This window comes from Notothenia rossii, assembly GCF_949606895.1.
Source record: "Notothenia rossii genome assembly, chromosome: 10".
NCBI lineage: Eukaryota > Metazoa > Chordata > Actinopteri > Perciformes > Nototheniidae > Notothenia > Notothenia rossii.
Window position 1 is genome coordinate 35,432,980 of NC_136908.1, and position 72,089 is coordinate 35,505,068.

General features: G+C 41.3%; 1 protein-coding gene across 1 annotated transcript; it reads right to left on the bottom strand.

Annotated features, from left to right (window-relative positions):
• Positions 1-18,970: 18,970 nt before the first annotated feature.
• LOC307023024 (uncharacterized protein) lies at positions 18,971-22,419 on the bottom strand. Its single transcript, XM_079656012.1, has 4 exons — positions 21,929-22,419; positions 21,065-21,223; positions 20,856-20,951; positions 18,971-20,016 (listed from the first exon to the last, which is right to left on the bottom strand). Exons 1-4 carry the CDS (start codon positions 22,070-22,072, stop codon positions 19,714-19,716), a joined length of 702 nt encoding a protein of 233 aa, XP_079512138.1. The 5' UTR covers positions 22,073-22,419; the 3' UTR covers positions 18,971-19,713.
• Between the last annotated feature and the right edge of the window lie 49,670 nt (positions 22,420-72,089).

The window sequence follows — 72,089 nt, forward strand, 5'->3', positions numbered from 1 at the left end:
TATGAACTCAGGGCCGGCCCGTAGCACTGGCGTTATAGATGTTCGCCTAGGGCGCCAGATCTGGGGAGGCGCTGCGCTGACAGCTCTGGGAGGGAAAAAAACCTTTTTGACCGTTTGGGCTCATCCTCATTTTCGGCCTTGATGTAACAACATTCATAATTAAGTAACTGTAACACCCTTTTCACCCCGGTTACACTTTTAATTTGCCCTGTACGATGGGCGCTGTAAGTGATGAAAATGAGGGATGTTGGCTTATCTGGCGCCCGCAGCTCACAGCCAAAGTGTGAGGGAGAGAAGGAGGGCGCAACGGTACCGGTGTCAGTACCATATGTGCTCGGGCTACCAGATCTGCTCGGGGTCCGTCGCTTACCAATGACGCCACGCGTTGTGATTGGCTGTACAGTAATCACACGCTGATTGGTGTACTAGGGGCGCTGACTAGCGTATACCGGGGGTCTGATCAAAGACGAATGAGTGTAGGTAGAGAGAGAGAGAAGGAAAAGAATAAGAGAAATCTGGGAGCTCAGGAGACTAGCAGGAGACTAGCAGGAGACTGATGTCCAAGAATGAGTCAAAGCAGGACTTGTGCAACCTGGCAAAGTTCAAGAAGTCAGAAGATGTATCTTTGTAATCTTATCCAGTTAAGTATATGCAGTTCACCTGTTAATACATATTTAAAAAGGATTTGGCTTTGTCAATATAAATGATTCCCCTTATATCTTTTACTATCTTATATAGAGGTTAGAAAGGGTAAAATTGCCAATTTAGAAATACAAAATGATGTAGGTTAGAGACGAGTTAAATAAGCTCATATTTGTATTTCCCATTAAAAAAAACACATAATTTAGACACCCCCATGTTAGGATTTCCTTCAGATTCATGTTAGCACCTGAGTATGACCCGCCCTATTGGTGTATGATCAAATTTGATTTCTAATTTTAAATAAAAGGAAATAAATTCACGGTTATTGTCAAAGAGGAGTTAAATCAATTTCTCGCTTAATGTATTTCAACATATTCATATTTAAATGATCGGGAAATTACGTTGTAATGATAATAAATCACCTCCCTCATTCAGATTAATGTCGATTGTTATTTTTTATGTTTGAATGTTAAAAAAAACAATCGACGGTGTTGTAGAGCCGATGAATGGGAGTCAGCAGGATGATCTTGTATACACTCTACACAAGCTAGAATGACAACACAACACAGGTGCACTCACTAACTCGTCCGTGGTGCAACACACACTATATAACCCAGTGAATTGTGTCCCGTAAATGTCACCAGTGTAAACATAATTATGTAAATAACCCAATTTGTGTTCTGTGAAACGGAAAAGGATATTACATTGTTTTTGTTACTTTCGTTGCAGTGTCTTAAATGTAATTTAGGTTAACTTCCTGTTTTATTTAGAATTATTATTATTACCTCTTGGGTTCCCGTACAGCCAATGCGTGACGTCATTAGTAAGCATAACAGACCCCGAGCAGATCTGGTATCCCGAGCACATATGGTACTGACACCGGCGCTGTTGTTATTAGAATCTGGAGCTAGCTGCGGATATATTGTGGAGGGAGAGTCCTCTCCAGTCAGACTGAGAGGCTGATAACTACAGCTCAGTGAGGTAAAGGACTCTTGAGTGTTTAGATAGTTCACTTTAGTCTAAGTTCAAACGGTTTGGTCACAATTTATGTAAACACATATTTCCAAGGCACTCCTTTATAATTATTGGGATAAAAAGGTTTGAAATCATTTCAATGTACACTATAGGACAGTAACCAAAAATATCCTTTAAAACTGGACAGATAAAAATAATGCATAAATAAATAAATGTTAAGGTTAAATAAGATATGAATGAACAACATAAATAAAACAAGTTACATTACAATTTGTTATTGGCTATGGTAGGTTATTGGTTATGTTCACATACTTATTTGATTACATCCACATCCACCAGCTGTTGACTTGTGGATGCAAGCAGCTAATCGCAGACTCAACCAGAGAGAAAGAAGTAGGCCTACATCATCAGCTACCATGTCTGACAGAGAGGAAGACAGTGAGGAGAACAGTGAGGAGAACAGTAAGGAGGGTAGTGATGACAGCTTGTAGGATTACTGGTCGTGCTAATGTTGTCTTGTGTTCACCTCTGCATGTGTCTGTGTTCACCTCTGCATGTGTGTTCAGTGCCGTGTGTCTGGCAAATAAAGTCAAGACCCCCTGAAAAGTTACGGTTTATTTCATTTTAAGGATGAGCACCAAGCAACATCTCCAGGTGCTCCTTTGAGAACCAGGGCAAAAAAGTTATGTGCACCCCTGGATATAGTTCTCCCCATCCATATCTGATAAATACATAATGCACAATGACATGCCAGAGATCAGCCACACATTTATAAAGTGTTTCCCTGTAATTTAATGAGCTTTCATCCGACAGTTGTTTTCCTGGAGTTTCATTACATAAAGAACATGTTATAAATGAGTGTAAAGTTAATTAATATTGACATAATGGTAACTAGGCTGCAACAAAGCATACACAAACCATGTGTCTTATAGCTTAATTGTATGTATTTAAGAAATATGTCAAATGTAATTCTATATGTTCTTATTTTTTAGTTTCAACTTCAGGTTGGAAATAGTCATACAGGTTTTGAACTTCACTGATAATTGAAGCTGTATCACATTTGGATTTTCACCAGAAAAAGTTAATAGAACAATTGTAATAAACACATTTTGTATTGTAATACAAACTGTACAAACCCTAAATCTTGTACATTATGAAACATGTTTTCACAGCATATACAGTAAGTGTGTACATACCTTAGAAAAGCAAAGATTCTTCCTGCACCTGGAAATAAATTGATATTAGTATTGATTACATTTTATGAATTCCTTTTTTTTCCACACACAAAACACCGAACATACAAGTTATCCGTAGACCTTGCTTTAGCAGCTTCAGATGAGACGACTTTATTAACTTAATATACATCCAGCCATGGTAATATTGTGAACCTCTATGCAGGCTTCAATCATGGGGCTTCAACACACTCTATGTACCAATCCGCGCCACATCAGTAACCTCATTACGGTATATGTGCACTGCACTATATACTACAATCAGTGTGCACAAAACAGAGCAACAGAGGTTCGATACAAATAATACCCCACATTTTTATTTATGAAGAAATAATTAAAACAATTATATTCCTTACTCACCCGCAAGCAATAGTGTTTGTTTCTTACTGTGCTCAGAGTGACTGCTCTCCACACAACGTGGTGGCTTTGGTCGGCTAATGTAGCATGCTAGCTTAGGTCGGCTAATGTAACATGCTAGCTAGCATTACCTGGTATCTTAAAAGTCACAACATTACCGTGGAACATTAAGACATAAAAAATAAGTGTGGCATTGTATCAAGCTTTTTTCAGACCTTGCAATGGTTTTAGTGGACATAAAGACGACTCAATTACACACTTTCATGCCTCAGCTTAATGTGGTTTTAGGTTTTGCCTATAATGCAATACAGTTGGCATGTTTCAATAGCGCAAAACAATGTTAAACTTGGTAAAAAAATGTCAGATAACTTACAATTATTAAACAGTTATTACCTTTGATGAAGCAGCAAAGTGCTGTAGGCTGTGGCAGCAAGTGAAGAACTTCAATGTGGCGCGAAATGGGCGGGAGTGTGACGAGATTAGAACTAAAGAGCTCCCAATGAGTAACTTCTATTCATTTTCTGCATTTTTGAGGCTCTCTCTCTGGTGCTATTTCCCTCTATAATTTGTTATTACTTTGGCCAACTTGATTTAAATTAGGTTGTTTATCTTCAGTGTTGGGCAAGTTACTTCCAAAATGTAATATATTTAGACCCTCCAGAAAAACGCGAGTCTGCGATCGCAGAATTTCCCGCATAATCAGCAAAATGCCGCAGATTTTTAAAACTCCGCATATTTATGAAAAGGCCGCATAATCCCCGCATTTTTCCACACAAAGTTGAGAAAAAAAATAAAAAAGTTAACTCGTCTTGACGAGTAGTGATTATGACGCAACGTCATCAGCCCGCGCATCACAGAAGGCAAACACCGTCGTGTGAAGGTGTGGAATTCACACACCAAGATGAACAAATCGAATCCATCACATTTACCCACGAACATTTCAGCTAAAGACCGGGCAAAGCAGTACCCCAATGTCTTGCACGAAAGTGGGGGGAAACTGTTCTGTACCCCGTGCAACTGTGTGTTGGAGCATAAAAGGAAATCGACTGTGAATACCCACTTCGATTCGCTCAAACATTCAAAAATGGTTTCTGCTGCGGACAAGAAAGCCAAGCAACTCACGCTCACAGAGGCTTCAACCTCCAAAACCCTTTCGAGGGTTGCAAGAAACGAGGTGAGTAGCCTACAATATTGAAGCTGGTCAGATAACGAACGAGTAAATGAAAACAGAATGAGGAGGAGGTGTGTGTGTGTGTGTGTGTGTGTGTGTGTGTGTGTGTGTGTGTGTGTGTGTGTGTGTGTGTGTGTGTGTGTGTGTGTGTGTGTGTGTGTGTGTGTGTGTGTGTGTGTGTGTGTGTGTGTGTGTGTGTGTGTGTGTGTGTGTGTGTGTGTGTGTGTGTGTGTGTGTGTGTGTGTGTGTGTGTTTCTGTGATGTAGCTTGCTTCTAGTATGCTTTTTTATCATAGCAACTCTTCAAAAGTGCTCCCTTTCATTCAGTAGTAGCCTAGTAACAGGGTGCGGGAGAATAATCACCTTTTTTCCGCTTCTCGCATATTTCACAACTGTTCGCATATTTCGCAACTTTCCGCATATTTCGCAACTTTCCGCATATTACGCAACTTCCCGCAATTTTCCCGCATAAAATCACATAAAAACCCCACATTTTTATCGCATAATCAAGGATTTTAGCCCGCATAATCAATGATTTTAGCCCGCATAATTAAGGATTTTGGCCCGCGTTTTTCTGGAGGGTCTATATATTACATATTACTTATTACTCTCTTTTGAAAGTAATAAGTTACATTACAATATTACTGTCTCTGAAATGTAATGAGTTACACTACTTTAGTTACTTTTTAGTTACTTTCACCAAAATAACCGCAAAAGAATAGCTAGGTATTTTAAATGCTAAAATGTAGTTTAGTGCAGCTCATTATGCATCCAGTGAAGGGCAATGTGGTATAGCATAACAACTGTGTAGGCCCTTAAGGCTACTAACAACTTGTATTAAACGGCTTAGTTGAATACTCAATTCTGATTGTAAATACTTAACATGTCACACGTTGTTAATACAGCAGTACAGACCGCTGTCAAGGACTATAATGTAGGTGAACATATTGTAAATCAAGGCAAATATTATTTAAACCATGATCATGGTTTGAAATGGCAAACATTGAAAGGCAAAAGTATTATTAAAACCATGTAGCCTACTACATCATCACCTTGGTCCCATCATATACGCTGGGAAGAGAATATTTACTGTGCTTGAAAACTGGTATCACATCATCATGTGCGGTTGACTTTGTGACCTGGAGAACATTTCAGCTGCAACATCAGCTCGTTGATAATAAGCTTGGGATATGAGATATTTTTGTAGCCATTCGTGGTGAAGGCATCTGTGCTATTGTATGCATTATTTTTGACCCAACATTTCTACAGGCATGTCAGAATATGGTACTATTTTCACATGAATATTCTAGACATTGTTTATTTTTATACCACAAGCTGCAAAATGACCGCCTTACCCCACTGTACAGGCGGGTAGTTGTTTAGATATACCTGGCACCTGCGGGCCGCAGAGGGGCGGCGTAGTTTCGGGCGACAAAGACTGCTGCTCCGGGGCCGAAGAGTCAGGCGGGAGTAAGCTAGTGTCCACAACGGAGGGTAACGTGATGTCCGCATCTGACCTGTTGCTACTGTCTGCAGTAGATGCAGTGTTGCTGGCGTTTAGTGATGGTTGCTTTAACCATTTTCGTATAAATGATTATCCACAGATCAGATGTGTGTCACTGCTGTGGAAGCACTTTGGAAATGATGCACACGCAGCGGAGCAGGTCACGCGCACCTGATACAATTTGTTGTTTGTATTTTTCGCTACGTTCTCTTTTTTGAATGGTTGCATAACGTTCAACTTCCCCGAAGATCTCGACGCGAAGCCTGAAGGGTAAACACCAGGTTTACTAATCTACCCGCACAATTTGTCCGGTGTCGGAATGTCTCGCTATGTTAGTAGATTCTTAAAAAACAAAACACCATTTAATTTCGGGTTAAAATGTGTTGTAACTGCGTTACTGAGCATTGTAACGGGTAATATAGTACCCACATTTCATTAGTAATGCGTTACATTACTTCGTTACAGCAAAAAGTAATATATTACTGTAACTCCGTTACTTTTGTAACGCGTTACACCCAACACTGTTTATCTTAGATGGCAGCGCAGACAGCGGCAGCTGTCTTTAGTCTTTTCAAGTTTTTTTAATGTTTTAAATGTCTGTTCGTCGAGTTCACTTCAACCACCCTGGATCGATAGTAGAGTCAGGAGTATACAGTACAGTCGTGAGTTCCTGCTGGACAGGGAAATAACAATATCCACACAATAGACGCTACACTGGCAGAGGTAATCAGCGGCCTTGGAATACGCTCGCGGGGTTAGCGCGGGGGCATCTGGGCTAGGCTAGCAGCTAGCCCACACAGGCCCGCTATTCCGAGCATTCTCATGGCTAATTTACGCTCACTGGATAATAAAATGGATAATATAAGACTTCTCCGGGCGACCCAGAGTGAGGTGAGAGAATGCAGTATGTACATTTTCCCAGAAACATGGCTAAATGACAACAGCCCAGACTCTGCCATTCAGCTCGACCCGCGTTGGAGGGGTCATTGTTTACATCAGTGATGCTTGGTGTAAGGACGCGGGGGTTGTCTAAAAACATTGCTCACCGCTGGCGGAGTTTATGTTCGTGAAGTGCAGGCCTTTCCATCTCCCAAGGGAAATCAGTGCCATCCTTCTAGCAGCTGTTTACATCCCCCCACCTCTAACAACAAGGACAGAGAGGAGCCACTCGGTGAGTTGTATCGTGCACTATCGGAACAACAAACAGAACAGCGAGACAGCCTTCTCATCATCCCTGGGGACTTCAACCATGCAAACCTGAAAACGTTCATGCCAAACATATATCAACATGTGGATTTCCCAACAAGAGAAAACAAGGCTCCGGATCTTGTTTATACCACAAATAAAGGAGCCTACAAGGCTTCTCCCCTCCCCCACATCGGACTCTCTGACCACCTCACTGTTCTGCTAAAACCGGCATACAGACCCCGACTGAAAGTCACCAAACCAGTTCCAAAAGAAGTACTTGTCTGGTCAGAGGACAATACAGCTGCACTCAAAGACTGCTTTGAAACTACAGACTGGGACATACAACAACACCACCAACATCCAGGACTATACAGAAACTGTTACAGGCTACATCACTAAATGCATTGAGGATGTGACTCACACCAGATCCATCAACATCAGGGCCAACCAGAAACCATGGCTGACAGGAGAGGTCCACGGGCTGCTGAGTAACATTGCCTTCAGAGGGGGCATCCCAGCTGGTCTCAGAGCAGCTAGGGCTGACCTATCCCGTGGCATCCGTAAAGCAAAACGACAGTACACCCCATAGCCGCGGGAAGTAGGGGTGCTGGGGGTGCTGCAGCACCCCCTGTTGGCGAGTGGTGTACATTTTAAAAACTGAGTGACCACCTAAATAAAAATGATTAAACTACATAAAATAGTTATGATTTTACTTAAAATAAAATTTGCTGTATACAGTAGCATATAATAGTCATAGTATATATTTGTATCAGTCAGGCGGCTTGAATTTATTTTCCAAATAAATAAAAGTCGAGTCATCTAGGTCGTAGGTCGTAGGTCGTGGGATAGTGACGTAATTGACGCGACAGACACACACTGCAGAGTGACAACTTTTTAGAATGGCGCAAAAAAGGATTTTGGATTTTTTTCTCCAACAAACAACCCAATAAAAAGAGTGGACCACCAGCTACTCCAACTAGAGTAATATGACACAGAAGAGAATGACACATCTGACTTCGATGCATGTCCATAGTAACATTTTGGACAATGTGGATGTATCTGCTCTAATGAGGGTCTTCATTAGTGCCACCCCAGAGAGGAAGGCTACATTTGGGGTTTTGTGAAGCCCCAACACATACGCAAGGTAAGACGATATTTTCCTTTAATGCTGCTGCCGCTCTGCAGTGTTTTGCCTTGTCAATCAGTTAAAATTGAATTCATAGTTTTATTAAAATTGTAAATAATATTTTCTGACTATTTGTTATGTTATGTAGGTTTGTAAGACCCATAGTTAGCTTGTGGGCATGTGCAGCTGTTGCTAATTGATGTATTTTCTATAATGGTTTATTAAGCATAACAGTTAAGGCGAGACACCCCAGGTGAATAGGGTACTTCTTTTTTACTTAAAAATATCAGCTAGACATTTCTCCAGTTAATTACCTACAATAAGGCAATTGTTTTTTTTATTACAAGTTTTCTGAATATGCAAATTAGCCATTATCTCATTAAATATGCGCATATTTTTAACACATTTCAGGAACCGAAATCTGAACTTTGAATAAAGCCAGGTTCAAAATTATTGTTTCATTTTGTATTCATATTAGCATCCAAGGCTTTTACAGAAGGGATTTTGGATATCTCTTTTTATCACTCCATAAATCAGAAAATAATGTTAACAGCCCTAAAATATCAATTTTCGCCATGTTTTTAGGGATACAATCTTATATAATCCAGGCTATGAATGATATATGAACAAACCCTTTAGTAAAAGCCTTCATAATGTTTATAGGAATTTAACTGGAAGGTTTGGTGTATGTAAGTGCAACTGAAGTGGACATTTCGGAGAGTAGGAGAAAAAACTCATTTTGAGAAAACAACCTTTAAAGATTGCAGTGTGGCGCTAGCTGAACCCTCCTGTTCTTTGGATGAAAGCTTGCGCCTCAACGCTCTCCGTGAATGTATTTCATGTTCGGGGTCATTTGTTTTTTGTATAACCTTGCTTCATGCAAGTGACAATTGTTGTTGTCTTCTCTGTGAACGTTTTTTCGCCGTTCTTTTGCCATTTTGAGATTTTAATTTCTAGCGGAAAGCTAACCAGGAAGTGTTTTAGCACACCACGTGATGCATCTGAACGAAACACGTTGTCAGAAGTTGACACAAGCCAATGAGATTTCATTTCTTGGTTTAAGACCCTTTTGTACTTTCACGATTGGTTGCTGATGCAAAGGAAATGACCATATTTGGATTCGATGAGATTGTGCAGGAGAGACGGAGCTCTCCAACGATATCTCTGATGACATGGTGCAAACAGCGGTCGCGGTACTTTATGTTACGTTAGAATGCTAACTTTTGGTGAATTTAGGAGACATATACAGACGCAAATAGACAAACTCTAGTCAAATAAACACTTAAATGTGTATTTTGTACGTTTTCCTTCCAAAAGCCTGAAAGAAAACATGTTATGGAATCACAATAGCACAACATCTCAAAATGTACCAGTGCATGAAAAACTATGTTTTTGCCTGCCATGTCTCGCCTTTAACAAACAATGTATGCTGCTCGTATCACTGCCTTTTTTCTTCTTTTTTTTAAGCGGCCCCCCTCCCCACTATTGTCAGCACCCCCTGAGTAAAATAACTTCCCGTGGCCATGGTACACCCGGAAGATTACAGCTCACTTTATTGACAGCAGAGACACACAGAGCCTGTGGCAGGGTATTAGGACCATCACGGACTACAAACCACCACCACAGACCTGTGACAGTGACATCTCTCTGCTGAACAACCTCAACGGCTTCTTCGCACGCTTCGAAGCACAGAACGGCACACCTGCGCAGAAAACAACGCCCCCACCCAACGCCCCCACCTAACGCCTCCACCCAACACCTCCACCCAACGACCAGGCTATCTGTCTATCCCCAGGCAGTGTGAGGATTAACACCCGGAAAGCTTCTGGGCCTGAAAACATTCCTGATTGTGTGCTAAAGGACTGCGCATCTGAGCTCACAGATGTGCTCACAGACATCTTCAACATCTCCCAGGATGTTGTTCCCTCGTGCTTCAAGGTAACCACCATCATACCTGTACCGAAGAAGTCATCACCTTCCTGCTTCAATGACTACCGCCCCGTAGCGCTGACTTCCACCATCAACTACTTTGAGCGGCTAGTCATGAAGCAAATAAAATCCACCCTCCCTGGACCCATTTCAGTTTGCATACCAAACAAAGCAGTCCACTGAGGATGCCATCTGCTCTCCACCCAGCCCTCACCTACCTGGACACAAAAAACTCATATGTTAGGATGCTGTTCATAGACTCAGCGTTCAACACCATCATCCCCCAGCAGCTGGTTTGTAAACGAACAAACCTGGGCCTCAGCCCCTTTCTCTGCAACTGGCTGCTGGACTTCCTCACTGCCAGACCCCAATCTGTACGGGTCGGCAACAACACATCAGGCACCATCACACTGAGTACGGGGACCCCCAAGGATGTGTGCTCAGCCCCCTGCTCTTCACCCTGCTGACCCATGACTGCACACCCACCTACGGCTCCAACCACTTCATCAAGTTTGCAGATGACACAACCGTGGTGGGTCTCATCAGCAACAACGACGAAACCCACTACACGAGGGAGGTGAACCAGCTGGCCACGTGGTGCATAGATAACAATCTCTTCCTTAATGTGGAGAAAAAAAGGAGATTGTTGTCGACTTCAGGAGAAACGACACCCAACACCCCCACCCACTGACCATTGCAAGTACTGCTGTGGAACAGGTGAGCTGCACCAAATTCCTGGGGGTGCACATCACTGAGGATCTCTCCCGGAGTAACAACACCACGTCAATCACCAAGAAAGCCCAGCAACACCTCTACTTCGTCCGAAAACTGAAGAGAGCAGGAGCCCTCCCCCATCATGCTCGCCTTCTACCGAGGCGCCATCGAGAGCATCCTCAGCAGCTGCATCATGGTGTGGTTTGAAAGCTGCACAGCATGGAACCGCAAGACCCTGCAGCGCATTGGGAACACAGCTGAGAGGATCATCGGTGCCTCACTCCCATCACATCAACACCCGCAGAGCACTCAGCATTGCTGGCGACCCCACCCATCCTTCCACCTTCCTCTTTACCCTCATGCCTTCAGGGAGGAGGTTCCGCAGCTAGAGGTCGAATACCAAGATCCTCTTCCAAGATGGCAGCACGCATGGTTGCAGCCACTCACGGCTCTCCCTTCTTGTGCTATTTACTGTGTGTTTATATATGTTATAGGACTGCGTTTGCTTATGAGAACATACGCTACAATCGCCAGGAACTACTGGATATTGGTTTCCAACACAAGCTTCCCGTTCTTAGGGAACTCCTCCGGAATCACAAAATCCCAGACGAGATCCCCGTGGATTGTTGTCGGGCTAGGCAGGCGGCGTAGACGGCGGAAAGAGAGGACGCAAAAGCGGGGCTGCCGGTCCGGTCTCCTGTTGAGGCCAAGGAATCAGCCACACAAATTCATGTCCATTAAATGCTGCCCGTTCTTTCTACCTAGAAAGCTAACTGTAGTGATTGTCAAGGCTGTGTATATACCACCACAAGCTAACGTCAACACTGTAATCTCCCTCCTGCTAAACACCATCAACCACCAACAGCAGGCTCACCCCGATGGCGTTCACATTGTTGCAGGAGATTTCAATAAGGCCAACCTAAAATCTGTCCTGCCTAAATTCTACCAGCATGTCAAGTGTCAGACCAGAGGGAAAAACACTCTTGATCATGTGTACTCCAACCGAGCCATACCTCTCCCCCACCTAGGCCTGTCAGATCATATCTCCCTGCTACTGACCCCTGCATACACCCCCCTTAGACGGAGAACAAGTCCAACAAGAAAGTCTGTTACAACCTGGCCTGAGGATGCACTTGCTCAGCTTCAGGACTGCTTTGAACACACCCAGTGGGATGTATTTGAACACCAGGACCTGGCAACCTACACAGAGACGGTACTAGGGCTGCACGATATTGAAAAAAACTGACCTCGCAATTTTTTTCCCCCCTGCGATATATATTGCGTTTTTTTTAACTATATTTAACCGGATGAAGGTATTGTCCTCCTGTGCCTCGCTCATTTTTTACCGGTGTTTTGATGGTCTGCAAACTAGCGGGGCGGGGCCTGCTGTGATCTGATCAAGAACGATTGTGATTGCTGGTTTGCTGTGCATGCAGAGCCTGCATGTCACTCACTCAAGTACCCCTGACATGAGAACCGCGCAAGTTTTCCTTTTGTAGCAAGCAGCCACAGCAGCCCTGCTGCTGTACTGGCTTGTAGTTAGTTTATAGCATAACGTTAGCATTTTGCTTCTGGCGACTAGATTTATGATTCAAAGATTATAAAAGTAGGGTTGACATGTGGAGATTATCCGGCTGAACAAAACGTGATCCCTCTCTTAAATGTGTGTCAACCACAGACTTTATTTCGAGCTATTTTCCAAAATCCTATGGAGAATTTGCATTGGTTTTTGACAGAGGAACCGAAAGAAGTTTACTTCCGGGTTTAAGGACTCATCACTGCGGCTCTCTATAAGGAGTGAGAGTGACGCGTAGCCAAAACCGGAAGCTGCATACACTCTGGTGGCTACCATTAGCAGCTAACTTTTGTACTCCGATTTTTACATAAAAATGGAATTATGGATTATAAACAATTGCTTCAAAGCCACAGATACATTATTAACCTATGGATCAAGTGATTCAGCCGCGTTTTTTCTTGTTTTAATGCCATTGAACACATCTTTTGATCAGATTGACAGCTACGGTGAGACGATCTCCCGTAAAAGCTCCGTAAAGGTACTTGTTGTGATGTCTGTGTTTGCTTCCCCTGTCGCGAGATCGGATCGCTTAGTGATGATACTATACTTAAATAATCTGTGGAGTCTCAGCTTTAATCGGATATATTGTATGTGCAGTTTCGATAAGTAATAAGGGTATCTTTATTTTTGAATTCTGTGCTAAAGTGCGTTAGCATTTAAAAAAAAAAAGAATAAAACCGCACGTCCCTGCGGTGTGAATATCGTGCATGCGCATATCGCAGTTATCGCCATGACACGATATATCGTTCAGCCCTAGACGGTACTGTCCTACATTAAATACTGTATCGACTACGTCACTGTGGTAAAAAGCATCAGGGTTTTCCCAAACCAGAAACCCTGGATGACTGGCCGTGTCCGCATGCTGCTAAAGGCCTGTGACTCTGCCTTCAGGTCAGGGGACAGAGCTCTCTACAGTGCTGCTCAAGCCGACCTGAGGAGCGGAATTACAAAAGCCAAGACAGACTACAAAAAAAGGATAGAGGACCACCTCACAAGCAACAACCCTAGGCAGGTGTGGCAGGGCATTAAGAACATAACCAATTACAGGGGGTGTGACACGACAACTGGGGCCTCAAGCGTGTCGCTACCGTTAGAGCTCAAAGCAGTGAACCTCAGGAAGGCTGCTGGTCCAGATGGAGTACCTGGGAAGGTGCTCAGAGCGTGTGCCAACCAGCTCTCACAGGTCTTCACCAGCATTTTTAATCTCTCCCTAAAACTCGCTGTTATCCAACCTTGCCTTAAAACTGCCATTATCATTCCTGTTCCAAAGAAAGCAACCACAGACAGCCTTAATGACTACCACCGCATTGCACTCACACCTGTTATCATGAAGTGTTTTGAGAGGCTGGTGTTACATCACATAAAGGCCTGCCTTCCTCCCACCTTCGAACCACACCAGTTTGCCTACAGAGCAAATAGATAAATTGAAGATGCCATAGCCATAGCTCTCCACTCTGCACTGAGCCACCTGGAGCATCATGGGAGCTACGTCGGATTACTCTTTATTGACTTCAGCTCAGCGTTCAACACAATCATCCCGGACATTCTAGTTTGCAAACTATCAAACCTAGGCCTTCCCCCACCCACCTGTTCCTGGATCAAAGATTTCCTCACTAACCGCCCCCAGCGTGTGAGACTTGGCCCCCATCACTCCTCCACCCGAACTCTCAGTACCGGCTCTCCTCAGGGCTGTGTGCTGAGCCCTCTCCTGTACTCGCTCTACACCCACGACTGCAGTCCAGCCCACCCAGATAACATCATCGTCAAGTTTGCTGATGACACCACTGTGGTGGGGCTTATCTCAGGAGGAGACGAGTCGGCCTACAGGAGTGAGGTATTGAAGCTCTCAGTGTGGTGTTCAGTGAACAACCTGGCACTGAACCCCTGAAAAACCAAAGAGATCATCGTAGACTTCAGGAGGAATACTACCGACCTAGCTCCCCTCTACACCAACGGCGAGTGTGTGGAGAGGGTCCACACCTTCAAGTTCCTCTGCGTCCTCATCACCAACAACCTTTCCTGGACGGACAACGCCACAGCTGTCATTAAGAAGGCCCAGCAGCATCTGCGCTTCCTGAGGGTGAAGAACAACTTGGCCACTAAGCTGCTGGTGACCTTCTACCACTCTACCATCGAGAGCCTATTGACATACTACATCACAGTCTGGTACGCCAGCTGTACTGAGGCCGACAGGATGAGGCTTCAGAGAGGATCATCGGCTGCCCTCTCCCCTCCCTGATGGATATTTACACCTCCCGCTGCTTCAGTAGAGCCAAAAACATTGTCAAGGACAGTTCACACCCCGGCTTTCACCTGTTCGACCTGCTGTAGCGCCTGCCGGAGGTGTATAAAATCAAAAAACGTTTTTTTCCCCAAGAGGCATCATTGCACTAAACTCCTGACACTCACGGCCCGTCCACACAGCAGCGTGTGTTGACGCTTCCCCATTCACTTTGAATGTGGTGACGTCACTTTCCGCCGCACTGCATCGTGGGAAGCGACGTGGAGCGTTGCTGGCGTTGCTCGCTGCAAAAGTTGAGCAATGTTCAACTTTTGACGCCTCGGCAGAAGCGTCAGCCAATCGAATCATATGCCAGTACAAGCTCTAGCCAATCAAACCGCTACTTGTGTGTCAGGGGCGGGAGATTCATTTGATTGGTTGTTGGTCGAGTTTCAGACACGCCCGCCGGCAAGCGTCAACGCACGCCGCTGTGTGGACGGGCCGTCATACCCCTTAATCATCTTCCATGTGCAATAAACGTGGCTCTGTATATATACATATATATCATTATTATTAGTATTATTATTATTATAAATGCATACCTGCTATTATTATTTATTACATTTTATGTTGTATATCCCTGGAAATAATTACTGCACTTTATTCCTTATTCCTACATAAGTATGTATGCTGCGTGTATTTGTTGTGTTGTTTTTGTTTTGATAGCACCTTTTAAAAGGGAGAAGCTTTTTCTTCTTTCATTGTACATGTACAGTTGCAAGAAAAAGTATGTGAACCCTTTGGAATTACCTGGATTTCTGCATAAGTTGGTCATAAAATGTGTTCTGATCTGCACGTTTGAAGTTTGCAAAAGAGCACCTGGATGTTCCACAGCACTACTGGCAAAATATTCTGTGGACAGATGAAACCAAAGTTGAGTTGTTTGGAAGGAACATACAACGCTATGTGTGGAGAAAAAAAGGCACAGCACACCAACATCAAAACCTCATCCCAACTGTGAAGTATGGTGGAGGGAGCATCATGGTTTGGGGCTGCTTTGCTGCCTCAGGGCCTGCACAGATTGCCATAATCGACGGAAAAATGAATTCTCAAGTTTATCAAGACATTTTGCTGGACAACTTAAGGCCATCTGTCCACCAATTGAAGCTCAACAGAAGATGGGTGATGCAACAGGACAACGACCCAAAGAAAATACGCCTTCTGGAGTGGCCCAGTCAGAGTCCTGACCTCAACCCAATTGAGATGCTGTGGCATGACCTCAAGAGAGCGATTCACACCAGACATCCCAAGAATATTGCTGAACTGAAACAGTTTTGTAAAGAGGAATGGTCCAAAATTCCTCCTGACTGTTGTGCAGGTCTGATATGCAACTATAGGAAACGTTTGATTGAGGTTATTGCTGCCAAAGGAGGGTCAACCAGTTATTAAATCCAAGAGTTCACATACTTTTTCCACCCTGCACTGTGAATGTTTACATGGTGTGTTCAATAAAAACATAAAATTGTTTGTGTGGTTTTAGCTTAAGCAGACTGTGTTTGTCTATTGTTGTGACTTAGATGAAGATCAGAACACATTTTATGACCAATTTATGCAGAAATCCAGGTAGTTCCAAAGGGTTCAAATACTTTTTCTTGCAACTTTATAATGACATTAAATGATTCTATTCTATTCTATATTGCTAGACCGATTAGAAAACTGGGTGGGACTTTCGGCAACAGTCCTAAATTGGTTTGATTCCTACTTAAAGGGGACATATCATGCAAAATGCACTTTTGTACGTCTTTTATACATGAATATGTGTCCCCGGTGTTCCAGGGAACTCACCAAGTGTCAGAAAACACAACCCTCTCTATCTATCCATACCCAAATCTCTGCAACTGATCTGATAAAAACTGATCAGGATTGGAACACTGTCCTGACGTCAGGACGGTGGCGCTACGGCTATTGGGCCAACTCTCCACCTATCAGGTGAATGTGGGGTTGGGCCGCGGTCTGCCATTGTCGCTCGAAAGCGCTGGAGACGCTGTAGTACATATGCCAGGCCTGTAAGTGGCGCTGTAGTCTGCCACAAAAGCAGCGAAGAAGACTTCCCGCGCATGGTTGCCCTTCTGTTTATTCTCCGCTGTGGCTCTTTTTCTCCCTCCCCAAGGCAAGCGTTTGCTCCCGCTGCTGTAATTCAATGCAATCCCTCCCCGTCGAGGCAAGCACTGTAATTCTCTCTGGTTAGTCCACCAGCAGATGACAAACACCCACCTCTCCGCCTCTTCCAAGGAACGAGGGGACCGTGCGACAGAGTTTCAGTTTAGACAAAAATTAGACAAAATTAGAAAAGTGCCGGTTTGTTATTTATTGAGCTTTAAAACAAATGAATAACGACTCTATATAAATAATAATATAATAAAACACGGAGGACGGAGATCTATTTTTCTCCCCCTCTTCTGACTTGATCAGAGCATGCTCCCCTCTCCTGCAGGGGGGCGTGGTCAGCTGCAGCTCACAGAATCAGCCCCCTGCAAAAACAAGGCTGGAGAGCAGCAAATAGAGCGAAATGAGGCATGGCTAAAATGCATGATCTGTTTGGTATTTTTGAAAACAGAAACGTATAAATATACCTTATATAGGTATGGCCCTACAATATATCATTTAAATATAGCATGATAGGTGTCCTTTAAAGGACAGAAAAAACGTTGTCTCGATAGGCTACACATCAGCTTTGACAAATAGGACATGCGAGGTTCCTCAAGGCTCCATCTTAGGACCTCTGCTTTTTAATATCTATATGCTACCACTGGCCCAAATTATGAAAAACAACGACCTTAGTTATCATATCTATGCAGATGACACCCAGATTTATAAAAAACAGTCATGTCACCAGGAGATTATTCTCTGATTACAACATTGAGCACATCAATGACTGGATGACTCAGAACTTTCTCCAATTGAACAAACAGAAAACTGAGATGATTGTTTTTGGAGCAAAGGAGGAACGATTAAAAGTCATTGCAGAGCTTCAGTCGGCAGACTTCAAAACTAGGAATAAAGCTAGAAATCTAGGTGTAGTCATGGACTCAGACCTGAATCTTAACAGTCACATTACAACAGTCATTAGGTCTGCATACTATCTCCTGAACATATCTAGGATTAAAAGACTAATGTCACAATAGGATTTAGAAAAACGTGTCCATGCTTTTGTCTTCAGTAGACTCGACTACTGTAATAGTGTCTTCACAGGTCTCACAAAAAAATCCATTAGAAAACTGCAGCTGATCCAGAACGCTGCTGCTCGAGTACTCACACACACTGACTACTCCCAAATTTCTGAAGTCTTTACACTGGCTTCCAGTCGGCCAAAGTATCGATTTTAAAGTACTATTGCTGGTTTTTAAAGCACTAAATGGTTTAGGACCAAATTATATTAACGATCTCCTGCAAAAGTATGAACCATCCAGGAGTCTCAGGTCTTCTGGGACGGGTCTGCTTCGTTACTGTTACAAGAGTCAGAACTAAACATGGAGATGAAGCACTATAGTTTTTATGCCCCGACCATCTGAAACAAACTCCCTGAATCCTGCAGGTCAGCTGCAACTGTTAATACTTTTAAATCGAGATTAAAAACTTGTATTTTTGACGCTGCATTTGGATGAGTAGTTCAAATCCAAACTGCAGTTTGGCTTGTATCCATGTATTTTATACCTGTTGTGTTTATTTTATTATCTTTGCTTTTTAAATGCCTGTTTTTAAATGCCTTTTTATAATGTGCTTCCACTGTATTTATTCTTAAATGTCTTTTATTTTATTTTATAAAGCACCTTGGGTTGCCGTGTGCTGTATGAATAAACTTGCCTTGCTGTAAAAAAGAAAAAGTTGAGAAAACTTAAAATATCAAGGCAACATGATGCAAGAGATTTTTGAGTTTTCTCAACTTTTGCCAGCTGTTGTTGACTTAACTAAGGTTTTTAAGTTTTGCCAAGAGTTCTGCCAACTTGGATCTTTTTGTTCACTTTATGAGGATAATACTGTGAGACTAATTAAGAATTTCTTGCTTGAATGCGATGTATTTCTACCTTCACCAAACACAGATTTTTGTGTTGAATTAATAAACAATTTTTCCCATCAATGTCATGTATTTCTACTTTCTTTAAATATAAATATTCTTGTTGTATAAATACACAATTATTCCTCCAATGGCATTTATTCCTTGATTCACCTAACACAAATATTCTTGTTGAATAAATAATACAATTTATTTTGGCTATAATTTTACATTCAAAACTGCTCAATATATGGATAATTAATAATACACACTACAGCTGAATGTTGTCAAGATTTTTTTTATTCAGTTTACCAGTGAACAACAGTAAAACCATCATTAATGCATGTGTAAAAAAACAACATACATACTGTTCTATTAGTCTAATATTAACATTTGGAGTGAATCTTCCTCCATGCTGAGAATTTGAAATTGACACTGAACTGAAATGTAAATGTTTACATGTGAACAGCCATTCTAGCCATTTGGTTACTTTTTTTTTTGCATATACACATCCAAGCTTAAAGATTACTTAAACTGTAATGTATTTAACAGTTGAAACACTATATGCACCCCTTGGCAACTGCCAAATGATTATATATTCCAGAGGTCAAAGAGATTAACTTGTTTGTTGCAGATTATGAAACGTGCATACTGTTCTATAGTCTAGTAACATTTGGGGTGAATCTTCCTCAATGCTGAGTATTTTAAATCAATGCTAGTCTTACTGAACACGTACTGTATATAATGATTACCCTCCACCCCCCCTCATGGTTGGCGGCTTCTGAATTTACACATTAACACTGAATTACTTTGTGCCATTTGTTGACTTTACATGTGAACAGCCATTTTTCTTGTTTTTTGCATATACACATTCAAGCTTTACTTAACAATAATGAATTTAACAGTTGAAACACTAGACACCCTTTGGCAACTGCTGAATTATTATATAATCCAGAGGTGAAGCATATGAACTTTGTTTTGTTTTACATGAGTGTAACAACAATGCACTTAAACTTCAATAACAGTCACAGTACAAGCTTCGCTTTCAGTGACCTTGTGCGCTGTGAGCATCGAGAGCCACCGAGCGAAAAAAAGATGGTCTGAATTGCCTCAAAGGAGTACCTCATCTGTTTTGGAAAATCAATGTTGAGGGCATACAGGAGGCCGAAGAGGTATGCCATGGCAGTAGAGAGGTTTGGAATATTATGAAGCACAATGTCCCCTTCCAACACAACCGCCTGGTCTCGCACAGTGTTGTCGGCTTCATCATGTAGCACAGAGAGGATGGCAACAGATGCACCTTGCACTGGTGCCAAAATGTCGGTGTCCTGAGGAAGGAGAACAGGTACATTATTAAGAGCTTAGAAAAAGTAAGACAGTAGAAAGAGTCATTTTATGAAAAAAAAAATATGTGTGAATTCTGAAAAGGTTAATGCTAAAGCTGAAAAGTATAACTTGTAAGCAGAGATGATTGGCTTCATAACGGCTAAAAGAAGTTGAAATGTTAAAAAAAAGGCAGAAGAACATGGGCAGCTATAAACTGAAATCTGACAGCCAATGAAAACTGCTAAAGCCAAGAATAGATTTAGTAGTTTAAGGAGGGTGATTTACATGAAGTAAACAAGTTGGTGTAAAGGAAGTAGTGAAGCTGTGCAAAGAGCCCATTGTAACAATGGTTCTGCTTTTAAAACAAACAAAAATGACAGCCAAAAAAAGCCTTACTCTTAGAGGATCATCTTTCAAATTTTGTCTCTCAGCTTTCAAATTAATGATTTGTTTAAGAAAGATTAAAAAAAATAAAAAAACATTCAGACTAAATACATTTATACTGATGAAATTAATTATTTAGTACCACGCTATACTAATTTGCCATTTAACTTGTGGAGGTATTAACCAGAAAAAATAAATCTCTTTCTTTAATCAATGTAACCCACCAACCTTGTGCTGAAACACCACCCAAAATGACCAACTGTTCCCCTCAGCAGAAAAAAAGGGATCTGAAGTGGAAAAGTCCAACCCTCACCCCAAAATCATCTGGACTGATAAACTGCCCTGGGGAGGTGTACTTACATTTTGGATTAACTACTCCTTAAAAACATCTTGTGAGAATAAGTAATTAGCTGCATGACCTGAATTATTTGTCTTTCCTGCAGTTACTTTTACTTACCAAGCACTTCAGGAAAAACGTGGTTGCATCTTTGCGGAGGTAGATAGGCAGGCCTCTCAGTGCTGCTGTTTTCCGGTGGGACACAATGTCGGATGTCTAAAAGTGGAAAACATAAGTAGTTCAATTAGTATAGTACTGTAATGTTGTCATTCCTAATAAGTATATTCATGCTCTTCTAAAACTGCCAGGCAAAAGAGCAGTTCACTGACCTGATCATCAAGTTGATCAAGGAGGTCCTCCATCTCCTGACCAAAAGCTCCTTTCTTAGACCTGTAGATTTTCAGCAGGCCAGGCCCAAACTTGTCAAGGGATGCATTGAAAGTCCCCAGGAGGTCTTTGCTCGTGATACGATGAAATTCCTTAGATATCTTAACAAGAAAACCAAAAAAATATTATCAATTTTCAAACCATAATGTCAGAATTTCTTACAGGAAGTTCCTGGGTAACTTGTTATGAGTCTGCACCATGTTAAATATCTGACCATTTTTCTGTGACCTGTGAAAAAGTGGATTACATACTAAAATGCACCACAGGAAATAAAGAACCTCATTTTTAACCATGGATTTTGAGGATTAAAAATTAAATAAAAAGGGTGACTATGCCACATCCATAAATTGCAGAAAGTGAATTACTCCTTGGAAGACATAAAAAAAAAACACACATTCTTACCTGATTAAACATTTTACTTTTGTCTTCTTGTTATTATTGCAATTTATTTCTACTGTTTAGACAAGCAAGTAAAAAAGGATGTTACCATGACAGTTTCAACTGAGACGTCGTCGTCTTCATCAGAGGTGTCATCCAACGTTCTGCTGATGTGTCATTCATCAGCTGGCCTCTGGTCTCTGAAGGAGGGAATCCCAGGTATGTCATACCTGGGATTCCTTCCTCCAGAGACCACCCAGGATGGAAGGTGCGTGGCCAACTCGGCAGACCAGCTGGTAAATGACACGTCAGCAGCACGTTGGATGACGCTTCTGAGGAAGAATGAAGTCTCAGTAGAAAATGTCAACATAACATCTTCTTTTACTCGCTTGTCTGAACAGTAGAAATAAAAAAGAATAGATCCTTACCTCTTCACAAGAAAACAGAGCAGGCCACCTTTCCTGGATCTCAGATACCATCGGCTGACACTCTACCACCTCCCTTCGCCTGAGGGAAAACGTCAGCTCCATCTTCTGTTCTATCAATGTTGTGTTCCTGTTCTTCTTCTTCATTTCATCGACCAGAGATACTCTTTCCTCTTCAAGGGTAGAATCATCATGGTGTTGTGGGTAATCTGGCACATGATTGACCTCTCCACGTTTGGGCTTTTTCAGGGTAAATGGACTGTCATCTTCCCCTCCACCTTTTCTTTTCTTGTTTACATTTACCTCATTGCATCCTGCCTGGCGAAGCTTTGACCTGTAGTTTCCAAGTTTGTACTTGATACTTGTTCTCCATCCCTCGTAGCCTGTGACGCCAAATGACTCTTTCAGACATGGATACTTCTGAATGAGCGCAGCGGCAACTGACTCAAGCTCATCTTTCTCAGGGTAGCTTTTGATTTCAAAAATTGCTTGTGCAATTTATCCAATATCTCCATCTTCATGTCTCTTGTCACTTCAACGCCCTTCTTTGTCTTTTCATGTGTGTCATTGGCCTTAGACAATTTCAGCTCCACATCATATGCAAACTTGGGGATTGGGAATGGAGATGGCCACTCTGCGACTTGCCTTAATGTGGTCTGGATAGAATCGGTCCAACTAGGCCTGAAATCCTCAGAGTGAACACTGATTGTGTCCTGAGAGGAGACTGAACTAGTGGATTGGTTAAGTGGAGACAAATCACAGTTCCACATGACATGCAAGACTGCACGCACAGCTGGTAATTCTGACATCTCTGTTAAGTTGCAGAGTGCATTTCCAAACTCCGGATCCTCAAACTGTAGTGAGAAATCTTCTTGAAGATTGAGTCTCTCTTTAAGCATATTAATCAGGCCCTCCACAGATGTTGGGACTTCTGGAAGCTGGATTCGCCGGGCATCTCTGGAGGAAAGAACGACCCGAAGTAACATAGTCTGAAAAGAGGGGAGAGAGAAAAGTGGGAGAAAATGATTAGTCAAACCTAATTAGAAGACAGATTACACCAATGTTGTAGAAAGCTGAAAATTTGAATTTACACAAATTGGGCCCTTCTGGTCCCAAACAGCAAATACAGTTTTTTTTTATGTTGAGATAATCCCAGTGTCCTCATATGAGGACATCATTTTTTGCAAAAACTACTTCCTGTACAAAGACAAACTTTAGGTATTGTACTTATTAGGTCCTACTTATCCCAGATAGCAAGGAGAAATAAAAAAAATGCACACCAGAAAAAACGCTCGGTCTCAGGAGGTTAATGGAGAAGGAATGTCCTCGGAGTCACCATAAGCTTCCCACCAACTGTGTACGCTGCTAGAGGATGGTAATCCGTCAGCACATCTGGATCCAGGACAAGAAGGTCTGCACAGGTGTTTTCAACAAGTTCATAGGACCTGTAATGTTCCATGTACCAAGAAGAAAGTTTTTTACAAATGAATGCCACCTCCTCTGCATTGACAAGAATATTTGCAATCTTATGGAACTCAGGGAGGCCACTGCACTGCCCAGAAGACAAAGTCATGCCTGCCGCATACTGTGTCCCATCCAGGTGAACCGTTTTAGACAGGGACACACTGTCTAGATGTGGGTACTTCTTCTGTATTTCATACTTGAGAGATGGATCCAATTCTGAAACCCTGACCACCTTCACATTTTCAACATACAGTTTTGGCTTGAAAAGGATCCCACTGTCCAGGTGGTAGGCTATCATTTGCTGATGTTTCGTGGACAGAGTGAGCAGCACATTTTTCCAGTTGCGAGTGTCATGGACAACCTTTTTAAAGTAGCTATGCTTAGCCTCATATTGCATTGTCCATAATTCAATCAAAGGCCCATAGCAGCGAATAAGTTGCGGGTAGTGGTCGATAAAATGATGTTTCGGCCTCAGTCTGAACTCTGGAAAGGTACTGGTGAGCAACTTGCGATGATCGAGTAGTTTATAAGATAAATAACACAGTGCTTCTTCAGAAAGCCTACTTGACACAACAATGTCAAGAATTTCCTTGAGGTCCATTAAAATCACCCAAGCTGGCTCCTGTTCTGGTATCTTGCGTCCAATCACAAAAGGAAGTAAACGAAGCAGTGTCCAGTTTTCATGCCCGTTTCCCCCCACTGTCCCCTTTTCAAAGCTTGCTTTTGGAATTTTGTGGGGCTTGTTTACTTTGTCTTCATACTTGTAGGGAAATGATGTTATGCAGTCATTTAACTCATCAAATGTAATAAAGCGTTTTGAAATCAGATTTTTCAAACATAAGGATAATTCCACAGGGATGACCCCTTCCAAAAGATCATGCAACAGATCTGGAGGAAATCCAGTTATTGGGTGAAAAAACAAGAGATGTTTGCCCAGTACACATTCACTTTTGACCCCCTTAACACTTTTGAGGTTGCCCCCCTGCTTAAGCTCTTCCAGAAACAAGTTATGCTGATCAACACTTCTCAATTGAAAATCATTAACCTCAGTGGTTGCAATTTGGCCCCGACTAATCAAACAAAACCGACAGAAATTTTCAACATTAAAACTTTCAGAAAAGCCAGCAAGACCATGCGCACCGAGGTTGTCAGCACATACACAATACACAGTGCTTTTAACAAACTGGCCCACAACTTCAACAAAAATTCCCTCTTGTTCTAGGCACTTTATATCTTTAAGCAATGGCTCAAGAAACTTTTCATAACCATATTTTTTTATGTCTACACTTTTACCCAAGACAGCCAACTGAATTGAAGTGAGACTCGATCTGAACCTGGCTGGTAAATTTAGAACCACCCAATATACTGCCGTAATCTTATGAACTTTTCTAGAGGTCCCCAATGGATTACACACTTCAAATTCATCAATGTATAATCCCAAACTGATACAAGTGTTTTGTTCTCCCAGTAGCTTATTCTCCTTGTAATACTTGCCGTCTTGAAAAGACTTAAAGTGCCCAGATAAAGCTTCTTGATTAAATACAATTTTGTCAAAAAAATCTGTACACCCAAGTAAAGTCTCAAGTACCTTAGTGACAGATATATATACAAAAGAGTTTTTATGGGCTGCGTTGTACAGATATTCTGTGGGTTCGATAACAGGAAAGTGCCCTTTGAAGTATATATTCCTTCTGTGATCTGTAGATAGGGAACCTTTCTCTGATATTGTTAAAAGGAGTGGATTAGTTTGAGCTATAGCACTTGAAATTTCTTGCAAAACACAATCATTTACTTCAATTTTATGTTTAGAAAGGATCTCTTTGACACTGTTGAAAGTTTGAGTGTTAGAGAAAGACAGCAGGTTATGCAAATGTTCTACAATCTTTTGTGTTGCACTTCGAGAAACGTGCAACACAGTTTGCATAGACAAAAAGAGAGAGGCTAATTTGTGCTCAAGTGTCTCACTATCTACATCCTCCACAGTATCTACAACCTCATTTAGTCCCACAACATCATGAGCTGATGTCCCTGCTTCACTATCAGCTTGTTCACCATCAATTATCTCATCTTCAGTAACAGTTCTTTGTATTGTTCGTAAATCCTTAAGTGTCCAGTTTTTATGGTTTCGACTTTTGTGAGAACTGAAGGTTGGGCGAGTGTTTGTTTTAAAGGTACACCTTAGAAAGGGACATTGTACAGTTTCTCTGTTCTTTAAATGATGTCCGAGATGGTTCCAAAACGTTTTTTCACTGCAAATCTCTTTAAAATCACACAACTCGCAGTGAAATGTTACACACTCCTGGATTTTCACTGACGCGTGTGATCTCGAGAGGTGTGATCTCAATGAACCAAGTGTTTTAAATACACAAACACAGTTGGTGTGTGTGCAAGGCCAGTGTGCACCTTGACCGTGGCGAAGGCGAAGATGTTTCAAGAGGGTCACTTGACTGGAGCTGGAGAATTTACAAAGCCGGCACTGCATGGAATCCACCACTGAAACACAAGAGACACAAATAGCATGAATAGCATTTTCACAACAGCCTCTACACGTAATTTAAGATAGAATACTGATATGAAAAACTTAAAAGTTAGTCTGATAATAATTATTGTAATAACACCAAGCTGTACTGGTCTGAAAGCCAACTGCAACAGCCGTTATATAAAAAAATAAATAAAACAACCATACATAACACAGAAGGAATCCCTTGTTGCAGGAGCTAAATAGCCTACATCAACAAGCCAAAAATAGAGACAAGAAAAAAGTCTATTGGGAATTGTCTTTCATTCATGAATATAATCTGTAAATTAATTTTAAAATGTAAATTTGATTTTAAATTATAACTAGGCCTATGACAAGCAACAAAAATGCAAACATGAATTCAAACATTTGTTTTTAAAAACACCAACCATAACCATGTTATAACTTCATAAAATAAAACAACATTTAAAATAATGCATTCTGATCGGTACATTGTAAAACATTATTGATGTAAATGTGGTGATTTCTGTACAGCGCTGCTCCTCTCCTCCTTCACACAGCTTTAACTTACTCTTGATTCAAACTAATGCAGCTGCCCAATTGTTAGATTACACCAGTGAGACCAACAGCCTATCTCCTAAAAAAGAATCGAGCAACCCGGCGACAAACCTCTAAAAACCTGCGGATGAGTTAATTAACGACCGTTACCACCCCGGCAGAACTACGTAGTTCGGCCGGCCAACGGAGCTCTCCAGGCGGCTTGCTGCCTCTGCGAGGTCCCCCACCTCGGGGGGGCCTTGCCACAACGTGGAGGTTCTCAACTTCGGAGCAAACTTCTAAACAGCCGTCATTTAGACAAACTAATGGGGATCTAAACCCTTACTTTCTCGCATGAAAAATTATTAAAACTTTAAAAAGTGACGAAATAACAGCGCTACAGCAGAAAATAAAACAACAAGTAATGGCGGCGCCGCGGAGAGGTCGCGATAAACGAACACCATCGTTTGCCGCCTTGTTTAACTTACCCAGTGTTGCACCGGATAAAAAATGCACAACGTTGGCTTTTCATAATGAATATAGTTCCCGAATTACTTACACCACTGAAATGACAGCCCACATGCCTGCATAGCTACATAGCTGCATAGCTGCATAGCTACCCCATGTGAAAGCGTCTGCATGACGACGAGGCGCATGCGAAAAAGTTACCAACAACAACAGACAATGACCCTACAGTAAAAACAAAGTCAACCATGCACTAATTCAGCGTGATGGAAGTAAAAACACGCTTATCTTACCTGCTGGAGCGAAAGTTTGGCCAGCTCCCACCACGCGGTTTCTGCTCCACAAAATGTCGGACGGGCACACCTTCAGCAAAGCGCGGTTCAAACTGGTCCAGGCTTGTGTGCGCATGCGCAAAAGAGCAAATGACGGAGTTGGCCCAACTCAACTCAAAAATCTGCTTATAGATTTACAATTTCTTGTTGAGCTGACTTAAAAATAGTAGTTAAGTCAACAATGGGAAAAATTTGCTGGGCAGACAAGAGTTTATAGATTACTTATTGCAAAGCCATATTTCTGAGTCAGTTTAATTTCAAAATTGTAATGAGATCAACAATTGCTAGTTATCGTTTTTACAGTGTACTGTACATTCTCAAATATTGAAGTGACTGTTATTTTGTATATATTGATTGTTGTGTTTCTATTTAGGTCTAAATGTTTGCACATGTACAAATGTGTCTTTGATTCTGTGTATAAATATACATATTTTCACACATATTTTTTATTAATGCTGTCAAAATTATCGCGTTAACGGCGGTAATTCATTTTTTGAATTAATTGCGTTAAAATATTTAACGCATTTAACGCATGTGCAGAATGGCCCGCCCCATACACCCCACCAGCGGCAGCGCCAGGGTATGGCTGGGGTAGGCTACACCCATACCAAGAAATGGCTTAGCCCCACCACGAAAAATGATGTTAAAATAAGCAAAATGAAGTTCGCCAACTCGCGCCGAGTAAATTGCACAGACAGCAGTTAGTAAGATTGATTTCAGTAGCCACTTGTCTGGAAATACCGAAGACCAGAAACGGTTTTGAAAACTTTTGTCACGTAGTGATTGTCTTCTCAATAGAACATCTTTGATAATGTCTTCTGGCCAATCAGAATCAAGATAACGGCGTGGTGTTGTTGCAGGAAGTCCTAATGGAGAATACTTTTGCTGTAGTACATCTCTATATACATCGATACAACATTACATGTTGATATAAATCAACACGTAATGAAATAAGACCCCACGGTTTGATGATTGATAGGTGTGTGGGCTGTCTTTCATTTTGACACACAGCACAATGTTATAATAAACATACATACATACTGTAGGTATGTTAAATGGATATATCCGCCTTCTTTCATTTATCTTTCCATTCCCACAACAATATACATAAAGAAATGGCCTATTTTGGACATAGTTCGAATGGTGATTAATCACGATTAATTAATTTTTAAGCTGTGATTAATCTGATTACAAATTTTAATCGTTTGACAGCCCTAATATATATATATATACGAAAAATGTCAATAGCAGTTTCAACTATCTTTTTTTGGAAATGAAAATACTATATATAAATATATACATATGTACACATGTACTTGGCAAATGAATAATAATAATAATAATAATAATATATGCATATAATAATATATGCATAATTGCATATAAACATTGTGAACACTTATTTTCAAGTGATTTTTTTTACATTCATATACCTTCACGCTGTGGTTTGGAACTGCTTTTGAATATTATTAGGCATTTTGTTATGGAAAATGTTGTGCATAACCAGTACTGTTTTAAGCTGTACTATGTCAAGACATTTTAATAGATTGAGTTGTTTTAAATATGGGAGTTGTGTGTTCATATTTACCAAGACCACAGACTATTCGTAATACTTTTTTTTTTTTTTTTTTGTAGATTTGTTGAGTACGTGTTTCCCCATATTTCGGAGCAGTAGTAAAGGTAAGGGAGAAATAGACTGTTATAAAGAGTATTTTTTCTTCAAGAATGTTCTTAGTATGATACAAAATACTTTGTTTTTGACAGTTTAGTCTGTACATAATTTATAGGGTGCTTCCAATTGAGTTTTTAGTCAACAAGCAGTCCTAAAAATGTACATGGACCAACTTTTTCTATCTCCGTATTGCAAATCCGTATAATGCAGTCATTTCTACTCTCAGACTTTGTATTGAATAACATGTAATTTGTTTTGGCCACATTAAGGGATCATTTATTAACTGCAAACCAGTTACATAGTATTTCTAATTCTGCATTCACAATTTTAACAAGATCGCCAAGATTATGATGGGAGCAGAGAATTCAAAGTTCAGGTTCAGCCTCAATATATTTGGGGAGAATTCAAATGAGCCGTCTTTATTTGTAGACAGCCAAGCCCCCTCCTTTGTTCGGTGAAGCATTATATGCTTAAAAATCCAATGTAGGATATTTACACGACTAAACTGCAATGATAGCAAAGCTGCGGCTTGTGTTTTTGGGGTAATGAAGTCCAAATCATCGTTGGGCTGTCAGCCAATGAGTGACGTCTGAGGAAGATGAGAAATGTAAATTAAACATTGTTGAGAAAATGCTGCATCTCTCACATTTATTGACGTAGAGGAGCCTGATTGTTTACATTTTTAATATAATGTTTTGTCATTTTCAATTGCTTGGTTTTCGTGAAATTAAAGTGTAACAGATTGATGCATCTCCACAGATCATCTTAAAGGCTTCGGAATCCCCCCATTGTAGTTAAAAAAAAACTGTAAAAACTTGGGCCCCCAAACAGCATCTTGCATAGGGCCCCCAAAAAGCTAGAAACGGCCCTGAGTACAGGGGTGCACATAACTGGTACGCAGGTTATGTGCGTAATCTGAAATGCGTACCGTCACTTGTGTCACAAAGCGCATTTGCGTACCGACGTACTTGTGAAGCTTTTCCAGAAGGCGTTTAGATCACCGGACGACAGAGTCGGTCTCCCCGCCCCACCCCCCCTGTGTTGATAGAAATCAACACGTAATGAAATGAGACCCCACGGTTTGATGATTGATAGGTGTGTGGGCTATCTTTCATTTTGACACACAGAAAAATGTTATAATAAACATACATACTCCTATGTGAAATGGATATATCCGCCTTCTTTCATTTATCTTTCCATTCCCACAACAATATACATAAAGAAATGGCATATTTTGGACATAGTTCGAATGGTGATTAATCATGATTAATTAATTTTTAAGCTGTGATTAATCTGATTAAAAATTGTAATCGTTTGACAGCCCTAATTTTGATATACATTTGTTTTTATATTCGGGATTGTGTGAAATGGTACCTCGATCTCTCTGTCTGTGCACACAAACTGGAAGATTGACAATAAAGTTGACTTTGACTTTTTCTAGTTCATTGTTTATTTGGTTTGACTGAACCTTTTCTCTCTTGTGATTTTTTTTATTTTAAGAGTTTAGACAAGTTGTTATCATATTTTGTTTATGAGAACATATTTGATATTGTGTTTGTTTATTAGTTGCTTTGCGTGTTTAGCCCACATTAACTGCGTTCCCCTCTTTGTTCCCCAATGTAGTTACTGAGAGCTGAAGGTGGTGCTGCTGGTGTCCAAGGTGGTGGTTTTTGGTGGTGATGTGGATTTGATTTCCTGCACGTATGACTGGGGTGATTTAAGTTTGGTTTGTTTGGGGATCCTTCCACTCACTCGTCGACCCTATCCCCCAACTGGTAAGCCTCAGCCCCTAATTCATTTCCCCCTTTGTATTATAGCCCTGTGTGACTGTTTTGAACTGCATTTTAATAATTGACTTGTGCTAAATAAAATCATATATTTTTGATACATTGAAAACACGTCTCCTCTCCTGCTCCATTAGTATTTGAACCTTTGTGCATCTATAACTGAAAACCTGTAATATTTCCTTGGGTGAAACTCCCTAGGTGGCATTGTCGGAATTGTGAATTGTGTAATCAAACTAACTTTAAACAAATACATTCACCTGACCTATCCTCCCCTCTGCGGCTGCTGCCACATGTCCAAAAAGCTGAGCACATTTAGAAACAACTAGCTGTTTGCAGCCAAAGCCGGCATGTGTTACCGCCTAAAATCACTTGGTTATCAGTAACTTACTCTTTTATGTGGCATGTTGTAAAAGCTCACAAAAGGATGCCCTGACAGTTGAGATTTCAGTGGCCTCTTCTAAGAAACAATATTGAAGACACTGCATCTACTCAAACTCTATCTTGACACAAAGATTACATGTAGAGTGGCTTAAGGAACATAAACTCTTTACTGCATAAAGCCAGGGCAAAAGATAACAAACATTTACCTCAGAAAGTGGACAACTGTTACAGTACAGTAAACCATAGTGTGTTAAAAGACTAGGGGAATGGGACTCCTCCATGGAGCATCAGAAGGAACCGCTTTAATGAAGCCTTAACTGATGGGCCTGGCTTAAAAGCCCACCCAGACACAGATAGGGCCTTCTCTGGCAATTTATACCACAGTGACAACCCCCACAGGAATAGGTGGAGATAGGCAGAGGAAAACACTGCCTCAAAAACAAAGAGAGGATGACTGTGTTTCATATTAGCTCATACTATGATAAGTTATCAGTGAATCTGCTTGTTTTACGACAAGATTTACAAAAAAAAAGCCCATTTAGTGAAAGGCTTGAAGGGAAACGTGTGGATGAAAGAAGGAGGAAAACAAGGCCACCTTCAAAAGATCCAGCTTATAGTGTGATGCTATCTGAGGTGGAATGAATGGTGGCCTGTATCTCTGTGTCAACACAATAAGAGCCGAGACACGTGGCACTTGGAGCTCCATCAAGATGAGCTGATAGCAGTCGTCGGCTTATTGATTGCTCCAGCCAGGCCAAATGCTTGTATTATTATCTGCCCTTCTCCCTTTGAGCTGCTCCAGAGGTAGACGCTCGCCTCGGGACGTTTACGACTATATCCTCTGCATGGTGGGATGTTAATCTTTATTACCTGGCACTTTTTAAGTTACTGCTCACAGAACTTGCTTGTGTGATGTCACACTTCAAGACGCCATGTTATATATTATAGACTTATCTTTTTTAACAAGTGTTGAAGCCTATAAAATGGAAAGAAAGAAAAAAAGAGAAAAGTTGAAATCGTCCGCAATAGCAGTTGTTTTTCTTTCCTGAACCAGTCTGAACTGCAATGCTTATTGGTTTTGCCTTTTTACCCTACCAATTGTTCAAATGATCATTGTGGCGAAGGGTGGGGCAGAACCGTCAGAATTAATTTCAAAATAAACACTCACACTTGGGACAATCTTTAAATGTATGTCAGCTTATATTTTTCAAATTGAAGATTTCAAGATTCAAGGCTTTATTGTCATTAGTCCGGGAGCCGTGGGGTTGAACCTTGTTTCATCTGATAACGTTTTTTTCTCTGCTGTTTCTTGTAGCTTAGGGGTACCTCTTCAAAATCCAAGAGTTGTGCCCGGTGATATCCCTTGAGCATTTTCGGATATTAACCCCTTTATGCCCAAAATTCCCAAATCCCTGAAAAATAAGGATTTATGAGATTTCATGCAAAATTCTCAAATTAAATGCACCAAATTTGCTTTCTCCAATGTTTATTCCTTAAAGGAGGTCATGTGTTCGAAATGAATGAATATTAACCCTTTTATGCCAAGCCAGCAAAACAGGTCGCTGGATGAACCTTCCTATACCAATTGAGCTTTGGAGATCCAGAACAATGGATTTAAAACATTTTTTTAATATGCTTTTCATGTCACCTCTAACACATGTTGTAACCATTCCATCTAAAGCGTAATATACCCTCATGCAATTAAACCATAATTGCAAGATTTTGGTGTCATACGTATTCTTCCTCCAGATTGTATTTGGTATTTGGCACCCCTATGGTGCAGTTCCTGTATTATTCCTAGCTATTTGAGTTTGCTAGTCAAGACAGAAACCGGTCCTGTTTTAACTGCTATTACATTAACACAAAAACGATTAATCATCACCAAATTGCATTTAACACCCTTTCAAACTGTAAATATTGTATAAGACTACATGAACAACTGCAGTAAATATACAAAGAATAGACACTGAACATGTATTGTGTGTGCCAATTCTATATGTTCAAATGTCTACTGTGAAGGATATCATTAAGCCTTAATGCAATCGAATGTAAAACAAAAAAATGATGACTGATGAAAGTAGTAAATCGGTTAGATTTGACCCAGACACAACAGGAGGGTTAACCTTTTTTTTGTATTATATATTTCCTTTACAGGATTTACAATGGTTATGGATCGAGTGCCTGATGAGTTCTACTTCAGTTGGAGGTTTAACTGCCAAGCGAAGAAGGAACCGTTGATCTCTGCAGGAGCAGTCAGATTAGCAAACATTATCCAGTGTAGCAAGATGAAAAACACTTTGAGCTTCAAGAAACATTGGACAATAACAATGAATTCACATTGAAATGCCATAATGCCATATTTCATGTTACACCTCAAAGACTCACTGTGAACGGCACAAACGTCAGAGGGCTGGAGAAACAGATTCAAAAGTTCCTTGAGGTGACCAGGCGCTCACAGTCAGGGGACTCAGATGAACCTTTACATTTTCAAAAGCATTGTGTTTTCTGTGGTGAGTTTTGCAATCTTAACATTGACAAGAAGAACCCATCCAGATGGAGGGCTGCATTCTTAATCCGAGAATTATCTCATGCAGCTGTAATCCAGCAGAGAGAACACATGAGCCTGTATCTGTGGAGGTGATCACTGTGTTTTGATGAGACCTCCCCTCAGCAGGCCAGAGGTATGCTTAATACTTCTGCCTGCAGCTTTAATGCTCTGCTTGACCTGGGCCTTCCCCACAATGCTCTTTAAACAGGTGGTGTTTCTGGATTTGTTTGAAACTGAAAATACATGATAGGAATGAAAAAGAAATCAGCTCTATATTCATGCTTCACTTTAGACAAGTTGTTATTAAATGATTTTTTTAACAGAGGATTTGGCAAGATTTAGAACTTTTGCCATTCTATAATAAACAATGGCATGGTCATAATGAAAATATTTACTTAATTCTCCAAAGTGACTTATTGCAACTTAGGCCACTAAACAGAGTGTCATGAGTGTTATGGCGTCAGGTGCCACAGTCTGTTTAAATACTGCTTGTACACTTGTTTATAGGAAAACCCCATCTGGCTTCAGCGAGCAGTCAGACACACTGGTGACCCCTAGGATTGTTCAAATGGAAAATATAACAGGACTGTTTGCTAAGCGGGGGGAGAGCTGTACGGCAGTCAACTGTCAAGTGACAGACAAGACAGCGCAGTAAAAGACTGCAGGCTCCACGGCCGCATGTAAACACAGAGCCGCACTTTACAAGAACTATCCAGAAATCAGCCCCTATCTACAGGATTTATGTATAAACGATAACAGTGTTATAGTGCTGTGCAAACTTAAAAGTTCAGGTAGGTAATAACTGAAGGAATTAGCTGAAACACAGACCAATGACAAATAAAAAATAAAAATAAATCAGCAACCCTTCAAAACATAAAAAACAAAACTACTAGACATGAAGATTATTGGATTTATAATAGGATTTGGGGTTATGAGCTTTTTCATTTCAGGCCCAACATGTTTTTGTTATTTTGACCTATTTTATGACCAGTGTGGTTTAGTCTAGAGCGCTGAGAGCAGACACCCTGCGGCTGTGACTTATGGCAGGTAGAGCACTGGAGAAAGTTGAAAGGTCAGATGTTTCAAATAAACAAGCAAAGGCTATACTAACCTTCACCGCTGCACATTGTGAAAGACAGGCAACATGAAAGAATGCGGGTAGGGAAAGAGTTTGTGTCAGGAATGGGGATTATCAGGACTCAAATGCAGTTTAAAAAAAAAAAAAAGGTCAAGGAACCAAAGGCAAGCTTTATTTTAAAATCCGATGACAGAAAAAATATGACACAAATAACACTAACGAAATGGAGAGCACATGAAGCAGGACAAACTTACAGACGGGAGCATGCAGGTAACAAGGAAAGGAAAGACAACGATCCGACATGGAGCACAGGGGAAGACAAAACTAAATACACAGAAGGGTAATCACAGGACAAGACACAGCTGGGCAGGGGAGGCAGACACACAAGGGCAACAGGTGAACACAATGAGGCACAATCAGACACAGGAGGGCAAGCACAGGAAGGAAGACCAGACACGGGGAGAACAGAATTTCAAAATAAAACCATGACTAGACAGACCAAACTAAAATCGTGACAGTTTGGTGTAATGTCTCCTTTTGAAACAACCGTTTTAATATGTTTTCTCTTAACTTCTATGCGGCATTGCGGCAGGACAACAGTACAGTAGTAGGAATGTTGGTCAGGATGATTGGGAATGAATTGGGCTCATTGTTTTTGTTTTGTTTATATCAGTAAATATATTAGTTTATTTTGAATGTTTAAAAACAGGTACACATGTCATTAATATCATCATTACAGGTGATCATTGGAGACATGTTCATGCTGCTGATTCCTGGGTATGAAAGTCAGTCTATGCTCGTTTTAAAGTGTGATATTCTGGCCATTACAAAAGGTGACATTCCATATGTTGGATCCATTAATTGACTAGAGCAGAATCCTTACAGTCCAGTGTAAAAATACCAAGTGTCATCTGTAGTCTGACAAACAGTCCATCTACTACATCCATTTCATTTAGAGAAGGATCTACTCCTTTATGGAAAAAGGGGGCCTCACCATTCGATGATGTTGAATGTGCCGTTTTGTTTAGATTTAGTTGAGTTTAGCCATCAGAATCCTGTGATTATGCCATCACAGGCAGGTGACTCAAAGGCTGTGAATATGTTAATAGTGGGATGAAACTGCATTACCATGCACACTGTGGCCTACAACACCATTTACAGTCAAATATTTAAAGACAATTGAAAACAGAACAATTCTGTTTAGCTAGACACATATCAGTCAATAATAGGCACAAAGTATTGTAAAAAAACTACTTTATTTAGCATTTGAGTAGCTGTTAGTGAAACGAGTGAAAGAAGAAAGCATAAAGGAAGCTTTAGTGAGTGGCAGCACAGAGCTCAGGTCATGTAAGCCAGATCCATCAGGCCTTGTCGCTTTGTGACAGGATGTTCTTGTTTGGGCTGTGAGTTTCACCATAGCTATAATAAGACATTAACGCAAATTAATTTAAACTCCACTTTTTTGACAGATGATTAACGCTCGCACGTTCTGTGATTGTGACTTGTTCTGCCCCCTAGTTTGGGGAATCAGGAAGCGATGGAGCAGTAGCATTGCGGATTGGGAGCAGAAACAAGCCTCAAACTAATGAGGAACAGTTTCAGCTTCAGAACCCCGCCAGACGCTTCTCAAACCCAACGTATATGAATGTACTATCGGTGTGAACATAATTACCACAGGGGGACATCTGGTTTTAAAACATTACAAAGCTGATGCAGAGAGCCCCCCCGTAAATGACCGCCATATCAGTTATCATTCATGGTTAGTGGTGTGATTTGACTCTCCTCACAGAAACCCCTGTTGTACATCTCAGACAAACAGCGTGACGATCAAACAGCACTGTGGAGACAGCCATGTCTGTAAAGTTTCCTCATGTCTGCACTCTTGGTAAGCGTTGAGAGTTTCAGGACGGTTGAAGGGATGCTAGTGGACCTCTTGATGTGAGAACAATAAAGTATTGAGACTCGATGCAGTGCAACCCGGAGGTGATAAAAGTATTAAAAACCTTTTTGAATACATTTAGAATTAATAAAAAACGTGCGGACAATCATGCGATGAACGGCGATAAACGGCTTCAGGTTCCTCTGTGTCCACATCACTGAGGACCTGACATGGACTCATCACTGAGGACCTGAGATGGACTCTTCACTCCACCACCATCACCAAAACAGCTCGACAACGGCTCTTCTTCCTCCGCAGGCTGAGGAGGTTCAACATGGACTCCAGGATACTCTGCAACTTCTACAGGTGCACCATAGAGAGCATCCTGACCATCTACAGGTGCACCATAGAGAGGATCCTGACCTTCTACAGGTGAACCATAGAGAGGGTCCTGACCTTCTACAGGTGCTCCATAGAGAGCCTCCTGACCTTCTACAGGTGCACCATAGAGAGCATCCTGACCTTCTACAGGTGCTCCATAGAGAGCATCCTGACCTTCTACATGTGCACCATAGAGAGCATCCTGACCTTCTACAGGTGCTCCATAGAGAGCATCCTGACCTTCTACAGGTGCACCATAGAGAGCATCCTGACCTTTTACAGGTGCTCCATAGAGAGGATCCTGACCTTCTACAGGTGCACCATAGAGAGCATCCTGACCTTTTACATTATATTACATTGCATTTAGTTGACGCTTTTATCCAAAGCGACTTACAATAAGTACATTCGACCAGGAAGATACAACCGTGAAGAAAACAGAATCATATAAGTACATCAGGTTTCATAGAGCCAAACATTTCAAGTGCTACTCAACTGGCTTTAGATAAGCCAGCCCTTTATTAGTATATAAGTGCTTTGTTAGTAATTCTATCGCTCGAAGTGGAGTCGAAAGAGATGAGTTTTCAGTCTGCGCCGGAAGATGTGTAAGCTTTCTGCTGTCCTGATTTCAATGGGGAGCTCATTCCACCATTTAGGAGCCAGGATAGCAAACCCACGTGTTCTTGCTGATGGGAACTTGGGTCCCCCTCGCAGTGCGGGTGCAACGAGCTGTTTGGCTGATGCGCTGGGGTGTACAGTTTAACCATGTCCTGGATGTAGGAAGGGCCAGATCCATTCGCAGCATGGTACGCAAGTACCAGTGTCTTGAAGTGGATTCTAGCAGTTACCGGAAGCCAGTGAAGGGAGCGGAGGAGCGGCGTGGTGTGGGAGAATTTTGGAAGGTTGAAGACCAGACGAGCCGCTCCATTCTGGATGAGCTGCAGAGGTCAGATGGCACATGCAGGTAGACCAGCCAGGAGGGAGTTGCAGTAGTCTAGGCGTGAGATGACGAGAGCCTGGACCAGAACCTGCGCTGTTTTCTGGGTCAGCTTGGGACGTGTCCTCCTGATGTTGTAAAGCGTGTATCTGCAGCAGCGGGTTGTAGCAGCGATGTTTGCAGTGAAGAACAGTTTGTTATCTAGGGTCACACCCAGATTCCTTGCAGTCTGAGTCGGGGAAACAACAGAGGTGCCGATGTTGATTGTTAGGTCAAGAGTGGGACAATCTTTTCCCAGAAGGAAAAGCAGTTCAGTCTTTTCAAGGTTGAGCTTGAGGTGATGAGCAGACATCCACTGAGAGATGTCAGCTAGGCAAGCAGAGATGCGTGCGACGGCCTGGGTCTCTGAGCGGGGAAAGGACAGAAATAATTGGGTGTCGTCAGCGTAGCAGTGGTATGAATAACCATGCGGGCTAATGACAGATCTGAGCGAGATGGTGTACAAGGAGAAGAGGAGGGGACCAAGAACAGAGCCCTGAGGGACCCCTGTAGTTAATTGACATTGATCGGATTCTGACCCTCTCCAAGTTATCCTGTAAGTGCGGTCTTTGAGGTATGAGGTGAGGAGGGAAGTGCAGTGCCTGAAACTCCAAGTTCTTGGAGAGTGCGAAGGAGGATATGATGATTCACCGTGTTGAATGCAGCAGACAGGTCCGAAAGGATGATGAAAGAGGAGAGGGATGCTGCTTTAGCAGTGTGCAGTTCCTCAGAGACAGCAAGGAGAGCAGTTTCTGTGGAGTGGCCTGCCTTGAAACCAGACTGGTGCGGATCAGGAAGGTTTTTCTGATGGAGATAACAGGAGAGTTGTTTAAAGACAGCGCGTTCAAGTATTTTAGACAGGAACGGGAGGAGAGAGACATGCCTGTAGTTTATAACATCAGACGGGTTGAGAGTGGGTTTCTTTCGGAGAGGGTTTACTCTTGCCTCCTTGAGACTGTTTGGAAAGTGACCAGAAGTTAGAGTTGTTGTGTTGATGAAATGGGTGAGAAACGGTAGAATATCAGGAGCGATAGTCTGAAGGAGGTTTGAGGGGATAGGGTCCGGAGGACAGGTGGTAGGACGGGCAGAGGTAATGAGGGTAAGAATCTCACTTGGAGAGAGAGGGGAAAAGGAGGACCCAGCGGTGAGTAAAGGTGAGTCAGAAAAAAAAGAGCTAATATCATCAACCTGGTTGGTGGACAAGATAGAAAATAGTTTTTTGGGATTGGAATAGGAAGATTGGATCTTATCTTGAAAGAAAGTGCTTTTTGCCTGAGAGATGGAAGCAGAGAAAGAGGAGAGGAGAGCCTGATAGGTTAGGAGGTCGTCATGGTGTTTGGATTTCCACCATTTCTGCTCTGCTGCCCTAAGGATGGTTCTATTAGCACGCAGTGCGTCATTTAGCCAGGCAGCAGGAGGGGACTGACGAGCCTGCCGAGATGTGAGAGGACAGAGAGAGTCCAGAGAGGATGAGATAGTAGAGAGGAGAGTTTCTGCAGCAGAGTTTGGAGGCAGAAGTTGGAACGAGTCAGAGGAAGGGAGGGCTGAGAGCACCGATGACGCAAAGGTAGAGGGGGAGAGGGAACCATAGAGAGCATCCTGACCTTTTACAGGTGCTCCATAGAGAGTATCCTGACCTTCTACAGGTGCACCATAGAGAGGATCCTGACCTTCGACAGGTGCACCATAGAGAGTATCCTGACCTTCTACATGTGCACCATAGAGAGGATCCTGACCTTCTACAGGTGCTCCATAGAGAGGATCCTGACCTTCTACATGTGCACCATAGAGAGCATCCTGACCTTCTACAGGTGCTCCATAGAGAGGATCCTGACCTTCTACAAGTGCACCATAGAGAGGATCCTGACCTTCTACAGGTGCACCATAGAGAGGATCCTGACCTTCTACAGGTGCTCCATAGAGAGTATCCTGACCTTTTACAGGTGCTCCATAGAGAGTATCCTGACCTTCTACAGGTGCACCATAGAGAGGATCCTGACCTTCGACAGGTGCACCATAGAGAGTATCCTGACCTTCTACATGTGCACCATAGAGAGGATCCTGACCTTCTACAGGTGCTCCATAGAGAGGATCCTGACCTTCTACATGTGCACCATAGAGAGCATCCTGACCTTCTACAGGTGCTCCATAGAGAGGATCCTGACCTTCTACAAGTGCACCATAGAGAGGATCCTGACCTTCTACAGGTGCTCCATAGAGAGCATCCTGACCTTCTACAGGTGCACCATAAGGAGTATCCAGACTGGCTGCATCACGGCCTGGTACGGCAGCTGCACCGCCATCAACCGTAAGGAAAGCCCTCAGGATTATAAAAGACCCCCCATCACCCCAGCCACAAACTGTTCTGTTTGCTGCTGTCTGGCAGGCAGTACCGCAGCATCAGGACTAAAACCACCAGATTCAGGGACAGTTTCATCCAACAGGCAATAAGACTGTTAAACACCTGAACTGTTGAAACAACATCCATAACATTCATCTGGCTGCTACTCAGAAATTATTTATCTAATATATCATATTCAATCACTTGCATTTAGACTCTTATTGCACTATTCCATTATTTCACTTTTTTACTATTTTTCTTTTTGTATTTACTTGCACTATTTCTGTTGTATTGTGTTGCACTGTTGGAGGAGCCTGTGACCTAAGATTTTCATTGTCATAACTACACTGTAGCTATGTACGTATGACTAATAAAAGCCTTGCACCTTGATTCAATATTTCTATCCGACAGCCCTGGTTCTTGTCATTTTTGCAAGTCGCATTGCACTTTGTATATTTTATGGGAAGAATTGTCCAAATGAGAAACTCATTTGTTAAAACACAGCATGTATATGTTCATGTCTTTGTTGCAGAGCCACTTCAAGATTTAGACTGATAACTTGTGTTTATTTTTACTTAAACATGCGTGGCTCCAACACATCTTCCAAACGTCAGATGGCTGCAGATGTTGGTGAATGTAGAGCTGAGTTAGAGAGGGTAAGTGAGGAGCTGCCGTCAGCAGACATGTTTCTGCTCTTGTCAATGCAGCTGGTCTCTAGTACTCCCTCCTTCGAGCTCTTTAGCTTCACTGCTTTAATCCACATCAATCACATGAGGAATGGAGCCTCGGACGTTTCATCAACACTTTTCACAGTAAAAACCGATATGGACACATTCAACAGAAGTGAACTGGAATAGTGCGTAGGGTGTCTTGTCTGGTCGCACATGCCAAAATATATTAAGATATTCCCGAGAAGAGGATCTCTTAATATTTTATGGTTCACCAGATGTGTCCAGAGTGTTACAAAAACAAGCTTTCTATGAATCCATCATCTTCCAATCCTGCTCACCAAAATCTTGCAGGTGCACATGGTCTATGAGGACATTAAGAGTGGACATTAGGAGTCCAAAGCAGTAAAGATGTTACATGGCGCAATTATTATACCTTTTTAGACTGTTGTTTTTTTATATGTTTCGAAAGGTCCGGTCCTGTCCTTTTTTTTTACTAGATGTCACCTGCACAGGTGAATTATAACTATAATTATAATTATCACACACACAGACAGCGCAGGGGCTTGGAACAAAGCAGCAACCCTAGGCCTAGTATCCACCTCCTGCCACAGCCTCCATCAGCATCACTGTAGCTGCAGAGGAGGTAGGACACAATATGCCAACTATCAATAATGTAGCTCCACCATGCACACATGCCAGCACACAAAGGGGGACATGGAGGGAGATAATGTCTGTTTGACCTGTTACAGTTTACAGGTCAGTGTGCAGGATGTACTCCGCTGTGTTCACCCTCATCCAGAAGGCTGAAGAGTAACAACCCTGCATTATTCAAATATAGCATGATAGGTCCACTTTAAAGAGAAATAAGTGATAGGCCTATGATAAAAGATTCATGATATTCTTTGTCTTTCTCAAACTAAGAGAATAAACGATAGAACTATAAGAAGAGAAGTGCAAACAAGGGGGGGAAGAGGAGAAATGACCATGACCATGTCTCTAAAACGGATCCAACTCTCAGGAACATAGAGGACCATTTAAAGAGCTTTAGGGCTTTTGCAGGAAACATGTGACAGAATTCAAATATCTTGGCCAAACTATGATCACTTTCAAGGTAACAGCGTTATCACCAGGAAACTGCTAGTGCACCAGCCAGAGAATATTGTGCTCTGAATCATTATTTCATCTAGTTTTTAATTGGGCATGACAGTGAGGTTTTCAGTCACTAAACACTAAAAACTAACAGAAAAATGGGTGATTCTAGAAGCTCAGACACGAGTAAGATGGAACACTCTTGGACAATTCACTCAATTTTCTCTACATTGTATTTTTTACTGCCCAATTGCATGAAGAGTTGTTAAAGAAAGACGGGAAAGTGGTTTAGAGAACAAGAAAGCTCGCTTTGAAATGTAATCATCAATGTAAGAGTCAAATGTATGTTCCGGTCTCAACAGGGGCTGTTGGTTATTATATCTTCCTGATCAGTCCGGAGTGCCTGCTGGGTCCAACACGATCAGTGGAATGACCAGAGGAGCTTCAGTATTGAAAAACCTTCCTGACATGTTTGACAATCCGTCACAGTCGTACACATGCTTATTCTGCGACCTCAAGAGAAAAACGTGAACAACTATTTTAGGAGTGTAATGTGACAGGAGAGTGGTTGGTCATTCTTTGTATTACAGCTGCATCCATTACTCACTCAACATTTTTTATCAAAATAATATATATTTTAGCAATAACAGTAGCTGGTTGCATACTTATATACTGTATACCTAAGCTGAACACAATGGTGGTTTATGATGTCTAAATTAATGTGTTGCCTGTATCGGTGGTATTGTGTTTGAGCAGAGACTGGAGTAATAACCAGGTTTGAACATGAGGGCTGGGTACTGCTTGATGATATAAACCAAAGGAACTGCTAAGCTGCCTTCTGTTAATCAGCATTTAAATGGATGTGCGCATTCAGTAGCAATGCCTTGCCACAGGGAACCCCGGCAGGGCCCAGCAGGCTGCCCCTCTGCTGTGAGACCTGAGCAGGAGTCCCCGACACACTGAGCTGCTGCTGCTCTGAAACGCTCTGCATCAGTATTAGGCCACGTTTACACGGAGATGAAAACTAAAATGAACCTTAGTTGATATCAAAAAAGTCTTCCGCTCACACGGAATCGGCTCAAGAAACGTGTCCGTCCACACGAGACCGCTCGACCGGCTGGAAACGCTGTAGTACATATGCCGGCGCTGTAAGTGGCCACAAAATACACCAAAAGCAGCGAATAAGACCTCCCGAGCATGGTTGCCTGGTTACCCTTCTGTTTATTCTCCGCGGTGGATTTAGCAACATGTCTCCATGTCCACTTGTTGCTGATGGTTGTGGTAGAGGAGCTGTAGATTTTGCACTAACATCTGTAGCATGGTCAGTAGCGTCTGGAGCACAAAAGCAACCCTGTGATCCACCATTGTTGTTGTTGTTGGTGAAACACATCAACAATGACGCGGGTGACGCGGGGGTGAGCAGCAGAGGTGGGAAGAGGCGGGGTTCATCGTTATCAGGAAATGATCGTATAGGACGTACAGATGTAGCACTCCACATAGGACTCCAACCAAAAACCCAGCGGATCCCAGTGGCTGGGAGATTAAAGCCCTCCCACTATTTCCTGAGAGGGCGTTGCGAAATTTCCCCATTTGTTCAATTTCAGGATTTAACCATGAGATGACGCTACATTCACAAATACACAAAGACAATTGGGTGTTTTAGAACTTAGTCTGTTTGCAATGTTGCAGCTCTGCAGTTGTGTTTGCTGAATACTGTAGCATTTAATCACTTATTTGTTATGTTTTTCACAGGCTACTTTAAGGAAAAAACATCAATATTTTAAATCAAATAAAGTATATCTAATCTTATTATCTTAATTGTAATTCAATAATATATAGTCTTTATATATTAAATAATCTTGATAATAATGTAAATGTTTACACTTGTTTTTTTTATGCTCATACTTTTACCTTTAGAATAGTTTGCTTTAATAGGCAGTATATTTTTTGTAATATCGTTGTGTTTTTTTTACACAGTACAGTAGATCGAAGTAAATCAACTTATACATTAAGATAAGATAAGATGGACCTTTATTAATCCCCGTGGGGAAATTCAGTAGTTCAAACAGCAACAGGGTGAGAGTGAAAAACAGGATAGCACAGATTCACACAATCTTAAAAATAAGATCAGCGATAAAAATAATAATAATAATGAGAAACTATGAAATAAGAAATGAATACAATTAAAATGTAATTATCATATCATATATTATAATGTATTGTATTATTAAGTAATATCATACATTAACCCCATTGTAGCAGATGCCACATTGAATGGATGAACACATTTATGCATCAATAATTACAACGGAGTATTTCTAAATACAAGTTGTAAAAATACTTATATGTATTTAATACTAATAACATAATGATTCATTTGACTTTCAGATGATAATACTTTTTCACTTGGGCAATTGACAATTTTGAATGCAGGACATTTAGTTCTAATACGTATTTTTACCTAGGTAAATAATCTGAATACTTCTTCCACCTCTGATTTTGGACCCCGTCACTGTTTTAAAACTGTAATTAAGTGTTTGATATTTCCAGAGACCCTTTCAGACCACTGCTAGAGAAAAGAGGGGGGGATGGGAGAGTTTTGTCACATTCCAATGGGCCATTACTTTTGAAACAAAGAGTCACAGCCCTGCGTCGATTTAAGGGAGCTGTGGGGGATGGGGAACGGTACATGGTCAATGTTTGCAGTCGCGAAAGCTCTAAGCCATCGGACAAGGACAAAAAAAAGGATCAGTCAAGTATGTGTCGAGGGGGAACTAGAGACACCCCTCTGCCTTTACAGCCATGGTCCGGTCTGACAGCGCTCAGCTCTCTGCTGCAGAGAGGAAGAGAAGATCACTGCTCTAAACAAAGTCAAAAATCGTACATCCAAACGGAATAAATATAATTAATTATTATTAATACGTTAAGTCTTGTTCATTGTTTTTCACTTTTATGAAATGTTTGATACAGATGTAGCGCTTAATTTCAGACAGTTTGAAACACGAGGGCCGTGATTGGTACGTGATCTACCCTCGCTCAAAGGAAATCCTCCAGCTTGACTTGAGACCTCCCCCGTGATAAATAAATGTAATTATAATTAAAGCTGCAAGCAGCGTTGAGCGGGTCTTCAACGTTCCACAGGCTGTTGTCCGCACGTCAACGTGTGTGTCTAGGTGTCTGGAGGACTCGCCCGTTGGCAAACGTGGGAAGTTTCAGGCCGATCGGACAATGTCTTTGAGTTACAGCAGTAACACAAACATTGTGTTTGATGGCGGGTGATCTGTCGCCATGGCAACGGCATTTGATGACACCCCATAATATGCTTAGTTGTGTTGAGGGCTGCATCGTTATCGAACCTGTGAAGTTTTGTGCCGTTTGGAGCATGTTAACTGGATGAGAAAACCGTGTTTCACGGCGACCATTTTGTTACCATAGCAACAAAATTTGACGAAATCTCAAAAATGACACATATATGTCTCGAGGGCTTGACGTTTAGCACACATGTCAAGTTTGGGGCCGTGGAGCATGTTAAATGGAGTTATGTGGAGTTAATTAATACACTGTTCAAATTTAAAGCTGCTTTATTCTGAAAACCGGATGTTCACACTCGACTTCCGGTTTTTGCTGTCAACTTCAGGTTAGCATTAGCATGTAGCCAGGGGTTACATTTGGCGGGGGGCTCCGGAGCAGGTTATGTTCCAGATAAGAGATCAACTCAGTGAAAGCACTGCCTGCTGACCAATCAGAGCTCAGTGTGCAGAGTTTAAAGCTATCAAGTCATATTACAGGATAAAATACATACAGTTTAAACTGCTGTCTGCAGGAAAAGAGGTCCGGCAAAAGATCACCTACTGTATGAACATGAAACAAAATAGAATATCACTGGCCATCTGCAGAGCAATCTGAATATTATTACATTTGCAGCAAGCAAGCTTACTTAAATATCTGCCACAAGATGAGTAACCTGAGCAAAGTAACTCAGAGCATTGCGTAGAGCAGGGGTTTTCAAAGTGTGGGTAGGTGCGCCTGCCATCAGAGAACATAAGAACAGCCGCGCCGTGCCCCCCCCTCCCAATTATTATTGCTGTTATTAATATTATTATTATTGTTGTTGTTGCTATAATGCAGGGGTATTCAATTGCATTTCAAAGAGGTCCAGGAAGAGAAAATGTAATTAAATTCTCTGTTTTCGCTGTCTACCTTCCGCCATTTGAAATTACTCCGACTGTTTCTCTCCTCTTGTCTCGTCTCTGTGTGTGTGTGTCTGAATCTATCGTGCTGACTGCACCGATTTGATTGTCTGAGTAGCGTCACCTCCTTAAAACATTAAACAATAACTTTTTTAAACCTTTTTATTTGTATGTTTTAAACATATTGTATAAAGCTCCCCCACTACTTGGACTATTCCTTGCACCCCTCTAGAATAAGCCCGAATGGTCTCAACCATATTGCATCAGTAACGTGCACTTGTTATTATAACAAGATCGCAAGGACACTGGTAGCGATCGGAAAATTGAGTGTTGTTCAGTTTGTGTGTTGTGAAACATGCGTATCCGTGCATGAAAATATACCACACACCCAATTACAATTGCATGTTCTATTCACTACCTTGGAAGTTAATACAGTTGTTAAAGTCGGAACAGCCTGTGGACAGCCGTTCTTCCTTGCATGTCAGTCGCCGACACCTTCTTACAGAGGACAGGCACATCTAGCTGCAGCACGACCCGTATATTTCCGCAAGCCGTGTTCTCAAGACATATTTTTTTTAACATTTTCAACATGACGGATAAATCCTTATATGCTCCCGGCAACACACTGAACGTCAACTTTGCCTCCTCATTACATTCAGCCCTACTTTATCGGGAACAACGAGTCTGCGTCTTTGATGCACACAGGAATAAACGCAGATCATACTCTGGCTGCAGCCTTTACCGGCACTTGCTTTGAATCAAAGTCAATGCGGAAAACCTGCACTCACACAGGTAGGTGGAGGTGAAGGGAATGAGCACTTTTACAGCCTTTTTGGCGAGGTGGGGGAACTCGGTCTCCACAGACAGCCACAAGTGGGCAAGTGTCACTTTACTCGTCTTTTTCTCGTTCTTTTGTGTCTCACGCTGCGCCTCCCCTGAAGCTCTCTGGCGCCCCCCAGGGGAGGTGAGCCTCACACTTTGAAAACCGCTGCACTCGAGCATATTTGATCTAATTCATTTTAGTCTAATATTTATATATGTTTAGCAGTTTGTGGAAGTGCCCTCCAAAATATTTGTTGATCTTGTTTATTGATATTTATTATTTTTATATTATTTATTTAAATGTATCATTTATTTAATTAATTTTTGTATTGGTTTTTCAGTTGAATTATACGTTCAGGGTAATCAACAGTTAAAAAGATACTGTTCAAATTATACACATTATGTTTTAAAGTTCAATAAATGGATGTTTTCAAAGTCAATGAATAATCGTATTTAATAATCGTGATATCAATTATTGACCAAAAAATAATCGTGTGTGTGTGTGTGTGTGTGTGCGTGCGTGTGTGTGTGTGTGTGTGTGTGAGAGAGTGAAAAGAGCTATTGTTTGTTTGTAGCCTTTGTTTAACCAGGTGAAAGCCCCTTGAGATCAAAAGATCTCTTTTTCAAGGGTGACCTGCTATATTCAGAGCTCTGCTGCCTTGGCTACAATCTTTCATCGTTGCTGTTGTATGATTGGTGTTTAGCTACGGTGTTTAGCTACGATATTTAGCGTCTACAGCACCTCCGCTTTTAGGGTTGATGTAGACCCAAACATCGCCCGGAGGTCCCCCGGTGTTGTTGCGGGAGCTGCTCGGAGCTGCTGCACTAGCTAACGCTAAACTAGCTAACGCTACATTAGCAAAACAAACGCCAATTTATTTTGCAAAAGGTGCAGCGGGCTTCAAACACGTCCCCCTCGTCTAGTTTCAACCAAGCACTAAATTTGATGTTTTCCAACCTAATACGGTTGAACTGACACTTCCCCATATTTATTTGTAAGTATATTTGAAGATACCTGAGTTCTGACTGCCGCTAGCTGAAGCTTGGTTGCTAGGTTACTAGCTGGGTGTTCTCCAATAAGGGGCCGGGGGAAACAAAGTTAATGATTACTGGTTCCATGTTGATTTATTTCAATACAAATTGTTGGGGGGAACTGAAAGGCTATTACCGTCCTGGTTACTTTGCAGCCCGGACATTTCCCCAAAACACATTTTAGACGCGATCGCTACACAGAAGTACCTTTCAAATCCGATCATTTTTAAGACCTTCTAAATCATATTTAAGACCTTTCTTATTTTTTTGGTCATATTTAAGACCTTTTTAAGGCCTTAAATTCAGATGATCAAATGTAAGACTTTTTAAGACTTTTTAAGACCCCGCGGGAACCCTGACATAGCAAGGTGAAATAAAACGTTTCATGTCAGGAATCACTGGGTAAAGAGTCCGTGGTCAAGCCAGCCCCCACTTCGGAAAACACAGTCAAGCCAGCCCGCACGTTGTACTGCGGTGCGCGAATATCATATGCATTACGGTAGAGGCCTGTAAAAACTGCCTTCAAAATAAAAGCGTTTACTCGGTCAATAACAAATATACCTAAAAAACACACCAAGCATATTCGTATATACTGGAGCTTAAATCAAGAAATATGTAATATATAATGTGATCAATAATAATTTAAAACAAACTACGTATAACTACCACATTATAACTGAGTGAATGTAAAATGTAAGTATACAGTTATGAAGGCATATCTCATATCTGACATTTCCACTGGGTGACTATTTAAAATGTATGCTGTTTCAAATCTCAAATTAGATAAATTGTCCATCTATATTTTGAATATTATTTAATGGAAACCGTCCATAATCAAAGAGTCATTCGAAGTCAATCAAATACTTATTTCACTTCAGGATGATAGCAGGAGACCCCATCTAGTCAATCAAAGAAAATCAGGACAATCGGATGTAGAATTTCAAAATAAAATACTTTTGAAATCTCATATGAGCTATCATCCCTCTGTTTCTAGATACGAATAAATAAAAAACTGTCAAATGATCAAAGACTCATTTCACTCCAGGGTGAAAGCAGGACACCCGGTCTAGTCACTCAGAGATAATCAGGACAATCTGACGTAGAGTTTCAAAATAAAAGACCTTTGAAGTCTCATATATGAGCTATCGTCCTTCTGTTTGTATCCAACAGTTAAAATGTTCGAATTACATTAGCCAGAATTGTCCCCCTTTTTTCTTTAACAGTGAAGAAAATTGGATATGTTAATGTATATTGACCGCAAAAATCAAAATGTCCCCAGTTTTAATTTAGAAAATCTGGTCACCTTAGTGTATGCTAACGCTAGCGCGAATGCTAACGCATTTTCTCATTGTGTTTAAACCGTTTAAACATCTCCAAATGTCATCAAATAAACACAATACATACTTACTACTTACTTATCCTTACAGTGTACGTGTAAGGCTTACACTTACACTTACAGTCATTGCTTTCTGCCGGACTTGACCCTTTTACTCTTCAGGTTGCATAGGGAAAATAAGTAGCAGTGTACTGCCATGCTATTTAGTTCACTTTCTCCTACTTCCTGTACCCGGTTTCCTTTCTAACCTTCAGTACAAATGTTACAAAAATATAAATGTGCAAATATGAAACACACACACATATTCTTAGATATAAATACTTAATTTTGAGTTGTTTTGACACAATTAACACTTATAGTTTCATGTCTTGTTACATAAGAATATATCATATTTGTTAAGTGTTATTATGGGAGAATTACTATTCTTGTGGTACTACTGCCTTAGGCTATTAGGCCCATATTGAGCAGCGCATATTAAGACCAAAACTCAAAACACCTTCCTTACTTGCAACAAATAAGCACTAATTAGAGGGTTATTGAGGAAAAACTCTCAACTTATTACTTGTAGAATATGGCCCTGTAGAATAAGGCATTAATAAGTGTTTTATAATGACTAATAAAGAGCCATTATACTGCTAATATAAATGTTAATTAACAACTAGTTGATGGTTAATTTGTAAAGTGTTACCCGAAATAAATATGTGTGTCCCGGGCCATAAATGTAACGTATGGTGTCAGTTTTCAGATAAAGCCACGGCATAACAATTCTTCTGTATTCTACAATATAGTTCTTTTCACCTCCCGTGTTGCTTTTTTCATCCCAGCAGCTTTTATGGAGAAAATAAGTTATACAAGACTGTCTCAGAAAATTAGAATATTGTGATAAAGTTCTTTATTTTCTGTAATGCAATTAAAAAAACAAAAATGTCATACATTCTGGATTCATTACAAATCAACTGAAATATTGCAAGCCTTTTATTATTTTAATATTGCTGATTATGGCATACAGCTTAAGAAAACTCAAAAATCCTATCTCAAAAAATTAGAATAGTTCCTCAGACCAAGTAAAAAAAAAAGATTTATAACAGCAAAACACAATCAAACATTTGAAAATGTCCATTAATGCACTCAGTACTTGGTTGGGAATCCTTTTGCACGGATTACTGCATCAATGCGGCGTGGCATGGAGGCAATCAGCCTGTGGCATTGCTGAGGTGTTATGGATGCCCAGGATGCTTCAATAGCGGCCTTTAGCTCATTAGCATTGTTGGGTCTGGTGTCTTTCAGCTTCTTCTTCACAATACCCCACATATTCTCTATGGGGTTCAGGTCAGGGGAATTTGCAGGCCAATCGAGGACAGTAATGCCATGGTCAGTACACCAGTTACTGGTGGTTTTGGCACTGTGGGCAGGTGCCAGATCATGCTGGAAAATGAATTCCTCATCTCCATAGAGCTTTTCAGCAGACGGAAGCATGTAGTGCTCTAAAATCTCTTGGTACACAGCTGCATTTACTCTGGGCTTGATGAAACACAGTGGACCAACACCAGCAGCTGACATGGCTCCCCAAACCATCGCTGACTGTGGGAACTTCACACTGGATTTCAAGCAACTTGGATTTTGCTCCTCTCCAGCCTTTCTCCAGACTCTGGCGCCTTGACTTCCAAATGAAATACAAAACTTGCTTTCGTCTGAAAAGAGGACTTTGGACCACTGTGCAACTGTCCAGTGCTTCTTTTCCTTAGCCCAAGTCAGACGCCTCTTCCGTTGTCTTGAGTTCAGAAGTGGCTTGACCATGGGAATACGGCTATTGTAGCCCATTTCCCGGACACGTCTGTGAACAGTGACTTTTGATACCTGGACTCCAGCTTCAGTCCACTGTCTTTGAAGCTCCCCCAAATTCTGGAAGCGACTCTTCTTCACAATGCTGTTAAGGCTGCGGTCATCTCTCTTGGTTGTGCAGCGTTTCCTGCCACATTTCCCCCTTCCAACAGACTTTTTGTGGATGTGCTTTGAAACTGCACTCTGTGAACAGCTTGCTCTTTGAGAAATTTCTTTTTGTGTCTTACCCTCCTGATGGAGGGTGTCAATGACGGTCCTCTGGACAGCAGTCAGATCAGCAGTCTTCCCCATACTTGTGATTTAGTTTACTGAACCAAGCTGAGTGTTTTTCAAGGCTCAGGAAACCCTTGCAGGTGTTTCGAGTTAATTAGACGATTCAAGTGATTCGTTGAACACCCTACTAGTATACTTTTTCATGATATTCTAATATTTAGAGATAGGATATTTGAGTTTTCTTAAGCTGTATGCCATAATCAGCAATATTAAAATAATAAAAGGCTTGCAATATTTCAGTTGATTTGTAATGAATCCAGAATGTATGACATTTTTGTTTTTTTAATTGCATTACAGAAAATAAAGAACTTTATCACAATATTCTAATTTTCTGAGACAGTCCTGTATAATAATTAACCAGAGGCATATTTCTCACTATTTCATTCAAAGAAAAAAAACAGGCTACTGTATGTGTGAGGAATCAGCTGTTTATTTATATGAGTTCACCTGAGAGCTGCCGTTTTCATTCAGACTATTTAAAAAAAACAACGGTCTGATTTTAACATCGCACAACAATGAACTCAATGTATGATTGTTATAGCAGTAATATTAAACACTAATAATACAGTAAACTATTAACACTGTACATATTATTGTTTGCCCGTGGGGAGATGACGAGGCTCCATTATAAATAAACCTCTTTTTAGAGAATAACTGAGTTTAGGCACGTTAATAAAGTTTTAATGAAGTTGACTACAGCAATATCATGATTGTTAGTGCGTTCATGTCAATTAGGCGAACATATGGTACATTAAATGATCGTGAGGATGATGATTAAAAATAGTTTGTTTGAGCCGGGCTGGATTTCCTGATGAAAAAACTAAAAGATTGTTTTTTTATAGTTGTATTACGCCAATGTGGATTAAACAACATTATTTTGTTAAATAAAAACATGGTGATGTTTTGTAAATGATTACATGTCTCTTATTTAGCACAGAATATGATCCTATCCGTGACATATGGATCTTAACAAAGATCCGCTATATCAGATTCCTGTAGATCTATCAGCTGTTTATTTCATGAGTTCCAGTGTGGCAGCTTTTTAATCACTGCTGCCCCTGATGGATCCATGATCCATTGCTGCTGGTTTCATTATAATTAAATGTCTTTATCAAGGGCGTATTTTCCTTTCAGCGAGGGCCCACCCCGTGCAAATCACGGGCCCACATCGGTAGGGGCGTCCAAAATGAGGTGCTAGATCTGTACACTCGGAGCCGTTTGGCCCCCCAGAGCGTTTCGTCCGCAGATCTACCCACCTTGGGAGCCTTTATCGTTTGAGGGCTCAGTTTCCGCGGCTCCGTTGCGGCCTCGTGTGTAGAGAACTGTAGCGGATACAACCCGTTTCGTCTCCATGTAAACGTGGCCTTAGTGTCAACTTGTCAATTGTAATGACGATCAAAAGTTCATCAGTTAACTTTGAGGACTTTTTCAGGATATTTGTCAATGTATTTTACAAGTAACAGTGCTTGTTAGTGAGTTGGTGGAGACTCTATCTATCCTGCAATAACCTCTGTGACATCACTGCTGCTGAACAGGCTCCCTGCTGGCATCATGAATAATGGCCTGTGTGTTTAACTTGCTCAACAGAAAGAAGCCATGTAATCTAAATACATAAGGTAATATAAATACAAAGGAAGCGTACTCTGAGTGTTTGTCCACCATGTGTGTGCGACTGTGACATTTTGGCTGTGCCTCCCGCTCTGTCTCTGGTTGGGTAGGCTGGCATTCTGTGTTTAAAAAGCTCGCGGAAAGTTTACAGAGAGTGTACTTCTGCTGCGCTTTGTATGACAAGCTTTAACGCACCATACCCATCAGCAGAAAACAGCCACAGACCTCCCTGGAATCCACTCTGCCACTTTCCATTCAAGCATTTCCATGATTCCACATTTTCCTTAAGTATCCTCCTAAAAAAACTGGGTTGACAATGAATAGCAGTGGACTGTGTGTTCAGTTCACCTCTGTCCTGCCCTGTTTACCAAATGGAGTAAGCTTATACAACTATTTTATTTGTATTTAAAAGCGTATGAATCAAAGTCCAGTCGGACATATGTCTTAACCCTTAAATAGGCCTTCACATATAACGGTTTTGAAAACAAATGTATTGCCATTCACCACATTGCACCCATATTACACTGTTATTACACTCATATTACACATTAATACACCGCTGTAACACCGTTATTATACACATATTACAGCCATTTGACTTCGTTATTACACCCATGTCATGCCATTATTACACCCTTATAATATCCATGTTAGGGTAAACACTGATATTACACCCATATAGCACCCATGTAACCGCCATAATACATCCATTACAATGTAATTACCCTGTTATTACACCCATATTACACGATAATACACCCCTGTTACACCCGTATTGTACCCTTGTGACACCTCTATTACTCTGTTATTAGATCCATATTACAGCCACCTAACATCAATATTACACCGTAATTACACTCTTATGCTGCGTTCATACCGGACGCGATGCGATGTTTGGGGGCGGCGCGATTACATGTAAAGTCAATGCAGAGACGCGGACAGGCGCAAATTCCCTCAGAAAGCGCGATTGAGACAATTGAAGGGGGCCGCAACAACCGCTTGAGTTCAATTTTTTCAACTCAAGTGTGAAATTCGCGTGACGCGATCTTGCGTTAGCCAATCAGTGGTGAGGATCTCAGCCTGCCGTCACTGACCGTCACTGACGTTGAACCACAAAACCAAAACATCAGCCGTTAGCACTCAGAGCTCACAGCTCCTCATATCTGTTCAGAAACTAGACAAAAGTTAAACATGTACAAACCACAGACTGTCTGTGTCATGGCGATTACAGTCGCTGCTTTATTTATGTCTGTAGACCGTTGTTGTGAGTTTGGACGGAGCAGATACAGGTTACTTTAGCCTGATCGATCCGATCTCCATTCAGAAAACACACATTTTAAAGGTTTTTTGCCTGCCGTCTGTCTGCAGACTTGTCAAAGCATTAATTCATGGTTTTTACTAACCGGTATCAGTATGTGTTTACTTCGACATCATTTTAAAACGTGTATTACAATTAAATCATGGTGAAATATGTTCATGTTATTGTAGTTGTAGCCCCCAAGCCAGCGCGTCTTGTTTGAATGATGCGAGTAAACACAGCTGACAGCCGCGGTGAAACTCATGCGTTTAGAGCGATGCGATAATAATAATAATCACGTCCGGTGTGAACGCAGCATAAGTGGAGGAATGAACTGATCTACTAATCAGAGGGTCACCGCTTTGGGTCCCTGCATTCAACAAATAGAAGTGTGCTTTGACAAAATGCTAAACCCAAAATAAGTTCTGTGGACATGTCTATGGTGCTGAAGTGTGTATGTTAGTCGCTGGATAAAAGTGTTCGCTAATGTAATAATAATGTAACAACATAAAACTCATTGTCTTTGTTATTGCCTTTATCCACCAGTGGAACACTTTCTTACACTTAACTGTAGTTATGTTATGAATCCAGATGTAGCTTTTCATAGAAAAATATCTTTATATAAATAATATCAGATCCACTGTTGCCACAGCACTTTTCTCTGAAAGTGAAAAACGTGTTGATGTGGAATAACGTTGTGTTTCCCCTGTGACAAAGGCCTTTGTTTTGTACACAATAATGTCTATTTTAAATGGATCTCAAAGGGTAATACTTTGCCAATTTTCATTACAATTATTAAGCAGAAAAGACAAACAGTGTATGGTTCCAACACCTCACATATGATTGTAACAATGCACACAACAATCAGAAGACATTTATAGATAAAGAATGATCAATAGGAGAAGTGTTTCCCAAAATATGTAGTATGGACATATGTATCTCTCTGTGACTCTGGAAAATCCACAGCACAACTTTCACATGACACTTTAGCAAAGGACATTCCTCTTGTATGAAATGTAATAGGACTATAATATACCTATAACGTACATATCTCTGTTTATCCAAAGCATCATGGGGTTTGTCACTTGAAATACAGTTAAATTCCACCTTTCAAGCCTCGCTTTTGTCTCTTTCAGCTAATATGTTAAACAAGTTCACTTCTAGCCAAAACATGTCAACAGTATTTTTCCCGTACTCAGGATATTCCAACATTTTCAACATAACATTTGCATCACTACAAAATGACATTCCAAACCTTTGGAACTCAGATCAAGTTTTTTGTGCTCACAAGACTTCACTATGAGTAAATGTGGTGAATGTTTTGTTTCTGTTTGAAGTGAATCGCTCACATGATTCTCAGAGTATTAGGGAAGAAACACATCATCGATCTGTTATTTAACTCGCCATCATCGTGTCTACATGATGTCAGTTCTAGGAAGCCACGATCCTCAGAAGCAGTATTTACACTACACAACGTGCTGGGAAGCCAAATAGTGTTCTGCAATGATCACATAGGAAACGAGAGAAATGAACAGCATCTGACTGCATAGACAGGTTAGCAGTCAAAAACATACATATGACTCAGTTTGGACTGATACTGTGGAGAAGTATTGCACATGAAGCTCATACAGTGGAGGAAATAAGTATTTGATCCCCTGCAGATTTTGTTAGTTTACCCACTTACAAAGAAATTAACAGTCTGTAATTTTAATGACAGATTTATACAAACAGTGAGAGTAAGAATATCAAAAAGAAAATCCAGAAATGTACATTATATAAAAGAAAAAACATTTATTTGCAATTTACTGTGAAATAAGTATTTGATCCCCTTGCAAAATGTGTCTTAGTACTTGGTGGAGAAACCCTTGTTGGACACACAGAGGTCAGACGCTTCTTGTAGCTGGTCTCCAGGTCTGTGCACATCTCAGGAAGGATGTTGATCCACTCCTCCCTGAAGATCCTCTCCAAATCCTTCAGTTGTTGAGGCTGATGCTTGGCCTCTGGAAGCTTCAGCTCCCTCCACAGATGTTCTATGGGATTAAGGTCCAGAGACTGGCTAGGCCCCTCCCTCCCCTAAATGTGCTTCTTCTTTAGACACTCCTGTGTTGCCTTGGCCGTATGTTCAGGGTCATTGTCCTGCTGGAAGACCCCTCCATGACCCATGTTCAGTGTCCTGGCTGAGGGAAGGAGGCTATCAGCCTCTTTACGGTGCTTGGCCCCGTCCATCCTCTCCTCGATGCAGGGAAGTGGTCCTGTGCCCTTAGCAGAGAAACACCCCCAAAGCAGAATGTTTCCACCTCCATGCCTGATGGTGGGGATGGTGTTCTGGGGATACAGTCAGCATCTCTCTACCTCCAACACGGTGTCTCAAGTTGCTGCCAAATAACTTGATGTTGGTCTCATCTGACCACATCCTCTTCTCCCAAGCCTTCTCTGAATCATCCAGATGTTCATTGTCAAACTTCAGACGGGCCTTTCATGTTCTTCTTGAGTAGGGGGCCTTCAGGCGCTGCAGGGTTTGATCCATTATGGTGTAGTGTGTTACCAATAGTTTTCTTGGTGACTGTGGTCCCAGCTGCCTTGAGATCATTAACAAGTTCCTGTAGTTCTTGGCTGATCCCTCACCTTTCTCATGTGTCGTGTCTCGTCAAATGTGTTAGTTATGTCTATGTATTTTGTCTGTCATTTCCCGTTTTATTTTGTACTTACCTCTTGTCTTTCATTTCAGGCCCTGTTTCTTCCTCCCCCTGTGTGTTTTTCATCATCATCAGTGTCTGCCCCGCCCCTGATTGTTTCCACCTGTTCCCACTCACCTCTTGTTGAAATAGTCCTGTCTCTCCCCTGTCCTGCGTCAGTTCGTCTTGTTTGTTTCCTCGAATGGTCATGCCAAGCCTCTGCTCAGAAAGGATTGCTTTCTCTCATGTCAGGTTTTGTTATGTTTGTTTATTTTGTTGGCTTGAGTTTTTATTAAGTCCTCTCTTTGTTCCTCCTTGTGAGCGCTTTTTGTTATTTCCACCACCTACTCTGTTAAGAGGGATTACCTGAACTGTAAAAATAAATATAATTTTTTTTATATTCAAGACTTTGTCTCTGGGTCGTGCATTTGGTTTCATCAGTTTGTGTCGAGGTCCTGACATCATGATCATCAATACCCCATTTGGCGAGACCTTGTGTGGAGCCCCAGACCGAGGGCGATTGATGCTAACACACATATTATTCTTCCAAATAATGGCACCGACAGTTGTCTCCTTCTCACCAAGCTGCTTTCCGATGGTCTTAGCCGATCCAAACCTTGTGGAGGTCTACAGTCCTGTCCCTGAGGTCCTTAGACAGCTCTTTAGTCTTGCCCATGGTGGAGAGGCTGGAATCTGATTGATTGATTCTGTGGACAGGTGTCTTTTATACAGGTAACAAGTTGATATTAGGAGTACTTTTTCAAAAGAAGAGGACTTATGTAACCGGTCTGTGGGTGCCAGAATTGTTGTTGGTTGCAAGGGGATCACATACTTATTTCCCACAGTTAATGCAAATCAATTTATATCTTTTATATAATGTCAATTTCTACATTTTCTTTTTGATATTCTTACTCTCACTGTTAAAATAAACCTACCATTAAAATGATATCCTGTTAATTTATTTGTAAGTGGGTAAACTTACAAAATCTGCAGGGGGATCAAATACTTATTTCTCACTAAAGATAAGTAAAGTCTCTGTAGTATGAAATGCTATTTCAATGTACTTTTACATAACTGATATGTATTTTTCAAACATTGTAGAAAAGCATCACGCCAAGAAAGAGAAAGAGTGAGGGAGGTGGAGAGAGAGCCACTGATGGAGAGGCTGGAGAATCCATCAGAGCAGTGGCAAAATACAGAAACATTGACAGGCTGCGTAGAGACATAAACAGGAAGGAGGACAGGAAGTGAAAACAGGAGGAACAGAGGAACAGCAGAGGAAAGAGGGTCTTCACACCGGAGAGAGAAGGGGCTTCAGACCAGATCAAAATAATGCTGACCTGACTTACTCCAGAGAAATCTGTGAACTGGCTGTGAATTACAGACAGAAACAACATTCCTGTATCACACAACTCAGGTTTAAACTTGAAAAAGTCAAATGGTCTATTTCTCCCCAGATGGCTCAATTTCCCCCTCGACTCGGATCAACGTACCCCCTTAGATCAGGGGTTCCCAACCTTTTTCCCAAGAGCTGCAAGTAGATGCTACAACTACTGTCACAAACTGGATGAATGTGAAGTATTTTGTTAAAGGAGGGTGGAAGCGTAATTAAGGAGCACTATTGGAGTGACTTTGATGGTTATTGGACTCAGGATTAATTCATTTGGATTCCCGCTGTATGAAGAAATTAAAGGGCGGCGCAAGTGGAAAGAATTCACAAAGGCATTGAACTGTTTAAAACACATGCTCAAAGTAAGCCGGATTTTGCCGATGTGTTTATGTGGATTCAAAAGTCGTAAATAATCTACAAAATGGAGGAGACCGATCTGATCGGAGCAACTGTGACAAATAAAACCGGCATGGACAATGACTATGTTTTAAAAATGCGCATATCCAGACAAGCCCGGTTTGAACACTTTACGGCAGAAGAAACATTTCTATTAAAGAAAGAATTATACATTTCTGTCTTTGTATGCCTATAATAGCTACTAACTTGAATTTGTATTCAAATGAATTAATGAATTATTTTTTATATTTTATTGTAATGTAGAGACAAGGCTTTTAGTGACAATCATGTATTGCGTTCCAATTATATGTAAAAAATAAAATAAAAAATAAAGTCTAAATATGATATTTTGCCTCAAATCATCTGAGGCCTGGCGCCCACCCTGCGATCTTTGGCGCCCCCCCAGGCTGGGAACCACTGCCTTAGATGGACCAACGTTTTTTTAGAAGTCATATTTTCATGGCCCTTTGTGATAGATGCATTATTATCTTTTGATTGACAGAAGACATCTTGAAGTAAAGGTTGTTGTTGTCATTTGACCTCTATAAGTAAAAATGGTCTCATTTTACCCCACCCTCCCCTAGCAGCCTTTTGACACCCATGGAAGCAGCTGATGTTTTCTGATAATGAATGTTTCTCTCTCTCGTGACCTTTTGGGTGCAGAATATGGAACGTGTGACCTCTGCGCTCTCACCCAGTCACTTCCACTACATGAGGCACATGAAGGCAGATTCCTCCAGGCACTGTCCCATGATGTAATGCTCTTCTGAAATGCATTTAGTTGAGAACTAACTCAAGTGGTCCAGGAAAAGGCAGCTGTGGGCTGACAGTAATTAGGAGTGGCAGGAAACACATTTGCCCCCTGCTAGCATGCCCACATGTTAAGATGTGAGCTCAACATTTAGACCTGGCTACTTCACAGAAGAACAACATTATCGCCACAGCTTTCCACCTTTTAAAACAATACTGCACATATTTATCTCTTGACTATGTTTATGCACCATATACACCAAGGAAAATTCTTCATATGTGTAAACCTACTTGGCAATAAACCTGTTTCTGATTCTGCAAATTCATACAATGATTTTCACAATGATACATGGATGTATTCCCATGCAGTTGAAAGCACCGTGACAACCTGTGCTACTACACAGCGTTTTATGACAAAGTGTCACATTCCACTGGGACCTTTTATCACGAGCACAGCTCAGAGATACACAGCAGTACATTCCTCTAGCCAAACACTGGAGCTGACACGCAGCAGCAGCAGCAACCGCCAGACGACACTTGACAAGGGCCATGCAGTGATTTTTTGAATTTATTTTGCAAAATAACTTCTTTTAAAGGAGGTAACAAATAGATGTGTCCACATGGTAAAAAAAGAGAAATCAGACAGAGAGCTGAAGGGACACTGGCCTAATGCTGTTCTATTTAAAAGGTGTCACATCAGCTTCAAAACACCAGAAACAGACGGCCAGGCAGATTCTCCATTCCTGAGGCTCCAGATCAATGGAGCCTGTGTACTTTCACTGTTTTAAAACACATACTGTAAGAGAAGCACAGACATGTTTATTGTCAGAGATGTGCTGTATGTGTGTATGAGTTGATGGCTCTTCAGTATTTAGTGCATGCCTTAACATATCCAAATACTTCAAAATACAAACTGCATCACTTTGTTATATTTATACAAGAGGAAATAATTCTGCATCACTGAGTGTTTAGAGATCTAATGCAGATAAGTGCAGCAGGAATTTCACATGAATGATGTCATCTTAGTTAGAGTCTGCTGTTTCAATTGTATAATATTATAAATAGCTGTACTTTAGACAAAGAGCCTGAATAATATCTATTTGTGATGAGTGCAGATATGTAAGGACTAATATGGTGATTGTGTTGTGTCTAATTGGCACGGCTCATTGATTTGCAAACTGCAAAATATGTGCTACTCTCCCTCTTTTGTGCTGTATCTCATCTGGCCTAGAGACTGGACACAGTTGTCGTGCAGAGATATGGTCCTGATGAGGACAGTGCAGTGTGCAGACCAGAGGACGGACTCTAACCCCGCTCAACACCTGAGGTCTGTACTACGAATCCAGTTCAACATATCTGGCTTAACTAACCCAAAACAAACGCGATCTCGCTAAGCGGTCCTACGACGCTGGTTATCAACTCGCTAACTCAAGCCAGGGTGCGCCAGAGTGCGCGTTCACAACAAAGGGGCGGGGTTAGCAACATTTGACCAATCACAAACATGGACAAGTGTACTGACAGCACAGCGTCATACTTCCTGAATGAAAAGTCAACTATAATATTAGACAAATATGAAGACATTAAACTTTAAACATCCATGACTTAAACACTTTATCCAGGATAAAAGCCACATAGCTGCACCTGCAAGGTGAATACAGCTGGTAAAAGAAAAAGTGTTTGAATGCGTACATTAACAGGTTAATGACATCTCTGCCCCGTCTAAGACACGATCTGACTTTAATTACATTTGACTCCAGTGTTTCGTCAACTTAATGTGCTGCTTAAAATAATACTTCTGCATACAGTATATGACACTGTAGTGTTGCGCGGCCAGATACGGCTCAGCTGACTCAGATAAGGAAATATATGATACATTATGATGTGATATGATGTGATATGAATGATAATGGGACACATTGACGTCTGCACTCACAGTGCCGCGGACTGTACATGCATGTAATGTTACTTTGATCCGGTTACTTATGTTGTGGCAGATATTTAAGTAAGCTTTCTTAACGCTAATGTTATAATAGTCAGATTACTCTGAAGATGGGAGGTGATATTCTATTAATTTTCACATTCACACAGTCGGTGATTTTTGCCTACCGTCTTTCCTGCAACCACAGTTTAAACTGTATTTCCTATATCCTGTAATAGAGAGGCGAAGTCCCTCCCCTTCCGGGGGAGCTCCATGGGACCTAAGTCTTATTTTGGAAAAATTATGTATTGAAGTCAATGGCGAGAGAAAGATTATCTTTCGATCCCGTTTGAATTGTGCCACGAATTACACATATGATGTTTGTACATTTAAAAGATCATTTTACAAGTAAAAAAAAAAAAAAGTGTCGTAAAAATGTGTCGTAAAACTGTGAAGTAACGCTTTTTTTATGTGAAACTGCTAAATGAACTACATCTCCCGTCTCGCACCACACACCAAGACGGCCGTCACGTTGGCACATTTCACTTCTTTCTTTCAGAATGAGGTGGAAAGTATTAAAAGAGGTGAAAATCACTACAAGTCTGGGCATGTTGAGAGCTGTACATACACACAAGGGGAGTTAATCGGGACTGGGATTCTGGGATTTGTAGTCTTTCTAGTTGCATATTTTTCATAGTCTTGTATTTCAACAGTTTTACGACAAACTGTGACTTTTTTGACATGGAAATTATTATTTAAGATTGACAAACATCATATGTGTAATTCGTGGCACAATTCAAACGGGATCAAAAGATAATCTTTCTCTCTCCATTGACTTCAATACAAATTTTTTATGAAATAAGGTCCCATGAGTCCCACCGGAAGGGGAGGGACTTCGCCTCTCTATATGACTTGATAGCTTTACCCGCACACTGAGCTCTGATTGGTCAGCAGGCGGTGCTTTCACTGAGTTGATCTCTTATCCTGGAACCAAACCTGCTCCGGCATAAGTTACCATGGAGATCTACCCCGGTAAGAAGTGAACCAGCGTCGTCGGACCGGAAACCCCAAGTTAACCCTGAAGTTACCTCGCTAAGCAAAAATCCGCCTTCATAGTACAGGCCCCTGGATATCTCTGAGTTATCTGCTGAACTAACCCTAACAAAAGTGATCCTGCTGAACGGTCCTCTGACGCTGCTTATCAACTCGGTAAGTCAACCCAGGGTTTCTCATTCGGGCATTGGGTGCGTTCACATAGAAAGGGGCGGAGACAGCAGCATTTGAGCAATCACAGTCATGGATATATACTGACAATAGTGTCATACTTCACAAATATCTACGGTGGCCCTGAAGTGCATGTCAAAACAACATTTCACAAAACACTAGAGCAATTCACAAAACACTTCAACATTTCATAAAAAACAACGACATTTCAGAAAACACTACAGCATTTCAGAAAACGCTACAGAATTTCAGACCTTACGGAAAGGGTATTCCTTTAGGGAGAACACTTGTTGTTTGTGATTGCCAGAGAAGCACTGCTGTGATTAGTCGTTTTCGCTGCCAGTTAAGAAATTACGCTTCGTGATTGGTCAGCACTCGGCCGACAGCACCACGTTTTTCTTGTTTGGTACTATTCAGCTGTTTCTTCACGAATTTTAGGCTGATGTCGAATAGTCCATTTAGCTTAGGAACCTTCCTAACGGAGTGAAATTACCCGGAAGTCCCTCAGTGGCAGCCATGATAAGTGCCGTTCGTCCCCTTGTGTGTTATGAAGGTTTGTATGCATGTTAACGGTCTGCAGAGTCAAAAACCCTCCAAGTACACCCTGTTGGGAGTAAAACTCTAACACAGAAAAGACCTCCCCAAAACGCCTCGTTGGAGATTTCTCATCTTCCAATGTTTTCTTCCTGGGTACTCTGACATGGGGATACCCAGAGGCCACATCCTCTGCCAGCCTTTCAAGAAACAAAGCTTCCCAAACCTTTCAGCGATTCATTCAAACTTGTTTCTACTTCGGCTGTGAGTGTTTGTGTGTGCTCAGGATGAGTTTCGCTTGTTCTCCTGTATCGCCGACACGGAAGCCTGCTCCTCCCAGCAGCTTGCAGCACTTTTTTTTAAAGTAATATGTAATATATTACTTTTTTTGAGTAACGACCCCATCTCTGTTGGTCACCATTTATGTAAACAAGTATTTCAAAGGCATACCTTTTTATATGATCATTATAGTTATAAAGAATAAGAGAATAAATGAAAAACAGGTATGAAATAATTCCAACTCATACTATACTGTAGGACAGTAAAACTAAAATACAGTTTAAAAGGGGAGTGATTAGTAAGATATGCATAAAGAAAAAGTACTTCTGTTTACTACTGTTTCACATAGGTGTTGTTGAGAGATTTAGTCCCTAACTTTGCTCTCAAAGTGCACCAGATAGATGCATTTAACTTCAACATTTAAAAAATCATCTGTTTTGTTGGTCATAGAGGTGCGCTCCTGCACTTGTAAAAATAGCACTACACCCTTGCTTAGAACCCTGAAAGTGCGGTTTAAAGAGTTAGGTCTGAGGAGACCTCACTGAGTTGTAGTTATAAGATCATCTCAGTCTGACAGGAGAGGACTCTCCTCCACCTTGTTGTAGAAACAACTCCTTATGTACGTTAGCATAGCTAGCTAACCAGATGCTAACAACTGGAGCGGCGCTCTGGCAGCACTACACCCCTGGTTCTAAGGGACATGTTGATGTCCAACCCAGTCTCACAGCATTTCGTGTTATAGTCACAACATTTAATCTATTGATTCGTGTTCACGAACAAGATTTTACCCTTTTTCTCGTGTCACACAGAACGATTTTAAAAGCAATGTATTTCTATTGGTAGTAGGGGTGCACCGAATGGGAAATTCTTGGCCGAAACCGATACCGAAAATAGGAAACAGTTGGCCGAAAACCGAATGCCGAAAGGCCGAAAATGATTTATATATATATATATATATATAATGTATACATTTTTTACCAATGTTGTTCAGCTACCTGATTATGGAAAAAGACATGATTATGGCAAAACTTAACTTAAATAATAATCACTATTATGGGTCCATAAAACATTTATTCAGCACTTTTGAATGCATACAGTACATTAATTCCAAGTCAAGTGCATTTTCTTTTCTCTGTAGGATAACTACAACAAAGTGCATTCAGAACAAAGCCAAGGTGCTTTAAAACTGCATAAACATCTAGGCCAGTAGGCCTACAACAAAATAGTGTAAATAAAGACTGTAACAGCCAGGCCTTCAACAACAACAAATGCACCTATAAGTGCATGCATACAAATGTGCAAACTGGATAAATCCACATGAATGTAACTATTTACAAATGAAATTACAATTGAATTTCAAGAATCTGTAAATAAAGCTGTCTGTCCTCATAAGCAAAGTAGTAAACATTGTATAAAGATACATAAAGTGAAAACTGGATACAAAATCCACAATCAATTACAAATTAAATTACAATTTCAAGAATCTGCAAATAAGGTGGTCTGTCCTCATGAGCAATGTAAACAACATTGTATCATTTAGATACCGAAAGTACAATATATTGAACACTGTGCTGCTGTCATTTCCCCCCTAATGATAACCTGAGATGGTGAATTATAACTCACAATGAAAATTGTTCAGGAAAGTGGGTATAGAGTAGACATGTAGAACTAGATAAGCTTATGATAAGCCAGCCTTGTCTACTTATTAAGGAAAAGTGGGAGGTTCTTTTTAATGAACAGTAGCTTCTCTGATTTATCAGCCATAAGTCTGTTCCTCTTCTCATCAAGAACATGAGAGGCAGCGCTGAACAGTCTCCCGCTGTCAGTGCTTGTGATTTGATCTTTCTCCGCATATTTGTCCGGGTGTTTTGATTTCAAGTGGTGGAGTAATCCCGAAGTGGTGAAAGTATTTGCAGTTACACCCCCTTGAGAAATGTCAGCTGAACAAGTTTTACAAATCGCAATCCGCGGCTCTTTCTCTGATATCTTTAAATATCTCCAAGCGGCAGACATGTTGGCTGTGAGCCAGCCGCGAGCATGGTCGCGCGCCGTGCTTGTCGCCGCGTTTTGATTACGTCATCACAACAACACGTTAGCTTACCAACGTAACCCTGTTCTCTGACATTCGGTGATATTTTTTCGGTGCTAGAACCCTTTCGGCCGAAAGCCGAAAGGGCCTTTTTAACCATTTTCGGCCGATAATTTTCGGCGGCCGAATATTCGTTGCATCCCTAATTGGTAGTATGTTTCGTGCCTGCAGCACGTCTTTTTGTCCGTTCGGCTCTTGGAAGACCGGAAGCTGTGGGGTTCATAAAAACTTGTTCTTACTCAATATCGAGCCACGATTATTGTTTTTATTTTAAATCGTATAATGTCGGATTTTTCTTGTCGTCTGTGAGGAAAAGAAATGGGGCTCAGAGCCTCAGAATACTGAAATCTGTATTTTTGTTATCTTTTTTTCCTTCTAATTTGTCATTCTTTTCTAAATAACACACTGTTATTTAATCACCAATAACACACAATTATCCTTGTTTTTATTTATTTGTTTAATTCCACAATCTCTGGCTTTTTTGGCGTCCTCAGGTACTGAGCCCTGGAGGGTTCATTGAGAGAAAAATAAATAAAACGTGGCCACGTTTTACTTTCTCGTTCACATGAGTTAATAAAGCGTGCGCACGAGTTAATAAAGCGTGGCCTCGTTTTATTTAAATTGAGGGATTCCTGTCCGTGACTCACAGTATCTGCTGCCCACAGCTGTTTTATAGAAGGAAAACCTCCTTCACTTTATGAAATCTCTGCGGCACCAGTGGCCTGTACTACGAAGCAGGATTTGATATTTACACTATTCTTTCATGAAGTATGACGCTGCGCTGTCAGCACGCGTCTCCATGTTTGTGATTGGTCAAATGTTGCGAACCCCATCCCTTTCACGTGAACGCGCTCTCAGCCGGACAGAGAAACCCTGGTTGATTTGCTGAGTTGATAACCAGCTTTGTAGGACCGCTTAGCGACATCACGTTTGTTTAGTTAAGCCGGGTAAATCAAACGGGTAAATCAAACATATCGAGGGTCTGTTGAACTGGCTTCGTCGTACAGGGCACTGGAGGCAGTAACGTGTAACGGTACGTCTACACTACAGGCATCAAAAAATCTTGAAGCTGGGCGTGTCTGAAGCTTGGCGATTTTTTGTGAGCAACGCGACCAACAACCAATCACATGAATCTCCCGCCCCCGACATACAAAGCAATAGCAATATTAAAACGAAGTAAACTGGAAATAAACTCTCCAAACAGGCGAAAAACCTACCAGTTTCACCCACTGTCTCTGCCACCTCCCTCAATGCCTGGTTCCTCCGGTTTGCATCCCGGTAAATAGTTCTGGTCGTAAAGAACCGGGTGATTTGCTACCGTAATATCTCGTTTGGAATATGAGAAAATGAACTGCGGTCTGGCTCTTCCAGCTTGCACGCGGTTTGATTGGCTGCGCTTGCACTGGCGGGATTTGCATAAACTGGATTTGATTGGTTGATGCCAAGCATCGAGCCTCAAAAGTTGAACATTGTTCAACTTTTGATGCCGATAGATGCTCGTGATGCTTGCAAAGCCATGCCATGCTCCCCACAATGCAGTTCGGCAAAGATTCAAAATCTTCTACGTCACCCCATTCAAGTGAATGGGCGAAGCGTTGAAAGCATTTTTTGATGCCTGTAGTGTAGACGGGCCGTAACTCAGCAGAATCTGAGAAGAGCAGCACAGGGGCGGACTGGCCATCGGGACGTTCGGGACGACTCCCGATGGACCGGTAGGCCTACTGAAGTGGGCCGGTCGGACGATGTGGGCCGGTCGGTAACCGGCAGGGCTCGACATTATAAATGGCCCGCTGGCCCGGAAGCACTATTTAGACACACCGGGCCAGCATAACGTACTTTCCACTTGCCCGCTCGGGCCACTAAAAATATTGCTTTAAAATAATTGTCCTGTGGTATTGGTATTTTGACTAGCAGTTTAGTTAAATTGTTTCGTTTATCAACGCTACAACATAGCGTTCCGTGAGTCAGTTGTCGTTGTTGGGTGAAAAGCAAACAGCTGTTTGCTGCGGAGCGCAGCGCGAGCAGGCTCCCGTGAGCGGGAGCGCGCTCCTTCACTACAGACTATCGCGCCACCTAACCATTCACCAAAATGTTTTTAATACCAGCGGTAACCGGCCAAGCGCCGGGCAAAAAACAATCTTCAAATAAGAGAAAATCACCGGAGGAGTTAAAGGAGAGTGACAGGGAGCCTGAGAAGAAGAGGGAGAGAAAGTTTCAGCCAGCTTGATCAATGGAGTTGGCTTCTAGTGGTGCAGTCACAGTGACGCGTCCTAAAACCCTTTTATAATCTATCGATTAGATTTATGATTCGAAAATTATAAAAGTAGGGTAGACATGTGGAGATTATCCGGCTGAACAAAACGTGCATTTATCAAACAGGTTGGTTTTCCACAGACCTTATTTCGAGCTATTTTCCCAGAAATCCCATTGCTTTTTGTCGAGGGAACCAGCGGCTTACTTCCTGGTTTTAGGACGCGTCACTGGCTGCACCTCTCAATATGATGCCAATATAAACAAGGTCTTCTGTCGGCTCTGTACATCAATGCCGACCTATGCTGGCAAGTAAGTGAAGAGTAGACAATATAAAGGTATTGGCGAAATGTTCCAGCAGTTTAGGATAATGAATGTTCTAATCAAATCAATTATAAAGCCATTACATGTCTAACTCCTAATGACAGGAAGGCAGAAAGTGCATTATACAAATAATAATACTCAATAATAGCAGACATTTTTTAACAATGATATCATTATTTTAATAAACCAAATATGAACAATTGAGGGAAATGAGGAAGAACTGATGATTCAAATGTTGTAGTACAAGTAGTAATGTAGTTTGTGCATAAATTACTATTGGAACAAATGTGTTAATTTTCTTCATTATTAGTCGATTTTTCTTTGGACGAATACTCCGGGCCAGCGCCATATAGACTGAGAGTTACGTCATCTCCGTTCACTCCAATGGACCACTTTTTACAGCAATGGCGGATCGTGGAGCCTCTCAATCGTTCCCCGGAAGTTAGCGCCAAGGCTAGCAGAGCTGTAGAGTTGCAGCATAATAGACCGTTCGTGACGGACTTTTAAAGGTAAGAAGAAGTTTAAAGATTTATATTAAGGATATTATCAGTACATCTGATTCAAATTAACATGTGTATTAAATGATGTCAGTGGATTATCCCTAAATTAGTAGATTTAGGGAACGTTTACAGATAACAGATTAAGCTAGGATAGCATACCATAGTACCATACACTATACCATAGTGGTTGAATACACAGTATTAGGAAACACTTTATACTTACTGGACATGTTATACTCATTACATACTGTATATAAAATATGACCAAGAATGTGAGACAACTTTATAGAAATTCATCACATCTGTTACTGATGCCATTTGTCATACTTTGTTAAACTCACAAATAATAAAGTTCCATAACTTCAGTTGGGAACAAAGACCACACCTTATCTCCCCAAGGCAATTTCCCATCCAATAGGTGTGTATAACCCTTTCTCCTGTCTGTTACTCCCTCTTTCAGCACAAGAACCAGAGGGGGATTCAATGGAGCCTGAATACCTGCACTGAGACCCTCACCCTGCACCCTGAGTCTCAACTCTCAGTGTTTTTCAAGCCTTTCCCTGTTTTTTTGTATTAAACAAAACATTAAGCTTTCCCAATGGTGTAGTTTTCGTTTTGTGAAAAAGTGCAAATGCAGTGTTTGTATATAATAACCTCACATATTTTTTGCTGTTGGTCGTGAAATTGCTCCTGCTGACTTGAGCCAGCCATTTTTTCCTCCGCTCTGTTTCAGTGGGGAAGCCGTACATTCGTACTCCTTTCTCGGAGCGATTTGATTATCCCCAGGCAGCACAGCAAACCATGGTGGCGACTAGGAGGCAGCACAGCAAACCAGGGCAACACGGAGGAAAAGGCACAGACAAACTGCATGATATGCTATTAAATGTTTATTGAATTCCATGTATTTGCAATGGATGTTCCTAAAACAACACATTTAACATCATCATCATCATCATGCTGCTGCTGCTAGTCCTTTGATAGTCACCTGTCGGTCTCCTGTCCTTTCTGAAAGCCATAAAGATGACATTAGTCATTTAGATAACTTGTGTCCTCAATTACCATGGGATTACTGAAACTACCATGAATTTAAGAAAATGGTAGAAATGAATCTAATCTGAATTTTGAAGCATTCCTTTAGATCCCCTCCCTCTAAATATATCAATAAACATTAGAAAGTGATGCTCCTGACTACCATACAAGTTTAAGAAGATAATATTGGTTTGAAAGAATTCAAAGCTATAAATAAACAGCAACAGGCTCTTTAACCAAGGCACTGTTAGCCTAACATGTAAACTAGTTGTTCACACTAATCCTAATATTATCACTTAATATTAGCATATTTTATTTTTTAAAACATATTGATGTAAATACATACACATATCGATTTGTTGTATAAATATTGCAAATCAGAACCTTTATTCACTAATAATTACCAAAAATCGTAGTTCTATCAATGCATTCATATTGCCCGCCATGAACTTCTGGGCAACGATCCTTGTATAATGCCAGTGGCATTTTACATTTAATGTCTACCTCTGCGGTAAGTCACTAGCACCGCGGTGGGCCGGCGGTACCGAAGTGGGCCGGTCGAGAGTCCCGGGCTGATTTGCCAGTGGAGCAGCACCAGCTGCAAAGAGTTGTGCCTTTTACTGTTTACTTCACTGTGTTTCCCTTCATTAGAACAGCTGAATAGAGATCGAGGCTGCTACGTTTAATCACACACACCTATACACACATTGAACTACCAGAGTATTCCCCCTCGTTTTATGAAGGAGATGTCCTGTCACCGGGGCGCATGATGTGTGTGTGTGTGTTTGTGTGTGTTTGTGCTCAGCTCCGCTCTGTGTGTGCTTGTTCGGTGTATTTGTGTGTGTCCGACACCACCGGCATTTGTTTTCAAATTACCATGAACAGTAATTTACACAAATCTGGTTCTCCATAGTTATATGTGTATTCCCAAGTGAAAGAAATTTGTTTAATCTTAATCTCGATGTGCTATAGTCCTGGCGGAGTGCACCGGAACGAACAATACTATCATAAACAAATGCCCACACACACACACACACACACACACACACACACACACACACACACACACACACAACGCTTTATTAACTCGTGCGCACCCTTTAGCGCACGAGTTAGTAAAACATTCGCACGAGAAAGTAAAACGTGGCCACATTTTAATTATTTTTCTCTATGAACCCTCCAGGGCTCCGTAGTCAGGAACTGAATTTCAAAATAAAAAGAACCGGAAACAGACGTAGGACATTTCGAGCATACACAGCCACCGAACTGATTACCCAAGATCCTCAGCTATGGTTTAAGCTCGCTGATTGGATGTTTTAGCCGCAATGCATGTAGGGATATGGTATTAATGCAATATGAAATCCGAAAAACTTTTTTTTTTAAAGAAAATAATACTTAATTCCGAGTGTTCTTGCTTTTCTCTTTGAAAGTCATCACATAACGGCATTGTAATACACGGTTCGGCAGCATTACATATTACAGATCTGCCGTAGTTCTTTATTTATAGAGCCCTGATGAGAAGACCTTTGGAAAAACTTGAAGAAATGCCGCCGAAACGGAATACTTGACGTGGATCATAAATATATCAACAATTAAACAACATCTTCAATTTCTCTTCACACAATACGTCAACTTGCAACACACTCTCACTCCATAATCGTCCAGGAGCGACGCTTGGTCAGGATCCCGTGGTGTGCAGTTGTGACGCTCCTAGGCTCCTTCAGCTTCATAAAGGGACGCAAATAGCTTTCAACTGATTGCAATGTATTCCCATCTGCGGCGGGATTTGACACTCATGGAAGCGCGGCATTCGTTTCTGTCGGCTGCCCTTAAAGGCAATGTGAGCGTCCATTCCCATTGGATAACGGAAAATTGTACACCCGGAAGTAAGTATTCCCCTTACTGTCGATTGATTTTACAGTGATATCTGCACTACTCATCGACTACGCGCGACACGAAAGAGAGCTAAATGCTTTTCACATGCGGTGCCTGCGCAACATCCTCGGGATCACATGGCGGGACAAGGTCACGAACGAGGCGGTGCTGGCGCGTACGGGCAGCAAGTCAATGTTCCAAACACTGAAGGTCAGGAGGCTGCGGTGGCTTGGTCACCTTCGCAGAATGCCAAATGACCGCCTGCCAAAGGATATCTTATACAGCGAGCTGAGCGCTGGTTCCAGAGGCAGAGGACGACCACTGCTGCGCTTCAAGGATGTCGTAAAACGTGACATGAAGGCCCTGGACATTGCAACGGATAACTGGGAGAGGCTGGCGGAGGACCGGACGAAGTGGCGCCAGCAGCTGCGCGAAGGTGGTGACAGACTTGAGA

Bases quoted from the DNA above. Each gene is read 5' to 3' on its own strand.
- LOC307023024 (XM_079656012.1), bottom strand. From the start codon at position 22,072: ATGAAGAAGAAGAACAGGAACACAACATTGATAGAACAGAAGATGGAG. The intron at 21,224-21,928 runs GTAAGGATCTAT...TTTCTTGTTAAG, and splicing joins CTCTGTTTTCTTGTGAAGAG to ATATCTAAGGAATTTCATCG. The intron at 20,952-21,064 runs GTCAGTGAACTG...TTCCACTTTTAG, and splicing joins TTGATCAACTTGATGATCAG to ACATCCGACATTGTGTCCCA.